Source organism: Bos javanicus, chromosome X (assembly GCF_032452875.1).
Source record: "Bos javanicus breed banteng chromosome X, ARS-OSU_banteng_1.0, whole genome shotgun sequence".
NCBI lineage: Eukaryota > Metazoa > Chordata > Mammalia > Artiodactyla > Bovidae > Bos > Bos javanicus.
Window position 1 is genome coordinate 120249947 of NC_083897.1, and position 72089 is coordinate 120322035.

Here is a 72089-nt window from a genome sequence, read left to right on the forward strand (position 1 = left end):
GCTGTCCAAGGGACTCTCAAGAGTCTTCTCCAGCATCACAGTTTGAAAGCATCTTCACCTTGAATCCCTCTCAACCCCAACTCCAATAGAATCCAGCCTCTTTTATCCATTTATAGATAATTAGATACCTGAAAACATTTAGCAATATAAATTATATAAAGTCAATTTATTGATCATTGAAACTTGGGATGAGCAAAAGTGGGCCTTGGGTTTTCAGCTCTTTGACCACATCACCCTTGATTTTTGTTTCCACAAAAATAGAAATACAAAAATGGTAACTGAACATTTCAGTTTGAGTTCACTTGGATATTTTGTAATATTTTAAATATTTTCATGATTTTGGTAAAGCCATGGTTCATGAGGATTTTCTTCAGCTCATTTTCCTTTTTTAGCATGAGTCAGTGTTAATTTTACACACATAGACACACTATTGTTCTAGGAAAAATATCTCAGGAGAATAATTACCTTGCCCTGTTGACAAATTGTTTAGCCTAAATAACAGTGCCATCTACTGAAAAGGATGAGTGAGTCACAGAAAAGTTTTCAGAGGGCTTATTTTGGCTAAAGATACAAGGACTGAAAATGAAAAACAAAACAAAAACACTAGAGGAGGTGTACTCAAACAAAGGCTAGACCTAGAGGGAGGCAGAACTTCAGGGTACAATAAACTCCCCCCACTGATGAGGAAGTTTACAAGCCTTGATGTGATATAAATTAAAATAGAACAATACTTTAGTCACATTGAAAATTTCAAGACACTATGATTGAAGTCATAATTATAATACAAGTGAAATACTGCAGTTAATCGAAGGGGGTGTGAAGAAATGGTACAAACAGGTCAATGAGAATAGGTTCTTCCTGTTTTTAAGCCTCCTCAAAAATATTCTGATGAAAGTTTAGTGATAGATGACATTAAGACATCAAGATTAAGAAAGAAACATTAATTGCTGCTTTCTCAACAATACTTGAATTTTACTGATGTGTTCTGCAGTTTGTTAAAGGCAAATCAAACAGGCAAATTCACTTTCAAAGGACTGTCTTTAAAATAAACTTCTTAAATGTTATGTTATTACTTCCCATAATATTTGTAATTGCTAGTTGTCTCTTTTCTAACCCTATCTCAGGGAAAGTTCAGCAATTACTTACTGGTATTCTGAGAATGAATGGATGCTATGATTATAATGAAAGGTTTGTCCTAGAATGCTTTTGAATCAAAGTAGTATGTGGCCCTTTTAGTACCATTTAAAAGAGAGAATCTAGAATGTAGGCCTGTTGAATATATTTTGATGATGTTAAATGGATCATTGCATTTTTCCTTATTTTAATGTATTTTCCTACTGAAGTTTTTATGTTTTCCTTTTATAATATTATACAATGCCAAATGTCTAAAGGGAAACTGAAAATTTAGAACCTCCTGAACTACACATTCTTTCTATGCACATATTTTAATTTTTTTAGTTTTTTTCAATTAAAGTTTCTTTCATATACAGCATATTCTTGAATTTAGCATTGTTATCTAGTGTGAAAACATTTGTTTTTGAGTAGATGAATTCAACCCATTTATACTTCTTGCTATATTTCTCTGTCTCTATCTGCTATATCTTTTTGGAATTAAGGAAGTTTTGACTATTTTCTATACTTAGTTTTTTATATATTTAGTCTCTTTGGCCTCCTTTTCATTTAGCTATACTTAATTGATTCCCAACTATGAACTTAGTTTCAGCTAGTTAATACCTTCTTTTCCATCTCTTCCCTTTTCTCTTAGCATCACATTTGAATCAGTCATTTTTCTTTTATTTAATGCTTTACACAATCGAAAAGTTTATTTTACTTTTTGTGTTCTCTCCCATCTCTCTCCATTTTAGGAGAGATGATCTGTATTTTCAGCAGGTATTGGTGATTGCATATTACATTATTAACCTTATACCAACACGTAGTCTTCAGTTCAGTTCAGTTCAGTCACTTAGTCGTGTCCGACTCTTGGCGACTCCATGAATCGCAGCACACCAGGCCTCCCTGTCCATCACCAACTCTCAGAGTTCACTCAGACTAATGTCCATCGAGTCAGTGATGCCATCCAGCAATCTCATCCTCTGTCGTCCCCTTCTCCTCCTGCCCCCAATCCCTCCCAGCATCAGAGTCTTTTCCAATGAGTCAACTCTTCACATGAGGCGGCCAAAGTACTGGAGTTTCAGCTTTAGCATCATTCCTTCCAAAGAAATCCCAGGGCTGATCTCCTTCAGAATGGACTGGTTGGATCTCCTTGCAGTCCAAGGGACTCTCAAGAGTTGTCTCCAACACCACAGTTCAAAAGCATCAATTCTTTGGCGCTCAGCCTTCTTCAGAGTCCAACTCTCACATCCATACATGACCACAGGAAAAACCATAGCCTTGACTACACAAACTTTTGTTGGAAAAGTAATGTCTCTGCTTTTGAATATGCTATATAGGTTGGTCATAAATTTTCTTCCAAGGAGTAAGTGTCTTTTAATTTCATGGCTGCAGTCACCATCTGCAGTGATTTTTGAGCCCCCCAAAATAAAGTCTGACACTATTTCCACTGTTTCTCCATCTATTTCCCATGAAGTGATGGGACCAGATGTCATGATCTTAGTTTTCTGAATGTTGAGTTTTAAACCAACTTTTTCACTCTCCACTTTCACTTTCATCAAGAGGCTTTTGAGTTCCTCTTCACTTTCTGCCATAAGGTTGGTGTCATCTGCATATCTGAGGTTATTGATATTTCTTCTGGCAATCTTGATTTCAGCTTGTGCTTCTTCCAGCCCAGCGTTTCTCATGATGTACTCTGCATATAAGTTAAATAAGCAGGGTGACAATATACAGCCTTGACGGACTCCTTTTCCTATTTGGAACCAGTCTGTTGTTTCATGTCAAGTTCTAACTGTTGCTTCCTGACCTGCATACAAATTTCTCAAGAGGCAGATCAGGTGGTCTGGTATTCCCATCTCTTTCAGAATTTTCCACAGTTTATTGTGATCCACACAGTCAAAGTCTTTGGCATAGTCAATAAAGCAGATATAGATGTTTTTTCTGGAACTCTCTTGCTTTTTCCATGATCCAGCAGATGTTGGCAATTTGATCTCTGGTTCCTCTGCGTTTTCGAAAGCCAGCTTGAACATCGGGAAGTTCACGGTTCATGTATTGCTGAAGCCTGGCTTGGAGAATTTTGAGCATTATTTTACTAGCATGTGAGATGAGTGCAATTGTGCAGTGGTTTGAGCATTCTTTGGCATTGCCTTTCTTTGAGATTGGAATGAAAACTGACCTTTTCCAGTCCTGTGGCCACTGCTGAGTTTTCCAAATTTGCTGGCATATTGAGTGCAGCACTTTCACAGCATCATCTTTCAGGATTTGAAATAGCTCAACTGGAATTCCATCACCTCCACTAGCTTTGTTCGTAGTGATGCTTTCTAAGGCTTACCTGACTTCACATTCCAGGATGTCTGGCTCTAGGTCAGTGATCACACCATCGTGATTATCTGGGTCGTGAAGATCTTTTTTGTACAGTTCTTCTGTGTATTCTTGCCATCTCTTGTTAATATCTTCTGCTTCTGTTAGGTCCATCCCATTTATGTCCTTTATCGAGCCCATCTTTGCATGAAATGTTCCCTTGGTATCTCTAATTTTCTTGAAGAGATCCCTAGTCTTTCCCATTCTGTTGTTTTCCTCTATTTCTTTGCATTAATCGCTGAAGAAGGCTTTCTTATCTCTTCTTGCTATTCTTTGGAACTCTGCATTCAGATGTTTATATCTTTCCTTTTCTCCTTTGCTTTTCACTTCTCTTCTTTTCACAGCTATTTGTAAGGCCTCCCCAGACAGTCATTTTGCTTTTTTGCATTTCTTTTCCATGGGGATGGTCCTAATCCCTGTCTCCCATACAATGTCATGAACCTCAGTCCATAGTTCATCAGGCACTCTATCTATCAGATCTAGGCCCTTAAATCTATTTCTCACTTCCGCTGTATAATCATAAGGGATTTGATTTAGGTCATACCTAATGATCTAGTGGTTTTCCCTACTTTCTTCAATTTAAGTCTGAATTTGGCAATAAGGAGTTCATGATCTGAGCCACAGTCAGCTCCCAGTCTTGTTTTTGTTGACTGTATAGAGCTTCTCCATCTTTGGCTGCAAAGAATATAATCAATCTGATTTCAGTGTTGACCCTCTGATGATGTCCACGTATAGAGTCTTCTCTTGTGTTGTTGGAAGAGGGTGTTTGCTATGACCAGTGCATTTTCTTGGCAAAACTCTATTAATCTTTGCCCTTCTTCATTCCGTATTCCAAGGCCAAATTTGCCTTTTACTCTAGGTGTTTCTTGACTTCCTCATTTTGCATTCCAGTCCCCTATAATGAAAAGGACATCTTTTAAGTGTTAGTTCTAAAGGTCTTGTATGTCTTCATAGAACCATTCAACTTCAGCTTCTTCAGCGTTCCTGGTTGGGACATAGACTTGGATTACTGTGATATTGAATTGTTTGCCTTGGAAACGAACAGAGATCATTCTGTCGTTTTTGAGATTGCATCCAAGTACTGCATTTCGGACTCTTTTGTTGACCATAATGGCTACCAGTGGTCTTAAGTACACGTAATACTCAATTTTCACTGTCACTCTTGAAGTCACTCTCTCTCAGTCCTTTGGGATGCCTAAAGATAATTCTCTGGAACTTCACTAGCTGAAATCTCATGGTAAAAATATTTGCTGAGTTCTTACATGTTCAAAAGATTGTCTCTGGCCCTGGCCTTAACACTTGAATATTTATTGACTGGGTACAAAATTCTTAGCTAAGATTTTCTTTACTAAAGTTTAATAACTAGTCATTTCCATTGTCTTCTGATATTAAGTATATACTTTGGGAAAATCTGATAATAGTTTATCTTTCCCTTATATGTGACTACATTTTTGCATCAATATTTCTCTTTTTCCTTATAATCTAATACTTACACTAAAATTTAAGATAAAAAAGTTGAAAATGTAGGGAAGATTTAGGGGCACCTCATATTCATTCCAGCATTTTTCTCCATAGCCAAGACACAGAAAAGATCTAAGTATCCATGGACCCGTGACTGTATAAAGAAAATGTGGTATATATATACAATGAAATAGTATTCCTTGAAAAAAGATAATCCTGCCATTTGCAACCACACAGATGGACCTTGAGGACATTATGCTAAGAGAAATCAGGGAAAGACAAATACTATATGATCTCACTTACATGTAGAATCTAAAGAAAGCTAAAGTCATAGCAACAGATGATAGAACGGTGGATGTCAGGGACTGGGGAGAGGGGAATGAGGAGGTGTTGATCCAAGGGTACAAACTTTGTGTTACAGGATAAATAATTTGGGGTATCTAATGTATAGCATAGGAGAAGGCAATGGCAACCCACTCTAGTACTCTTGCCTGGAAAATCCCATGGGTGCAGGAGCCTGGTAGGCTGCAGTCCACGGGGTCTTGAAGAGTTGGACATGACTGAGCGACTTCACTTTCACTTTTCACTTTCATGCATTGGAGAAGGAAATGGCAACCCACTCCAGTGTTCTTGCCTGGGGTATCCCAGGGACGGCGGAGTCTGGTGGACTGCTGTCTATGGGGTCGCACAGTGTTGGACACGACTGAAGTGACTTAGCAGTAGCAGTAATGTATAGCATGGTGACTATAGTTGAATGTTGCTCAAATGTTGCTAAGAGTAGATCCCAAATGGTCTCAGCATTAAAAAAAAAAAAAAGGTGATGATACATGCATGATACATATATGTTAACCTTATTATGGTAAACATTGCACAGTATACACCTGTAACACATCATCACCTTGCAGAGAAGGCGATGGCACCCTACTCCAGTACTCTTGCCTGGAAAATCCCATGGACAGAGGGGTCTGGTAGGCTGCAGTCCATGGGGTTGCTAAGAATTGGACACGACTGAGCGACTTCACTTTCACTTTTCACTTTCATGCATTGGAGAAGGAAATGGCAACCCACTCCAGTGTCCTTGCCTGGAGAATCCCAGGGACGGGGGAGCCTTGTGGGCTGCCATCTATGGGGTCACACAGAGTCGGACATGACTGAAGCGACTTAGCAGCAGCAGCAGTAGCATCAACTTGTATGCCTTAAACTTACAGTGTCAGTTTTATGTCAGTAGAGCTGAAAAAATAGTTTTTGAGTAACATGTAAGTTACTTTTTAAAAATGTAGTTTGTGGGCAGGCATTTCTTCTGTACCTTGACTGTCTATACATTAGATTGTTCTTTTTTTTTTCATATCCTAATTTTGTATGGAGTTTTAACCAGGATCCATTTTTTGTTTGGTATTTTGAAATCAAATTCCTTTTCCTGTTCTTTAACAGAACAATTGAGGCCAGGACAGCTTTCCTTACACCATCATTCTAGTGTTTGTTTTTTTACTGTTTTCATGAATTAACAATAAATCCTGCTTCATATATTCTGGGATCTGGCTCCTCTGTTCCTCTCCTTAAATTTTATTTGAAAAACTTCCTTTTCTTTTCTCCCATTGGTCCTGTCCTCCTTAACTTGGATTATACTGCCAGTAATTTCTTCTTCGTGATGGGCTTTATTCTGGTAGAAAATTTGTTTAAGCGGTCAATGGGACTCACAACACAGTAACCCCTTCATTTCTTATCTCAGTCCTTTTACACTCAGTCATAAATTTAAGGATATTGAAATATGAAAAGATGTATAGCATTTATAATCTTGTTTCCTTTCTGTATATCTAATCTTTTATTACTATATCAGTAACATGAAAGAGTTCTAAATCCCACCTTATTAACAGCTGTTCTAAGATACTTCATATTCAATGTAGGCATCTGTGTTTGAAATTTGTAATTTTTAAAAGGTCTTAGAAATATTTGCATTAAGTAGCTGTATGGCGCTTGTTTCAATCATGTGTTGAGGATCAAAAATTTTGATAATTATTATTGTATGCTTGAGAGTGAATGTGTGATGAATTTAGATTAAAGAGTAAGATAAAATTACCTTAAGTACACTTTAATGTTATCGCCTAAGGAATCCTTCCCAAAATTGCCACCCAAAATCTTAAGTCATAAAATGGATGTTTAAAGATAAAAGTAAATAAATTGGTAGTGAGTATGAAGGGACCAGATGAATAGTGCGTAGTTCAGAGGGTAGTTCTGGATGACTTTATATTTGAACTGAAACTTCTCCTATCCCCAGTGTTCTTGGGAAGGAAATAAGAGCAATGTTTTAGTAGTTTATAACAAATAATATTCATTGATTACAATCGTTACTGTCATTTTTGTCGTTATTGTTTTTTGGTTGTTTTTTTATGTATTCTTTCACAGGTATTTCTAATGGACTTAGGAGATTAATATGCTTCATTTCCAGAACATTTCTGCAGAAATTCAAGAAAGGAAATTGCCTTATTACTTAAAAAAAATTTTTTTAATATAAGTTATTTTGTGAAGAGTCTGTTCACAAAAGAGACTTTTGAGTTGTAAGAGTTCTTAATGCACTCTGGATGCAAGGCCTGTTTGAGATGTGTGTTTCAAGCATTACTTTTTTGTTTAGTGCATTTATTGTCTGTCTATATTTGTCTTAATCAAGACAGTTGAGATCTTTTTGTTTTATTTTTTAAGAAGCTTTATAGTTTTAGCTCTTGCCTCTATGTCTATATTTTGTCTTGAATTCATTTTTCCATGTAGGTAGAAATTGAGGCTCATATTTTCCTTGAAGGATATTCAGTTGTTGCTTTGTCATTTGTTGAAGATTGTTTTCCTGGTTGAGTTCTGTTGACACTTCTGTCAAAATCAGTTCATCTATATATGTGTATATTTCTGGACTTGATGTTATATTGATCGAAGTATATTACGTCAGATAAGGACCACACTGCCTTGACTGCTGAAACTTTACAGTAACTCTTGAAATCAAATCATGTAAGTCCAACAACTTTGTTCTTTTCAAAATTGTTTTGTCTATGCTAGCTCCTTTGCATTTCCATATTTCAATAAAGCCCACTGAGATATTAATTAGGATTATGCTGCATGTATAGATCAATTCAGAGAAATAAGAAATCTTAGCAATACTGAGTATTCAAATATGTAAACTTGGTAGAGATCACATTTATTTCGCTTTGCTTTACTTTGGCAGTAGAGAGGAGTGGTATATCTTTTGTTAAATATATTTACATTTTATGCCCTTTTAAATAGATTGGTTATTTCATTTCACAAGTTTTTTCTTCCATATGGAAATGGATGCTTCTATATAAATTTTGAATCCTACATATTCAGTTCAGTTCAGTTCAGTCACTCAGTCATGTCCGACTCTTTGCAACCCCATGAATTGCAGCATGCCAGGCCTCCCTGTCCATCACCAACTCCCAGAGTTCACCCAAACCCACATCCATCGAGTTGGTGATGCCATCCAGCCATCTCATCCTCTGTCGTCCCCTTTTCCTCCTGCCCCCAATCCCTCCCAGCATCAGTCTTTTCCAATGAATCAACTCTTCGCATGAGGTGGGTAAAATCTACATTTTAATTCTCATAGGATTATTTAGACTCCTTAGGCTATTTTATGGAGATAAGGTTGTTGGTGACATTTTTGCTTATTATTTGACAAATGGTATGGCCTTTATTTCATTTGCTTGTCCCTTACACTTACTATAACTTCCAGAACAATTTTTAATGAAACTGGTAAGAGCAGATGTTCTTCTTCTTTTCCCAAGTTTCCCAAGTTTAGTAAAAAGATGTTCAATGTAGCATGATTAAGTAAGAGGTTTGTTGTAAATATTTCATATGTGCCCTTTATCAGATTGAGATAATTTAAAAAAATTTAAAGAATTATGTTTCCTCTTCTAGGAGTGGGGAAAAAAAAGTAGCTGTTTGTAAGAGTTGGAAGGGGACCCGTTATGATGTGTAAGAAGGGAAAGGCTACCCACTCCAGTATTCTGGCCTGGAGAATTCAGTCCATGGGGTCACAAAGAGTTGGACGAGACTGAGCGACTTTCATGGGCTTCTCTCGTGGCTCAGCTGCTAAAGAATCCACCTGCAATGTGGGAGATCTGGGCTCAATCCCTGGGTTGGGAAGATCCCTGGAGAATGGAAAGGCTACCCACTCCAATATACTGGCCTGGAGAATTCCATGGGCTGTATAGTCCATGGGGACGCAAGGAGTCAGACACAACTGAGTGACTTTCACTCTTTCTCTTTTGCTCACTCAGAGAATCTAACAGAGATGAAAAATCTAGCTACAGCACCATTAATTGCTAGGTCTAAGATATGTATTTTTCAGTACATCTGTTTAATAAAGAAATACTAATAAGACCTTCTGTACTTCACAGTAGGTATTCCCTAAACAAACCCATTATGTAGCCACATTTGTTGTTCAGTCACTCAGTCATGTCTGACTCTGCATGGACTGCAGCATGCCAGGATTCCCTGTCCTTCACCATCTCCCGGAGCTTGCTCAAACTCATGTCCATTGAGTCAGTGATGCCATCCAACCATCTCATCCTCCTGTCATCCCCTTCTCTTGCCTTTAATCTTTCCCAGCATCAGAGTCTTTTCCAATGAGTCAGCTCTTCGCATCAGGTGGCTAAAGTATTGGAGCTTCAGCTTCAGTATCAGTCCTTCCAATGAACATTCAAGACTTATTTCCTTTAGAATTGACTGGTTTGATCTGCTTGCAGTCCAAGGGACTCTCAAGAGTCTTCTGAAATAAGCAGAAGCATCAAAAGCATCAATTCTTTGGTTCTAAGCTTTCTTTATGGTCAAACTCTCACAGCCATGCATGACTACTGAAAAAACCATAGCTTTGACTAGATGGACCTTTGTTGGCAAAATAATGTCTCTGCTTTTTAATATGCTGTCTAGGTTTGTCATAGCTTTTCTTCCAAGGAGCAAGCGTATTTTAATTTCATGGCTGCAGTCACTATCTGCTGTGATTTTGGAGTCCGAGTAAATAAATTCTGTCACTGTTTCCATTGCTTCCCCATCTATTTGCCATGAAGTGATGGGGCCAAGATGCCATGATCTTAGTTTTTTGAATTTTGAGTTTTAAGCCAGCTTTTTCACTCTCCTCTTACACCTTCATCACTTTCTGCTATAAGGGTGGTGTCATCTGCATATCTGAGGTTGTTAATATTTCTCCCGGCAATCTGGATTCCAACTTGTGCTTCATCCAGCCCAGTGTTTCTCATGATGTACTCTGCATATAAGTTAAATGAGCAGGGTGACAGTATACAGCCTTGATGTACTCCTTTCCTAATTTGGAACTAGTCCTTTGTTCCATGTCCAGTTCTAACTGTTGCTTCTTGACCTGTATCCAGGTTTTGCAGGTGGTGGGTAAGGCGGTCTGGTATTCCCATCTCTTGAAGAATTTTCCACAGTTTGTTGTGATCCACAGTCAAAGCTTTCACATAGTCAATGAAACAGAAGTAGATGTTCTTCTGAAATTATCTTGCTTTTTCTATGATCCAATGGATGTTGGCAATTTGATCTCTGATTCCTCTGCCTTTTCTAAATCCAGCTTATACATCTGGAAGTTCTCAGTTCCTGTACTGTTGAAGCCTAGCTTGGAGAATTTTGAACATTACTTTGCTAGTATGTGAAATGAGTGAAATTGTGTGGCCACATAGATACAAGCAAATAAATACACATTTTTTTCTCCTGAAGGTGATATTTTTAAAAAGCAATTGTAAGTATTCTGTACTTGTAATGATGATAAATCCTTACAAAATGTGAATTAAATAAAGACAACTTAAGTAAAAATATTTCTCCACTGAAATCTTTTTCTGCAAATAGATTAATGCAATATCTTTAAAAATCAGCTTCAAAATTATAATTGTAGCTTATTTAATATTATCCATTTGCTTTCTTCATACCCAGGGCTAGTAAGATCCATATTATGATACAATGTGAATATTTAGTAGTCACTGTTATTTAACTAACATTAATTACTGTAAATTTGTGAATATTTAATATTTAAGTAGATAAACTAGCCTCATGAGTTAAAATATATTTTCTGCATGTCTTCATATGTTTCAAAATTAAGAACTCTAGAAAATTTATAAGTAAAATCATAATGTATCCCTAACTTAGGTCCCTTCAGTGGGTAAATAGTAGTCAAATTCCACATTGTTTACTACATATATCTCCAAATAAGAAGTTTGGAAAGTCACATTTAATACATAAGAGACAAGGCTAATGTGACAGCCCTGGGAGAAAGAAAAATTAAATTCATCCTACCAACAAAATCAAGCACAACCCTTTATTCAGCTTTTATCCAGAGCTACTGTTGCAAATAGGCATCTCATAGCAGTCAACAATTTATACTTGGATAAATAAAGGTAATATATTGAGAGAAAAATTGCTTTCAGTTTTCCAAACCACACTTAATTCTTCTTTTAGACGGATGCTGAGCTCAAGTGGGAAGCAAACTTATAGAAGAAACATATCCTAAGAGCAAAATCAAACCCCAAAACTGTTGTAAAATCAAAATCAAATGAGTGGTTATCTAAGGTACCTCTCGAAGGTAAAATAATCAAAGAGGAGCAAATTTTAAACAGTTAAATGAGAAGAAATTTAAGTGAACCAAAGGGCTGGAAAATGTTTATTAGTAGAAATTTATTCTAAACATACTTAGGCATGTCTAATTTGGCTTATCCCAATTTGGACAATCCAGGTACCTAAACTAGGCTCTAATTAGAAAGAAAAAAAACATATTTTTTGACTTTATTTTTAGTATAATTATTCATTTAATCCCTTTATATAACAAGTGTCTGTTGAGTGTTGATTACATTCCTGGTACTTTATTTAGTGCCACTGAAATCATCAGGGGAACAACACGGCCGAGCTTATGCCTATCACACCAGTTTCCATAATACCAAGGCCTAAGTGTTGGCCTCAGAACAGCTTGTAATTGCACAGAGGCCTGGCAGTGTGTGCCTGGACATCTTTTCCTTTGGTTTATTTGCTTGATTAGCAAGGCCAGTTGCCTGAAGTTGAGGAACAGAAGGGAGAGGAGTAGAATATAATATCAGGGGAGTCTCAGAGGACCGGAACCTGTAGAACCTTTTAGATGAGGGTAAGCTTTTTGTCTCTATTCTAAGAGAAATGACAGGACTGGGAAGAACTGGTTTGGCAAGTGGGGGAGATGGGGAATTCAATTTTTAACCTAACAGGTTTGACATGTCTATTAGACATTCACATCCAGATGTCAAGTGGGCAGTTAAATAACTGACATTCTGAGGATATATGAATTGGAAAGTGAGTCTGAGTCTGTTTGAGATGACCTAGCACAGAGACAGAAGTAATCAAAAGACTCAACACTAAGACACTCCATCACTAGAGGATGGGAAGCTAAGGAAGCACTGGTAAAAGAGAGTAAAAGTAGGCAGAGGGTAGGAGGAGAACCCAGAGTGAGAGGTATCCTTGAAGTGGGGGAAAAATGAGAAAAAACCAGTGTTAAATGCTGCCAGTAAATCTACTGATAAAAGAATTGAGAATTGGCTGATAAAGTTGTTACTACTGAGGTTGTTTGTGACCTTGTCAGAAATAAGTTATTTTTATAGCAGCCCCCAATCCTCTGTGGCATGAAAGCAAGAAGGAATTAGAGGAAATGAAGTATAAACAGTGAGTATAGACAATTTGGGGAGGATTTATATTGTAAAGAAAGCAGAAAAATTAAGCCACTAGTTACGTGATATTATAGCACATTCTGCTGCAATTAGAATTATCTCATAGGTTAGAAAGGAATAATATGGAGCTAAGAGAACTGCAGAAAAAAAAAATCATGTTTTTTTTTTTTTTTTTTTTGCATTTGGGGAAGTATTGCCTTAACCAGGACCACAGCAAATTCATTCATACCAGTGAGAGAAGTCGAATTACATGGGTATCAATTTGAAAATAAAGATTGCCAGGCATCATGAAAGAAGTAGTTTTTAGAATAGAAGTGAGCCAGCAACTATGTGTTAAATATGAGGGAAGGGGCCATGGTACATAAATGCCTGCATCAAGGAGGGAATAATGGTGAGTGATATGTCAATGGTATTTACCTTTAGATTTGAAATGTCCAGAGATAGAGAGTAATAGTACAGTTGCCTGAAAGTGGCAATAAGAAACAGGAAAGACACTGACCTTACTTTGAGGCTACATGGAGCATAGTGTCCTCAGAGGAATGGGTGCTCTCAGAAGAACATTCAGGAAAGATGGGATTTTCCAGAGAACAGAGTGAAAAGATGTTGAGTGTTGGAGAGGGGCAATGATTATGTAAACTTAGAGAATGCCCAGAATATATGGGATGAGTTCCTGGTGATGGGTAATAAGTGAGAGACCTTGGGTTTCTTCTTACTGATTCTTCGTTAAGTTTATTGAGAGTGTCTAGTGATGACCTTCCTGGTAGTTTTGGTGATGAAGTTTATTTTCTGAAAAGGTGGTAGTTTTCCACACCCACTTCTCCTGAGACAGGTGTGCTCCAAATCAGGCTGTGGTGGGGCTGTGGGGAGTGGGGAGGCAGGGTGTGTTTCAGTTACATTTAGTTGCACTTGTCTCTGAAGAGACTTGAAACTGAAGTCTCAGTTTTCCTTTGATGTAAAAAATGGCGTTATTACTGGCATTAAATAATGTTGATTCCCAATAAAGTGTTTAATAAATAACCTGACATATGGCAGACGTTAATTAGCTAGTGACTTTTAGATATATTACTTAGGTATCATTACAATTGCTACAAATGATTTTAAGGACTTGATATTTAGGGAGCTTTTTAGATTATTAAAATGTACGGATATGCCTAAAATAGCATATTCTAGAAAAGCAAATGGATGCAGTTTCTGATGATGTATTCAGCATTAAAAAATTTATTTATGGACTTATCTGCTTGTCAGAGTGCCTTTTTTAAGCTGTTCAAAAAGCATGTCTTTGATGTAACTGTAATAGGACTTATAACTAATTATAATTCTGCATACCACTGTAGTTAACTCATGAATTAAAAAGGTGTTGAGTCAACAAGTCCTATGTCTGTTAAGTATTTCTGGCAACAGCATAGTCTTTAAACACCAGTACTTAATCATTTAGTTTACTTCTGCATATTTGATTACATTGACTCTATGGGTTTGCCTTGACCAATAGGCTATTAAAGACATTAATTTTTCTATCTTACTAATTCTGATCCAAGAATACAACTTCTCAAAGGTGAGAAACTAAATATAGTCTGTTTATTCAGAAACCTTTTAAGTATGCAATGATATGCTCTCAACATGTACTTTAGACATCTCTTTCTCTCAAGTCTTTTGGTCTGCCCATTCATTTGGTACTAAGTATTTGAAATAAGTTGAAAGTGTTCATTGCTTAGTGGTGTCCAACTCTTTGTGACCCCATGGATTGTAGCTCGCCATGCTCCTCTATCCATGGAATTCTCTAGGCAAGAGTACTGGAATGGGTAGCCATTCCCTTCTCCAGGGGATCTTCCCAACCCAGGGATCGAACCTAAGTCTCCTAAATTGCAGGCAGATTCTTTACCAAGTGACCCACCAGGGAAGCCCCTGACAAATAGTGACCTAAACTGAGTGTGAATAGAAATGATTGGATTGCCCTGCTTTCTTGAAATAATAACTTTTATAAATGCATAACACACTTTGAAAATCTTTTTGTGTTTCTTTCTGGAACAATTTATCATATTTGTCATATTTCTAGCCATGGTTGCTTAGTTGTGGAATCCTTAGAACTTAGGGACTTAGGATCCAAATGATCTTAATTTTTTTTCTTAACAAAAGAAAAGTATCACATGGATGCTCTTTATGAATATTATAAACCTAGACATAAAATGAACCATGTAGTCAAGGTGAATAATTATTATTGGCCTGAAAATATACTATGATTTCTTATGGTTACACTCTGTACACTTGGGCATCTACCAAGCACTTTGACCACACTATCTCTAATTCTTAAAGTCATCCACTGAGAAGTGTGCTATTACTCTGATATTATAGATCATAAAACTAAAGCTTGATGAATTCAAGTGATAGTGCTTAAAGTTTCACAGAGAGCTCAAGAATGAGGTTCTACACACATACACGTGGTTTTGCCTGTGCTGCTTCTCTAGTCCTGTGTCTTTCCCTCATACTCTACACCAGACCATTCTCTAAATAATATGGTATCATATGCCTTTGATTTTTTAATTAGGAAGCACATCGTTGTTAAAATAATATTCAAACCTGAAATCGACAATCTGGTCAATGCCTTCAACCTCATCCTCTATAAACCCATTTATCTTAGGCCTGGAAAAAGAGAGACAGAAAGGCCACATGCCATATATCTAAGTATTTCAAAGATGACCAGTCAAGCCATATAGGATATAAAATAAATTTTATGCTTTTATTTTCTTCCAAAATGCAACAGTATTCATCAAAAATCAGAAGACGCGGTACAATTTGTAAGTGAATATAAAAATTTTAAATCAAAATTATTGAAAACTCAGTTTTAACTTAATTTTAAAAATGTATTATTGACTCTATAAAATATTTTGTACAGTATCAGCTCTTTGCACTTCTAGTATTTAGTGTCTGTCCACTTGACAATGTAAACCATGATGTGTCTGTATCTACACATGCGAATGCAAACTTAAAAGTAATTTAAATTTTGTAATATTGCCAAATATTCCTCAGCTGTCATGTGCAACTTTGGAGAATTCCATGCTAATTCCTATGTACCTCTGGAACCATATGTTGGAACATTTAGAGGGGCAAAAGATGAGTATTTTGAAGAAGTCCTGGGAGATTCTGTTCCAACAGGAGGACCCCATTTGCATTCATGCTGAGGGAAAGAATTTAACAAGTTAATTAACTTGTCTTTTCCTTAAATGCTCCTGTCACTCAAAATCCTCCCCCAATTCTGAAACAGTATTCATCTTTCACGCCAGCAATGGTCCAACTCTTAAACCTTTATGGCATTTGGATGCAGTAATCCCTGGTGGCGCAGCAATAAAGAATCCGCCTGCAATGCAGGATATCTGGGTTTGATCTCTGGGTCAGGACAATTCCTTGGAGAAGGAAATGACAACCCACTCCAGTATTCTTGCCGGGAGAATCCCATGGATAGAGGAGCCTGGTGAGTTACAGTCCATGGGGTCGCAGAGAGTCAGACATGGCTGAGTGACTAAACAACAACCAACAACATTTTTACAATTTTACTTGATTTTTTAAAACAACATCTGGGGAAGAGTTTCCCTGGAGCCTGAACAGAGTTTGATAAGAGCAAATGTTCAGGGTGTAGAAGTTATTCTGTGAGCATCAGACCCTACAGAATACAGCCACCCAAGGTGATATAACCACTTTATTTTTACATGTCTGTGACATGTGGGACCTAACTGGAGTCCCACATCCTCTTGCCCAGATCTCTGGGTGCTACTGTACTACTACAAACCTTCCCATAAAAGCATACTGGTACCTTTGTGTTTCCTTAAATATTCTGATTTTAGGTTCCTCTGTTTATGAAATTCTATTTGTTATCTTCTTGCTTTAAAAGATGGAGAAGGAAATGGCAACCCACTCCAGTGTTCTTGCCTGGAGAATCCCAGGGACAGAGGAGCCTGGTGGGCTTCTGTCTGTGGGGTCGCACAGAATCGGACACGACTGAAGTGATTTAGCAGCAGCAGCAGCTTTAAAAGATTTCTTTTTTCCAAGGTCAGATATAAATACCAGTTTTTATTTTTATTTTATTTTTTATGTTGTCTCTAGACATTTAAAGTTTTTTTATTTTATATTGGAGTATAGTTGATTGACATTATTGTGTTAGTTTTAAGTGTACAGCAAACTGAATTAGTTATACATAGACTTGTATCTGTTTCAAGTTCTTTTTCCCATTTAGGTTATTACAGAGTATTGAGCAGAATTTCCTGTGCTATACAGCAGGCCCTTGTTGGTTATCTATTTTAAATATAACAGAGTGTACATATCCATCCCAAACTCCCAATCTATCCCTCTCTTCCACCCTCCCTCCTGGTAACCGTAAATTCCAAGTCTGTGAGGCTGTTTCCTAACACCAGTTTTTAATCTTCACCAGAAGTTACTGTTCTTTCTGAATTCTTAGACCATTTATGCTCTACTTTGGCTCAAGTTTGCCATAGGTCTTGGAGGAGTCCCAAGCAGTAGGATTTTAAGAACTTGCCTAAGCCATCTTTAGTGAGAAGAGCTGTATGTGTGTGTGTGTTTTTGTTTGTTTGTTTGTCTCTTATAGTTGGGACATCCATTTAAGTTATTTAAAGAAAAATAAAAGAAGTCACAAATCCCTGGAAGTTATACCTTTTATTATAGTAACGAACTCATGCATATTACCCATTCCATCATGTACTACACTGCCACACCTATTGGGGAGAGAACAATGACATTTCATCACTTCTTAGCTCTAATACCTATGTGTTTCTTATTGAATATTATCATTATCTCTCCATCCAGCACTCTTGGTCTTATATTCACAGTCAGATAATTTCTATTTGGTCTCAATGACTGGTAAAGATTGAAAAAAGGTATAGAAGAACAGAGTTGAGTTCGGTCCGAGCCAACGAATCATCCAAGTCACATGCTGTGCTTTGATGTCTCTTCAAAGAGGGTCTGGATACCTGAAGAGAATGACTAGGAAGGTTAATGGTGAGAAATCAGAGAGGACATTTTACAAACAAGTGTTCTGACAAGGCAGTTTCTGGTTACCATTAAAAGGTCAAAGCAGGGTACCAACTTGAACTTGATTTCTGGCCAGCAGCCCAAGTTGCAGTTCCTCTCAACTACACACTGATGGAACTCTGCAGTTGGAAGAAACAAAACCAAATCTCAAACAGAAACATGAAAACTCACTACACTGAAACTATTATCACTTGTCAAGCTCTGGGCAAAATGGTAACTTTTAAGAAATCAATGCTTTTTTTCCCCTCTTAGTGTATTGATTTTAAATCTCAGTTAATGCAATAAGTTATCCTTCTAATTGTAATGATGTATATCTTATTCTAAGTTTTTCTTAGCTACATTTTCTTCCCAAGCAGCCTGAAGCAAATTGGGCTTGCCAGGTAAAATGTAGGAGGCCCAGTTAAATTTCAGTTCCAAATAAATAATGCATACTTTTATAGCATAAGTCTCAAATATTTCATGGGATATAGCTATACAAAAATATGCATTGTTTATCTGAAATTTAAATTTTAGACTTTTTCCTTTTCTTTCTCTTCATACATTTGTTAGTCAGGTTAATGTTTATTTTCTAGTTTCAGATGGGGAGCTAGAATAGTTTCTTTTCCCTCTAGTCTAGAGATTTGAAACAATGACTCTGTATTTGAACCACAGAAACAATTTCAGAAAAATGTGCATGGCCAAGAACCACCTAGGGATGAGATCCAAATATATTTTTAAAAGCTCTAAGGTTGCAGTCATGCACAGCTATTACACCGAGAACCACTCACCGAATTTAATGGCATCCTCCTACCCACCTACGACCTGATAGAAAAGAAACACAATGTTCCCTAACTGAAGATGGGACTAAAGGTTAGTATTTCTAAGTGCCATGTGGGAATTGACCCAAATTGACAGCAGAAAGCCATTAGCCCCACCATAGAGCTGCTGAGCAGACAACCCACAAATTGCAGAACAATTATACCAAGGAAATTCTCTCACTGTTAAGAAAGTTCTAGGACCCACAACATATTTCCCAACCTGGGGGTCTAGCAAAGGGACTGAGAATCCCCAGGGAATTTGACTTCAGAAGCCAGTAGGATTTGATTACAGAACTTCCACAGGACGGGGGAAACTGAGGACTGTTAGAGGGCACAAATAAAACCTTGTGCACACTAGGAGCCAGGAGAAAGGAGCAGTGTCCCCACAAGAGACTGAGCCAGACTTGTCCATGAGTGTCCAGGAGTCTCTGGTAGAGGCGTGGGTCAACAGTGGCTGGCTGCAGTGTCAGGGGAACTGAATACAAGAGTCCCTGCACAGGTCCTTTTAAAGGAGGTCACCATTACCATCACTACCCCTACCATAGTTTGGCCTCAGGCTAAACAACAGGGAGGAAACAGCCCCACCCATCAACAGAAAATTGGCTTAAAGATTTACTAAGAGGAGAAAATTTTGCCAAGAGCAAACACCCTCTTCCAACAACATAAGACAAACATAGACAAACATACACATAGACATCACCAGATGGTCAATACTGAAATCAGATTGATTATATTCTTTGCAGCCAAAGATGAAGAAGCTCTATACAGTCAACAAAACCAAGACTGGGAGCTGACTGTGGCTCAGATCATGAACTCCTTATTGCCAAATACAGACTGAAACTGAAGAAAGTGGAGAAAACTACTAGACCATTCAGGTATGACCTAAATCAAATCCCTTACAATTATACAGTGTAAGTGAGAAATAGATTCAAGGGATTAGATCTGACAGAGTGCCTGAAGAACTATGGACAGAAATTCCTGACATTGTAGAGGAGGCAGTGATTAAGACCATCCTGAAGGAATAGAAATGCAAAAAGGCAAAATGGTTGTCTGAGGACGCCTTACAAATAGCTGAGAAATGAAGAGAAGCTAATGGCAACCCACTCCAGTACTCTTGCCTAGAAAATCCCATGGACAGAGGAGCCTGGTAGGCTGCAGTCCACAGGGTTGTGAAGAGTTGGACACAACTGAGCGACTTCATTTTCACTTTTCACTTTCCTGCATTGAAGAAGGAAATGGCAACCCACTCCAGTATTCTTGCCTGGAGAATCCCGGGGATGGGGAAGCCTGGTGGGCTGCCGTGTACGTGGTCGCACAGAGTCGGACATGAGTGAAGCCACTTAACAGCAGCAGCAGAAGAGAAGCTAAAGGCAAAGGAGAAAAAGAAAGACAGATCCATCTGAATGCAGATTTCCAAAGAAGAGCAAGGAGAGATAAGAAAGCCATCAGTGATCAATGCAAAGAAATAGAGGAAAACAATAGAATGGGAAAGATGAGAGATCTCTTCAAGAAAATTAGAGATACCAAGGGAACATTTCATGCAAAGATGGGATCAATAAAGGACCAAAATGGTATGGACCTAACAGAAGTAGAAGATATACGAAGAGGTGGCAAGAATACACAGAAGAACTATACAAAAATGAACTTCATGACCCAGATAACCATAATGGTGTGGTCACTCACCTAGAGCCAGACATACTGGAATGTGAAGTCAAGTGGGCCTTAGGAAGCATCACTACTAACAAAGCTAGTGGAGGTGATGGAATTCCAGTTGGGCTATTTCAAATCCAAAAAGACAATGCTGTGAAAGTGGTGCACTCAGTATGCCAGCAAATTTGGAAAACTCAGCAGTGGCCACAGGACTGGAAAAGGTCAGTTTTCATTCCAGTCCCAAAGAAAGTCAATGCCAAAGAATGCTCAAACTACCACCCAATTGCACTCATCTCACACGCTAACAATGTAATGCTCAAAATTCTCCAAGCCAGGCTTCAACGGTATGTGAACTGTGAACATCCAGATGTTCAAGTTAGATTTAGAAAAGGCAGAGGAACCAGAGTACAAATTGCCAACATCCATTGGGTCATAGAAAAAGCAAGAGAGTTCCAGAAAAACATCTACTTCCACTTCAGTGACTATGCTAAAGCCTTTGACTGTGTGGATCACAACAAACTGTGTAAAATTCTTCAAGAGATGTGACTACCAGCCCATCTTACTTACCTCCTGAGAAATCTGTATGCAGGTCAAGAAGCAACATGACAGAGGGTGAGATGGTTGAATGGCATCACTGGCTCAATGGTCATGAATTTGAGCAAGCTCTTGGAGTTGGTGATGGACTGGGCAGCCTGGTGTGCTGAACTCCATGGGGTCGCAAAGAATGGTACACGACTGAGTGGCTGAACTGAACTGATTGTGTAGAGGAGCAAAGTTGGCCATCCTAAAATGTCTCCTTGGGGAACTAAAAACAGTCAAGGCCCCAAAGTCCCAGGAAATCTTTCTTTTTACCTCCCCTTTAGCTGCCTAAAGACTTTATAGAAAGAGCCTAAAATCAGAATAGAGCTATCAGGAGAGGTATCTTCAAATACTTGAGCTAGATGTGGTAGACCAGCAAACATTTGTTTCCCGAACATTTGCTTTTCCATTTCCTTGTGAAGTGACTTCTCCCAGATTTTAGGTCCAAAATCACTCCCCCCAACATCCTCTTCTGTCTTTAGATTGGTATTTAGGGTGACGGTTTCAGCCAATTGGTGAGTTACTTAGTTCTCCTGCATCTTTCCCATGTTATTAAACTTTTGTTTGATTTTTTCTCCCTTGTTAATCTATCTTACATTAGTTTGGTTCCTAGACCAGACTGAATAACCAAGAAGGGTAGAAGGATATTTCTTTCTCTGGATCACAGAGATGTCTTGTCAGAATACAAATTGTTCCTTTCTAGTTTGTCTAAAACAGAACCTCAGGAGATAACATCACAACAGCACAGGACATTTGCTTGTCTTACTAAGGCTGAATGGGATGGGGACTGGGGAAGGGTGCAAGCAGGACTTAAGCACTGTAGTTGTGTAGAATCTTGCCAGTGGGCTTCTCCAGCTCACAAAGGAAGGCAGGATATTTAGAGACTGGCTTTCCCCAGGCAAAAATAATTTACCATTTCTTTTAGTACTATTAGCAAAAAGCACTGTTTCATTTCAAGCATAATGTTGGTGTATAAATGAAAATGTTGCATTATAATCAAGTAACACTAGTCCATTGTAATATATGTAAACGAAAGACTTGAGTTGAATCAGTAAATGATCTGGTGACTCTAAAAGCAAAGCCTTCCTACTAAGTTATATTTGTTCCAAGTATCCTGGAATGTTATTGTACAAATTTTGTTTAGAAAAGCTGCCAGACACCATCTGGGACCTTTTTAGAAATGTAGAATTTTGGGAATTCCCTAGCAATCCAGTGGTTAGCACTCTGAGCTTCTACCATGGAGGGTCTGGGTTCTTTTCCTGATCTGGGAACCAAGATTCTGCAAGTGACATCATGTGGCAAAATAAAAATAATAATAATAAAATAATAAAAAAAATAGAAATGCAGAATGTCAAGTCCCAGCTAGGAATAAAAATCTGCATTTTAACAGTATCATTAGGTGATTTGTATGTGAATTAAAGTCTGAAACACATTGATCTAGAACCCTGTGTGGGTCATGGCCCAGAGACCTCTACCATGGCAGTATTAAAGTGCAATATAATAGGGAAATAATATGTACTTAAATAATTGGTGAATAATTAGTAACTTCTTATATTTTAAAGGGTCTTTAAAATGCTAGGATGTATTTTATCTGTAATTAATAAATTTGCTTAAACTTATTTAGGTCAGGGTCAACATTGCCATTGACCAGTTCAGTATTCATACTTTTAAAGTATGTATTCTTTTCCCATGGTTGCATCATGAAATGTTGGGAAGCTACTCTTAGATTCTTGATTAAAGCTCCAGACTGGCTATATGTAAAATGGTTGATGCAAATTCAACCAATCCCAAGGTTTGGGACATTATAAATTAATGCAAACTTTTTGGAGGCTTATTTTCCCATATGGCACCAAAAGGCTTAAATTGGACGTGTGTGGCCAAAGCAAGTTCATTATTTATACTAAACTTTATAGTAATGAAAAACATAGGGTGTTTTCCCTCCCAGATGCTATAACCATTAGGTTATAGAATAGGGAATGTTGTTTAAAGACTGTCACTTCAGAGTCCATAATCAGTTAATATCATTGAGAGTTATGATGGTTTTACAGAAACAAGGAAAATTAAAAGCGTAGTAATGAACTGGGAAGAGCTTTAACTGGTAAATTACAAAGGCAAAATATCAGGCATATTAAAAATATTAGTACTCAAATACCAACTAAAGGAAGAGTTCAGTTTAGTTCAGTTCAGTTGCTCAGTCGTGTCCAACTCTTTGTGACCCCATGAACTGCAGCACGCCAGGCCTCCCTGTCCATCACCAACTCCCGGAGTCCACCCAAACCCATGAGTGGCAAATTAGTTATATATACTGTCTAGGTTGGTCATACCTTTTCTTCCAAGGAGCAAGTGTCTTTTAATTGCTCTAATTTATGTTAAAAACAATATTTTACGTTATCTTCTAGGAGTCTTATCTTTCAGATCTTACATTTAGGTCTTTAATCCATTTTGAGTTAAATAGATACCTATAACTCTTTGTTTATTAAATGATTTATTTTCAGACAGATTGCACTAGGAAAAGGACACAACAAATATATTTGAAAGCTTATATGTGCATATATGAAAGAAGTATTCTTGGGTTTCCCTTGTGTCTCAGCTGGTAAAGAATCCACCTGCAGTGTGGGAGAGCTAGGTTTAATCCCTGGGTTGGGAAGATCCCCTGGAGAAGGGACTAGCTACCCACTCCAGTATTCTGGCCTGGAGAACTCCATGGACTGTATAGTCCATGGGATCACAAGGAAGCAGACATAACTGAGCAACTTTCACTTTCACAGTACACTATGGGCCTCCGAGGTGGCCTAGTGGTAAGGAATCCACCTGCCATTGCAGGAGACATGGGTTCAATCCCTGGGTTGGGAAGATCCCCTGGAGGAGGGCATGGCAACCCACTCTGGTATTCTTGCCTGGGAAAACTCATGGGCAGTGGAACCTGGTAGGCTATAGCCCAGGGGGTCACAAAGAGTCAGACATGACTGAGTCACTGAGCACACATGCACACATACAGTATACTAGTTCTATATCGCATCTTCCATGGCAGCTAAGTGTGGCTCTGTGACTTGGCTCTGGATAACTGAATATATATTAGAGTGGTATAAAAAAATTCTGGGATGTTTCCTTACAGGGAAAATGCTTCTTTAGAGGAGGAATCCTTCATTTTTTCTTAATAGTTAGCCACAAGGCAGCTGTGATGTCTGGAATTAGAGCAGCCATCTGATAACCACAAGGAAGTCACACAAAAGAATGGTAGCACATCACTACACACTGTATACATCACTTCTGTACCTGTTATAAAATCTTTGGAGTAACTGTCTAGGCTATCATTTAAAAGAAAAATAAGCTTCTATCTTAATTAACCTGTGGTTATTTGGATCCTTCAACATCCACAGTGATGCCTGTGTTTACCTGATAGAGTGACCTTTTGGATTCCCTGCACCTTTTTTGTTGTTGTTGAAGGAACAGAGGAAGCAGCACTTGACAACTCTAACTAGAAACTCTGTTCAATCTCTGGCAATTTATATGTCCTATTCCACGGTAGCCTGAGCTTGACCTCCTATTAGAAGTTACTGCTGTTATTTTTACCTCTTAAGTCAACTGCAGCTCCTCAGGAAATGGGATTGGACAAATCCTGTCTGAACAGAGTAACAGAGCAAACAGCATTTTGTAATTTGCTGATAGAGCCTTTCTTCCAGCTTACAAAATAAGTCTCAGGAGTAGTGGGTAAAAACAGCTCTAATTCAAGAGAGTGCTTTTTACAAGGCTTTCTAAACACCCAGCATTATTACTGTCTGTAGTACCTAACTTGATATTAATTGATAGAAATGATTGAAAAAAAAGATAGCTAAGACTCATAAGTAAGTGAAATAATACTGAATTGACTTTTGTAATATATGGAGATGTTATAAACTATTATAACTTATAATAGTTTATAGTTATAATAGTTTAACACTTAGATAATCTGTTGGAAAATATACTTCAGTCTATTAAATACTGGTCTTGAAAACTAATTGAGACTTTAGTTGCTCTGAAAATATGAAGCTATCTTTATGCCGTTTGAACTATATGTATTTAATGATGATTGATTTCATATTCTTATGTTCATGGTCTTCATTCAGTTATTATCTGTGATATTAGTCTGAAAATAAGGTCAACGTGAAATACTTTATGTCATGAAATGAAATAATGAAGGTAGTGTCTGTTACATTAATGTTGAAATCTGAGTTAAATATCTTCATTTAATTGAGGAAGCATTCATCATATTCCCAGTACCTGAAAATGGAGAACTTTTAACCATCCACACCTTTATTATACACTATAGTCCTTCAGAATATGAGATAAAATTAGATGAGTGTGTTATTTTAGTTATCTGTTTCTAGAATGAACTTGCTAAAGGAAGGAGAAAGACATTTCAACGATAAAATAATAAATATTTTTGAAAGGCATTCATTTTCAGCTCTGAGTCTTAGCTGCACATTTCTAAGTATAAATGTGACACCTATTAATCTTTCTTTGCAATAATATAAGAATGAAAAATAAATACCAATGTTATTGGACATGAATTAGCAAACACATATGGTTAATTGATTAGCTGCAAAATAAGAAATTCTTATTTGTTTTACTGTATTCCTTACAAAAAATTAACAGGCAATTCATACTCTATATTGTTTTGTTCCCAAGGAGCCTTTTTAAGGTTGCTTTTAGATAACAGTCACAGACTCACAGCTGTTAGACAGTCTGTGGATCCCCAGGGACATGCTTATTGGCACATCCAGGAGTTTTGTTTGCTTTATATACATTTGATAAAATTCTCCTGTATTTTCCACCAATCCTCCTCTTGTGAAAAAGATGGGAAGAAAGTAAATATATATATATATATATATATATATATATATATATATGATATATATATATGATATATATATATATCAGTGACACACACACACACACACATATATATATATATATATATATGATTATTTGAGACAAAGTGAATTTTGATTTAATAGTGTAGCTATTCTGCCAAAGATCTGAGAAGGAGATATAAACTTTGGCCCTTGCCTATGTACTTAGCTGGAATCCTTCAAATGAACCCAGGACTCGAGCAATGTACTCTCCAGGCCTATTGGCTACAGCAGTTTTGGATGAAAATGTGAAAATGATAGCCAACATGGTCTAATAGAATTGTTTAATTAGTTCAGAGATTCTCTACAAAACTCACAGCTTTATTTGGAAAACAAATTGTTGACTTGCAAGAGATAGCACATAAGGAAACTCTAATGGCCTTTACTGATGCTGTGTTCAAGTGAGAAGTAATGAGGTTTTATAATGATTTTAAAGTTTACAATATGTATTATAAAGTACTTCATATTTCTTATAGAATAATTAGCCTGTAGCACTATATATATATATATATTTGTCATATGCACACATATGTGCCCATATATGTATATTATATATGTCAAATGACTCACATCCTGAATATATAAAGAGCTCCTATAAATCAGTAACAAAAGATTAGCAATGCAATTTACAAATGGACAAAATTCTTATAACAGAAACAATGCAGATGATACACAAATGTCTAATGAACACATGAAAAAGTGTTCAACATCATTAAGCCATCAGGGAACTGGAAATTAAAACTACAATGAAATACTACCACTCACCCTCTAGAATGGCTAAAATTAAAAAGATCCACAGCACCAAATATTGGTGAGGATGTGGAACAAATGAACTCTCATGCATTGCTGATGAGAGTATAAAATGTAAAATGGAAAGATTTGTTTATAAACTGACAATTTCATATGTAAAATTAAAAATAACATCTTCCCTTTGACCCAGCCATTCATTTCCTAAGTATTTACATAAGACAGATGAAACTTTATCTTCATAGCAACTTTATTCATAATGGGCCCAAACTAGAATGACCAAGTGAATTGATGTAATAAATTGTAGTATATTTGTGCAATAGAAAACAGCTTGGTAATACCAAAAATGAATTACTGGTACAAGCAACAGTGTAGAAGAACCTCAAAAACATCCCATTAAGTGAAAGGATTCAGAACAGATATGGCATGACTGTTTATATTAAGAGCAAAAACAAACAAAACTCATCTGTAGCAAAAAGAAATCAGAACAGTGGTTGCCTGAGAAGATGGGGATTGACTGCAGGGGATATGGGAACTTTGGGGGCATGATGGAGATGTGCCAAATTTGGTTTGGGTTCATGGTAGCTATATCTATTAAAACTCACTAAACTGTCCACTTAAGATTTGCATATTTCACTGCATGTAGAATTTACCTAAGCAGTGATAATTTTAAAATTGTTGTTGTTGTTCAGTAGGTAAGTCATGTCCAACTTTTTGCAACCACATCACTATAGCACTCCAGGCCACCATGTTCCTCACTATCTCCTGGAGTTTACCCAAGCTCATTACATTGAATGGGTGATGCTATCCAACCATCTCATCCTCTGGTGACCTCTTTTCCTTTTGCCTTCAATCTCAAAACCCAAAACTAGATATTTCAAACAACTGTAGTTGAATATGGAAAGGTTGGACTTTGCTTACTCTTATCATTGCACTTCAGCCATTTCATTTGATCTTGGGACTGTCACATTGTCTCTACTGAACCACAACCACAGTCCTCTTAAAAACCACCTCTGCTGCCAAGGCACTCAGTGTTTCACTGAATAAAGACATTTAAGATTATAGCATACCCAACCTATCCAGGCTTCCCTGGTAGTTCAGTCAGTAAAGAACCTGCCTGCCATTGCAGAAGACAGGTTCGATCTCTGGGTTGGGAAGATCCCCTGGAGAAGGAAGTGGCAACCCACTCCAATATTCTTGCTTGGGAAATCCCATGGACAGAGGAGCCTGGCAAGCTACTGTCCATGGAGTTGCAAGAGTCGGACACCACTGAATGAATACACTAACAAGAGGACAAAAGTGAAAAATTCATACAAAGTCCAACTTGTCATTGTAGTCTATTTGGAACAAGTCTTTAAAATATACACATACAAGTAGAGTTAAATGATTATGGAATCTCATGCTATTTTTTTTTTTAATTTTTACCACTCTATGTGTCCTATGTGGTATGTGGGGTCTTGGTTCCCTGACAAGGAATCAAATGGGCAGCCCCTGCATTTGAAATGTGGAATCTTGGCCACTGGTCCACCAGGAAAGTCCCATATTCTTAAATTACTAAATATGTATCTAAAGAATCTTTTTAATGGCTACCAATGATGATGCTGGCTGAGAAACTCCAGGCAAGAATTAAAATCTGATACCTTGGATAGGTGTTCATACCTAAATGATATATGAGGTTCTTTCAGGAATCTCCATGAAGAATATGAGGAGTTTGATGGTCATGTCTCTTGTAGGCATTCAGAGGCAACAGTAGCTAGATGAGCCTTGGTACATAGGGAAACCATGTTGTTGAGACCAGACTACCCTCCATCTGTGCCATCATGACCATTCCACTTATGTGCCCATCATAGCAGTTCTGGGGTGGCCAGCATTGAACGTTGGCTAATATCAACTGGCCATGTTGTTTTGTCTGTCCGGTTGTTTAGTGTCTCTCTAAGAGGGTGCTAACATAATAAAAAGATACTCCCATTTAGTTCTCCCTCTCATGTCTATCCACGTGCCTTTATGCCAGACCTTCTTGTCTCTAATCTCTCAATCTTTCTCCTTCCAGACCCTGAGCTGTTGACCAGGCCATTTACCATTACTCATGAATATATACAGACTATAACTTGTGGTTATTTCTTATTTTAGCTAAAGTGACTGACTCGGTGAACTGCTGTCAATTCTATCCACTGGGTAGATTTCCCCTTCTCAGTCTTTTTTTTTAAATTAAAGTATAGTTTATTTACAATGTTGTGTTAGATTCACGTGTACAGTAAAGTGATTCAGTTATACATATATATGTTCTTTTTCAGATTCTTTTCTAAGTTTCATGAAATATTGAATATAATCTCCTGTGCTATGCAGTAGATCCTTGTTGTTATCTATTTTATATATAATAGTGTGTATCTGTTAATCCCAAGATCCTAGTTTATTCCTCTCCTAGATAACTAGAAGTTTTTTTTCTTTGCCTCCTCAGTCTTTTAAAGTCATTCGTGAGAGTGCCTGTAAGATAGTCACTATTCCTTTTCAAAACTGTCCCATATTCTGACCTGACATCAGCAGAGCAAGCCCAGGGTTTTCTTCTCTCAGTTCATCATTCAAGGCCTTTTTATACAGAGTAAATGTGAGCTGCGAAAAGACCGGTGTGGCAGTGGTAGGGAGTTAAATCTGAATCTGAGCTTATTTTCTGAGGATAAATAAGAAGAGTAGGCTACACTCAGGCTGAGTTGACCCATAAAGGAACTTACAGTTGGAGACGGTCTGCTCAGCACAGCCCTTGCTGATCAGCGATTCCTTTCATAAATCTAGACGAATATCATTTTTATTCTTTGAGACTAAATTCATAATCAGTTTGCCAAGTTACACATGCTAATATAATTTTATAGCAATCAGAATTTAGGTATTGATTGAAGTTTTTATAGATAATATTGAATCTTTCTCAAAAGGGTAGTGACATGTCTCCATTTTATCAAAACTACTTTTGTCTTTCAATAGTTTTAAATTTTTCTTCATTTTCCTGTATGCATTTCTCATTAGGTTTATTCCTCTCTTATTATTTGTGTTCGTTCATAAAACATTTTTATTGGGTATTGATTTAAAACAAAGGGTTATTTTTATTTTATCAGAGGAAAAGTTCATAAATGCTATTCTCACATGATTTTGTTTATCTTGGATTTTTGTTATGATTTGCAAATAAAAACATTCAAACGTTGCATAATTATTGCATAAATAAAATAAATCCTACCTGATCATAATGCTTCTTCAGTTCACAGTCGCTCAGTCATGTCTGACTCTGCGAACCCACGGACTGCAGCATGCCAGGCTTCCCTGTCCATCACCAACTCCCGGAGCTTGCTCAAACTCACATCCATCGAGTTGGTGAAGCCATCCAACCATCTCATCCTCTGTCGTCTCCTCCTGCCTTCAATCTTTCCCAGAAGCAGGGTCTCTTCCAATGAGACAGTTCTTCACATAAGGTGGCCTAAGTATTGGAACTTCCACTTCAGCATCAGTCCTTCCAATGAATATTCAGGACTGATTTACTTTAGGACAGACTGGTTTGATCTCCTTGCAGTCCAAGGGACTCTCAAGAGTCTTCTCCAACACCACAGTTCAAAAGCATCAATTCTTTGGTGCTCAGCTTTCCTTATGGTCCAACTCTCACATCCATATATGACCACTGGAAAACCATAGCTTTGATTAGATGGACTTTTTTCAGCAAAGTTCTGTATGGTGCTTCTTGCTTACATGTAAAACATATATATATATATATATATATATCTTTTATAAAAATAAATATGAACTTCTATAACACTTTTATTGGAAGTTGCCACATCTTTTTTCTCTTCTAATACTGTATGTCTATGTCTTCTGTCTTGTGGATTTAGTTTTGCTGCAGTGCTTCTTGAGCTTTTCCAATGCCTGTTCCTAACACACTCAGTGAATTCAGCTTCCTAGGTTTCTGCAAGAAGGATGAAGTTTTTCTTTAGATTCATGTTTCATTGATAAATCCATATACATTGTGTAACACTTTATGCTATATACACATTTTTTTTGCTATTAAAATAAGTACAGTTGTTTTCTTTTTCTTTGTTTCCTCTGAATAGTCAAGGGATAATTGATAGTTTTTCATGCCCTAAAGGCTTTGGTCATCCTAGAAAATTATTAGTCATTCTTGTTGAGAATGCTCAGTCTAATCCAGAAGTCATCCAACTAAGGCAAACAGGCTAAATCCTGTCTGTTACTTGTTTTGTAAATAATTTATTGGAATGTGGCCATACTCATTCATTTACATATTTCTTTTGACCTGTGTGCATGGTACAATGGCAGCTGGCCTGCAGGGCTTAAAATATTTACTCTATGATCCTTTACATAATAGGTTTGCCAGTCATGGATCTATATATTTCTTTAGGAAAGTTCCTGTATTTTTCAAAAATGTGATGTTCCTCTATTTTTTAATGATTTCATATTAAATTTCTCTCCTAATTTTCTTGGTTTTATTTGATCATTGTTTAACTCTTGGGTTTAAATTTTTTTTACTTTTTATTATGATTTATGCATAATCATGGAACATTTCTATTCTAATTTCTTCCAAAATATTTCTGGAAGTGCATTTTCCCCTCATATTTTGATTTTTTTTATTTTAAAAATTTGCTTTTGATTTCTAGTTTCACTAAACTATGCTCCAAAATGATACCTATATAAAATCCATGGTTTGCAAATGGGTTTTACTTATGGCCTATGATGTCATTTTCAGAATATTCTAAGAATATTTGACAAGATTTTGAAGTCCCTGGAAGGGAAACATTTAAAAGTACATCTCTTCAGTTACTCTATTTGACTAGCTGCCAAAACCTGTAAGATACTTCTTACGCATTTCTCAGGGTACATCTGGATCTTGTGAAATGGACTGAAGCTTTGTCAGACTTAGTAAGAAAAAATGTATTCAATTAGGAGTGTGGAAAGAAAATGATAAAAAAAGTTTTGTAGATAAAATAGGACAAGTCTCTGTGTTGCCAAATCCATTTTAAGGCAGGTGCACCACAATGGCATGCCTGGGGACACTTGCCTGTTGTTCAGAGTTTTAGAATCAGAAACCTACCTTTCACAGTGCCATTAGGGCTCCAGGCTGCTGAGATAATCTAGTTCTCTGATTACAATATCCTTGCATTAATAGAAAACTTGGATCCTAGTAATGAATCTCTGAACCTGTCTTCTAGTCTTAAGAACATTTGTGTTGTGCTCGCTTCGGCAGCACATATACTAAAATTGGAACGATACAGAGAAGATTAGCATGGCCCCTGCGCAAGGATGACACGCAAATTCGTGAAGCGTTCCATATTTTTAAAAAAGAAAAAAAAAACCCAACATTTGTGTTGACCCTCTGATTCTTCCCTAATTGATTTAAATACATAACAGTGAATTCAGAAGCAGCAGATAATTTAAATCTATGACATAATTAAAGACTAGACTGGGGGAACATGTTTTATCTGTTGGGTTGGCCAAAATGTTCATTCAAGTAGTCCTGTCTTACAAAAAAACCCAAGTGAACTTTTTGGCCAACCCAGTATTTCTTCTTATAGTAAAATAAAAAGGCTATTTACCTCCTGAACATAAATTATTATATTCATTATAAGAACTTGGATAATCAGCTAAGGATAATCATTTACCTTTTATAAACAGTGGAAAACTAAGATTTTATATAGGTACTCCAAAAAAAAAATAGAGGACTGTAACTTTTTGAAACAGTAAAATAGAGTTTACACATTAGAGGTTATAAATAAGTATGTAATATCCAAGAACTGCAGTACTTTGACTTCATGAATCTATCTTTTAGAAAGAAATATAATGAGTATTATGTAGAATTGATGTCACAAAGATGAACATTTATAGAAATGAATTAAGAGTTGCTTTTAGTTAAGCCAAACTGCAACCACATGTGCTGGAAATAAATTTCATTGTTAATGTGCCCAATACTCAATTATTTTTTCATGTTTTAATAGAATTTGCAAGAATGGCTTTCATTTCAGTAAGGTTTCAAATACCCTTTCTTCAAGGGGATAAAGTGTTTAATCACCATTTACTTTTACTGAAACTCAGTGCATAAAAACACTGTATAATCTGGAGACGCAATTAAAAGGGAAAATATGTCCAAAAAATTGGTACAAACTGGCAGTATTGCCAGTACAAGACAGGTGCAATGCAAAATATTTTTATTATTTTTACAAAATGGAGAGTAGGATTCAAATTAAGAACCAGTCTATGGAAAACTGCCAGAAGTTAACATTTGAAGAAATAATTAGTTTGTAAGGATGTCTAGCATCTCCTTAACCTCTTGCGGTGATGTCCCAGCTCCTCCTAGAAAATATCAGCAGTAAGTCACAAGGCCTTTCCAAGTCTATTAATTTAACTTTTAAAATGCCCTTTGTAAAAAAACAAAAAGCATGACATATTTTTCAAATGTAATGTTTCACTGTTTATTCTTTTTAAGCACAGCAGCCTTTTCAAGATATGTTTTGCTGTATAATTTAAAAACATGATTGGCCAAAACTGGTCCTTCTACTTTGGTTTTGTCCCTTGAACAGTGTGACTCTGCCCAGCCCCCATGCAGTTGAAAACATTTTACTCCCCGTAAACCTAAGTACAAATAGCCTATGTTGACTGGAAAACCTACCAGTAATATAACCATAGGCTCAGGATTAGCAGCTCTGTAGATTAAGTACCATCCTGATCATAAACCTGACCGCATTTGTACAAAACCATAGAATTAACCTTAAATCCTGGAGCTTGCTTCTCTTCTTTACCAATGAATGTCCTTCATGGCATTTTTTCCCCCAGAATAGGGCTCTTTCATCTGCATTAAAAACCTGTTCAGGTAGATCTCCTTTTTCCTCACAGATGTCTTTATGGCATCTGGGACCTAATGCACTCCAGTAGGCCTGCCTGGAAAAATCCCATGGACAGAGGAGCCTGGCAGCCGTCCATGAGGTCTCAAAGAGATGGACACAACTAAGCGACTTAGTACAGCACACATGGGCATTAAAAACCTGTTCAGGTGGTTATCCTTTTTCCTCAGTGATGTCCTTTAGGGTATCTGGGAACTCTTGGTCGGCAAAAACTGCTTCTCCTGCCATATTGACATTTTTAAAGCCAAACTTCTTTCTCAGATTATCAGATCATCCTTTGCTGGCATTAAACCCTACAGCCTTAGCTCCTTTACCTTCATTTTGCTTTAGGTTGTCATATAATGACTTTGTTTTTCTTGAATCCTATTAGAGTCTGTAGGGTAGGCCTTGCTGATAGCAATGCTGTACCACATAAAAACTGCATTTTCTCATATGAGATAAAAAGGTATTTCTTGCAAAAAGTAGAAGGCATAAATATAGCTTCAGTTTCATGAATTTTCTTTTTCTTTTCTTTCTTTCTCTCTCTCTCTTTTTTTTTTTTTTTTTTTGAAAAAACAATGATCCTTATGCTGAACTCATTCATCAAGAGATGGCGGCAACTGCAGCTGTGGATTTCAATCTACATATCAAGCAATTCAGCTTTTTCTTGTAATGTCATGACTTCCCTCTGTTTCTTGGTAATGCTTCCATCAGCATTAGTGGCACTTTGTAGGGGTCCCATGGTGTTCCTCAGGGTTTATGGCCTCATACTAAACATGATGAGAAATACCTGAGAACCCCAGGAGATCACTGTCTACAGAGATACGCAGTGTAGGAGGGATGAACACACATCATCACACGACATGATTAGAGTCACAGGTCATTTTAAGCAGATACTCGGGACACTTGAACTCAGTGTAATAGCAATAGGAGGTGGCTAGGGAATTCTTACAGCAGGACAGTATGTATTAGGCAGTTAGGATGTAATGCTGCATCTTAATGTTCACATTTCTTTCAACTGTGAATGGTGCTCTGCATGGACTGTAAGTGTGTGTGTGTTTAAGTTTTGATGAATTTTAATTTTTAATAATTCTCATATATTTTATGGTAGTAAATGATAAGATAGACTAGTATGTGTATATATTTTATGCATTACCTAACCTGAGGTCTTTCTAGATGACATGGTTCATCTGTGAATTTTTTCAAGTTGTCACCAATCTCCAAAACATTGTCCAATATTTATTGGAAAAAAATTCCATATATAAAGGCACCCAGGCAGTTCAAACTTGGGTTGCTCCAGAGTCAGAAGTATTTTCAACAAATCACAGATTTTAATGATATGGATTAGTAAGTGTATATAAACACCAAAAAAAAGATTAAACTTCAGTTATTTAATATATCTCGTAGGATAAATCAAACTGATCTAAGTGACAACAAATTCCTGATCATCTCAAATACCAAAAGTAATTTTTGTCTTGATTATTTTGCCTTTTATAACCAGATATTTACAACATGGAATAATAAACTCTTTTTAAGAAACATTTTATTTATTGTTTTAAACATTTTATTTTGTATTAGGGTATAATCCATTAACAATGGTGTGATAGTTTCAGGTGAACAGCAAAGGGACTCAACCATACATAAACATGTATCTATTCTCCCCCAGACTTTCCTCCCATCTAGGCTGCCACATAACATTGAGCAGAGTTCCATGTGCTATACCTTAGATCCTTGTTGGTTACCCATTTCAAATATAGCAGTGTGTACATGCCCATCCAAAACTCCCTAACTATCCCTTCCCTCCATCCTCTGCACCCCCTGGCCCGCCCACAACCATAAGTTTGTTCTCTAAGTCTGTGAGTCCCTTTCTGTTTTGTAAGTAAGTTCATTTATATAATTTCTTTTTAGATTCCATATATAAAGGATACCATACCATATTCAGCTTCAGCATAAATCCTTCCAATGAATATTCAGGGTTCATTTCCTTTAGGATTGACTGGTTTGATCTCCTTAAAGTCCAGGGGACTCTCAAGAATCTTCTCCAGCAACACAGTTTGAAAGCATCAGTTTGTCAGTATTCAGCCTTCTTTATAGAGTTGGTAAAAAAAAAAAAAAAAAAAAAAAAAACAGAAACAGATTTACAGGCTTAGAGAATGAATTTATGGTTACCAGGTGGGAAGAAAAATGGGGAGGGATACACTGGGAATTTCAGATTGACATGTACACACTGCTATATTTAAAAATAGATGACCAGCAAGGACCTACTATATACCACAGGGAACTCTGCTCAATATTCTGTAATAGCTTAAATGAGAAAAAAGTTTGAAAAACAATAGATACATGTACAACAATCACTCTGCTGTACACCTGAAATTAACACAACATTGTTAATCAACTGTACTCTAACATAAAATAAAAAAATTTTTAAACTGTGAGTAAAGTGAAATATTTATAGCATTGAGAGAAAAACCCCACCAACCTATAATTCTGTAGTATACCGAATCATCCTTTAAGATAGAAGGAGCTATAAAGACTTCTTCAGACAAACAAAAATTGAGGGAATCTTTTCCAGTAGACCTGCCTTGCAAGAAATGTTTTAAATTTTTTTCAGAAAGAAGAAAAATCATATAAGGAAGCAGTTCAAATCTGTATTTTAAAAAGGAAGAGTATTAGAGAATAAGTGAAGATGAAACAAAAAGTCTCATGTAGAAGAAAAATGAAGAGCCAAAGGAACCACAATGAATCACTGAAAAGCAGGAAGGAAATGTTTAGAATGTTATTATGCACACTTTCTCTCTTTGTATCTTTGTTACTGTTGCAGTTAGAGAAAATATTACCTTAAAATCTATTGTCTATTTAGAATCACTCATAGAATCATGTCTAAGATTAATTTTTCATGCAGAAAGAGCTTTCCAGTGGTAGTTTCCTATTGCTCTTTTAACAAATTAGCACAAGTTGAGTGGCTTAAAATAACATGATTTCCTTCTAGTTCTGTAGATCAGAAGTCCAAGAGGGGTTAGTCACTGGGCTATAGTGAAGGTGTCAGCAGGCCCATGTTTCTTCTAGAGGATTGAGAGGGGAATGTTTCCTTACCTTTTCTAGTTCCTAGAGGCTGCTTAGATTCATTGGTTCATGGCTCCTTCACCACTTTCAAAGCCATCTTTGTAGCCATTTTTATCCTTTCCTGACCTCTCCTCCCATCATCACATCTTTCTGTACCTTGGTCCCTTTGTCTCTCTGAAAAGGACCCTTGTGATTATACTGGGCCAACCTAGATAATCCAAGATAATCTTGTCTCAAAACCCTTAATCACATCTACAGAGTCTCTTTTGCAGATGTAAGTTAATATAGGCACAGAGTCCAGCAACTTGGATGTGTCTTTTTTGGGGGGATGTAGTAGGGGTGGGGTGGGCTTACAGGGGGTGCATTATCTATCCTACACTATCTCTGTACCCCTTTTACTCTCTTATGGTACCCAAATAGCATCCCTCATAGCCATCATCACTTTCTTTCACATTAGACTCAATGAGGGTTGAGGACTTTGAAGGTTAGTTCAGCTTTTTATTATTCCACTGTGTGCTGCAGTGGCTGGCATACAGTAAACACTCTGAAATCCATTGTGAGTGGACAGCCAAAATATATCCAGATCCCAGATATCTCGATTCCCAGGCAGAGGCACTATCTAAAACATCATCATGCCGCCTTTTGGATTAGTATCATTATTTTATTACATGTATTATTCTGAAAGTAGTTCCCATAGATTGATTTTATACTTAAATTAGATAAAACGCCTTCTTGGTCTTAGCACCACTGAGAAGGTGCTGTGTGCTCACATGTAATCCACATCAAGTAGTCTCAGGTTCAGACTGTAGTTAGATTGGATCATGACCCATGCTAGAGAATTTAGTCATTTAGTCCTCTTTTTATTTCTCATAATTTACCAAGGAAAGAGAAAACATACCATGTTAAATTCCAATTTTGTTTTGGAAAACAGTTTGAAACTGATAAAAAATGAATAAAAAATCTTTGTTATACATATTTAATTATTTAGATAGTATTAAAGTAAGCAAATTAATATATTTGAAGCTATTTCAAGTTTTAAGAAAATAATGCTCCTGTTATATATCTGTAGTAAAGCAATTTTTATCTGAAAGGTTAGTCTAAGAAGACTGAAATTCCTTTAACACAGGAAAGAAAAAAATCACATGCTCCATACACAGGTTACCATGGTTTCAGTTTAGCAAAAAAGAAAAAAAAAATTGGAAGGTCACCAATAAGTTCTGAGCATATTCTTTTTTACAGAAAGAAGTCATCCCAATGCAGTGTAAAATCCTAACAAGATTTGGAACAATACAGGCACTTTGAAAATTACAAAACCATTAGTCAATGCATATTAAGGTGACTTATTACCCTCTAGTGCCACAGCCTTTTAGCTGCTGATGGAGATCCAGTTAAGAAATAAGATTATGAGTCTTTTCTTGAAATTTTCACACGCTATTTTTTCATAAAAAAATTAGATAAGAAAGTATTGTTCATATTACTTCTCAACTGGTAGCAATTTAAGAGGTTGATATTCAAGCTGAGAAATGTTTCCTGTCCCTTGTACCAAAATCTTGTACAGTTACTTTCAGTTAAATGATGCAGAAGACTCCTTGATTGCAAGGAAGGAAACCCCAATTTGAACTCGATTAAAGAACAAAAGAGAATTTATTAAGAGAACAATAGCTCCCTAGATTATGTTCTAATAGCTTCATGATGAACCTCCAATATGAAAATCCCAAGGAAGGTTTTTAATGCCCCTACGTAGGTTCCTATTTAGGTCACATGCCTCCTTACTCTATGAATGGTTCTTTACCAGGTAGGGAATATCCTATGATTGACCTAAATTCACTGTTACCTATTGCTCACCTCTCTCTCTGATAATGACCAAGGTGGCCTCTCTTAGCAAATAAAAAAGAAGGGTGTAGTAGGTAGGATAATGGCCCCTCAAAGACATCTATAATATAATCCCACAAACCTGTGAATATATTTGGTTATATGGTGAAGAGGCGTTAGATTGGTAGGTGGAATTTATCAGGTCACCTTAAAATAGGGAGATTATTCTGGATTATAGTCAAAGCTATGGATGGTTTTTCTGGTAGTCATATATGGATGTGAGAGTTGGACTATAAAGGAAGCTGAGTGCCGAAGAATTGATGCTTTTGAACTGTGGTGTTGGAGAAGACTCTTGAGAGTCCCTTGGACAGCATGGAGATCCAACCAGTCCATCCTAAAGGAAATCCTAAATATTCATTGGAAGGACTGATGCTGAAGCTGAAACTCCAATACTTTGGCTATCTGATGCAAAGAACTGACTCATTGGAAAAGACCCTTATGCTGGGAAAGATCGAAGGTGGGAGGAGAAGGGGACAACAGAGGATGAAATGGTGGATGGCATCACCAACATGATGAACATGAGTTTGAGTAGGCTCCAGGAGTTGGTGATGGACAGGGAAGCCTGGCATGCTGCAGTCCATGGGGTCACAAAGAGTTGGACATGACTGAACAATTGAACTGAACTGATCTAGGTGTGCCCAGTGTAATTACAAGGATCTGTGAAAGTGAAAGAGGGAGACTGAAGACAGGCAGAGAAAGAAAAGTGACAATGGAAAAAGGGCCAGGGAGGTACTATGCGAAAAACATCTATTTCTGCTTTATTGACTATGCCAAAGCCTTTGACTATGTGGATCACAATAAACTGTGGAAAATTCTGAAAGAGATGGGAATACCAGACCACCTGACCTGCCTCCTGAGAAATCTGTATGCAGGTCAGGAAGCAACAGTTAGAACTGGACATGGAACAGCAGACTGGTTCCAAATAGGAAAAGGAGTTCGTCAAGGCAGTATATTGTCACCCTGTTTATTTAACTTCTATGCAGAGTACATCATGAGAAACGCTGGACTGGAAGAAGCACAAGCTGGAACCAAGATTGACGGGAGAAATATCAATAACCTCAGATATGCAGTTGACACCACCCTTATGGCAGAAAGTGAAGAGGAACTCAAAAGCCTCTTGATGAAAGTGAAAGTGGAGAGTGAAAACGTTGGCTTAAGACTCAACATTCAGAAAACGAAGATCATGGCATCCGGTCCCATCACTTCATGGGAAATAGATGGGGAAACAGTGGAAACAGTGTCAGACTTTATTTTTCTGGGCTCCAAAATCACTGCAGATGGTGACTGCAGCCATGAAATTAAAAGACGCTTACTCCTTGGAAGGAAAGTTATGATCAACCTAGATAGCATATTCAAAAGCAGAGACATTTCTTTGCCAACAAAGGTCTGTCTAGTCAAGGCTATGGTTTTTCCAGTGGTCATGTATGGATGTGAGAGTTGGACTGTGAAGAAGGCTGAGCGTCGAAGAATTGATGCTTTTGAACTGTGGTGGTAGAGAAGACTCTTGAGAGTCCCTTGGACTGCAAGGAGATCCAACCAGTCCATTCTGAAGGAGATCAGCCCTGGGATTTCTTTGGAAGAAATGATACTAAAGCTGAAACTCCAGTACTTTGGCCATGTCATGAGAAGAGTTGACTACATTGGAAAAGACTCTGATGCTGGGAGGGATTGGGGGCAGGAGGAGAAGGGGATGACAGAGGATAAGATGGCTGGATGGCATCACTGACTCGATGGACGTGAGTCTCAGTGGACTCCAGGAGTTGGTGATGGACAGGGAGGCCTGGGGTGCTGAGATTCATGGGGTCGCAAAGAGTCGGACACGACTGAGTGACTGATCTGATCTGATCTGATCTGATGCTGCTGGCTTTGAAGATGGAGGAAAGGAGTCATGAACCAAGAATAAGGGTGGCCTCTAGAAGATTGAGGGCTTCCCTGGTAGCTTGGCTGATATAGAATCCACCTGCAATGTGGGAGAGCCGGGTTCAACCCCTGGGTCAGGAAGATCCCCTAGAGAAGGGCATGGCAACCCACTCCAGTATTCTTGCCTGGAGAATCCCCATGGACAGAGGAGCCTGGTGGGCCTACAGTCCATGGGGTCGTAAAGAGTCAGACACAACTGAGCAACTAAGCACACTAGAAGGTAGAAATGGGAGGGAAATGGCTTATCTTCTAGAGAGCCCTGCTGATAGGGAGGTACACTTACGAGGTCATGAACAAATTTTAAAATGACAATAAAAGTTAAAATGTTAAAATTTATCTTTGTTATAAATCAATGTAATTCGAGCAAAGTTTCTGTTCTTCTAATTTCTCTCCTGCTTCCTTGATTCTCCGCAATAAGGAGCCTGGGGGGTTTGGTTGGGCTTTATTTACTATAATGGGAAAAAAGGGAACCTTGCATTCATGGAGTATATGCGAATGGGAATGATCTGTCCTCCTGGTCGCAAGGGGGAGTAGGGATTCATTTTCAGTTATTGTCCTGTGGATCAGATACACAACTTCTGATATCTTCTAGTTTGTGGACTGGTGATCATGTTTAATAAAGAGACCTGGATCTGACATTCAGAATCTAAGACAACAGTCATTTGTTCTCAACCAGTCACTTGGTCTACCTTTGCCTCCACTTGTCCTCTTAGCACTTCTGAGTCTTCTTGCTAGGGCACTTATTATGTGCCCAGGCCATAGGAAAGCTTCAGGCTCATCACTCTAGCCATCTCTCTTGACCGCTGCTGTGCTGTTGCTCAAAGACTGTTGCATTTGGTCCTGAGAAAGGCTTGTCAGATATGCCAAGGCTTTTAGAGTCCCCCAAGTTTTACCCAGGGAGCAAATATGGCTTACCTCCTGATAGTCTCAAGACCTCCATACTTACCTTGGTACTTACAAAGTGCTCCCTTCCCTGAGTCCAGCCCATTTGTGAGTGGATTGAAGGCAACTTTTCCCACTGCCTTTCCCATTTCTCACAAACCACTATGGAAGAAGGGCAGACTTACCACTTGTTTTATATTATAAATTGCCCTAGATTGTATCTTTCTTCTTCTCCTTAGAAACTAAAATTCACTGCTTTGAAAAAGAAGAGATTTCTCTATAATCTAGTCTTCCATCTCTCAATATGTTAATGGAGCTTCAAAGACTATGAAAATCCTCATCTTTCTTGATAAAACTTTTTATCTTGATAAAAGCTTTTAAGATTCTTATCATGCTTTTAACTGGAAAGTGAATTTTGAATTCCAAAAGCTGACTATTGATCCTTGTTTCTCTTTGTAATTCTGTTCCAACAATTCTAATCTTTCCCAAGTCAAATGAATGTCTCTGACTGAAGAGAGGGGTGTTGTAAGCATAGAAACGTAAAAGATAAAGGAAAATGTTGTAGTTAGTGAAAATGTTATGTCTAATACATGTCAATAGATTTATTTGTCATAATATTTTAAATGTTTTGAAAATATATTCATATGTAACACTTATGGTTTAAGGAAACTCAAAGTATTAAAGTCCATTAGTACTTTAGGCACATGTCAAGATTGCTCACTACCCCAAAGATTTGGCAACACTAAGGTCATATATTCTTCACCTCCAAGTCCCGTGAATACCTCAGTGAACATACCTCATTGGTATGCTCCTCCTATGAGACTGAAAACTAAGAGAACCTTTTACCTGGTTGCCACATGGATATTTTTGTATGGTGGGTTAGTGGAGTCAGAAAGTAGCTGCAACCCGAAGGGACAGTCACTCAACAACCACCAAGGAAAAACAATGGAGAAAAAAAGTGAAAGGAGTTCCAAGTGGCAAGTGTTTTCTGCTAAGCAATATTGAGAAAATACAGATAAAATATAAAATCTTGAACACTGCAAAAGCCCCCTAAAATAGTAGAACAGTGTGAACTATTTTGATCACATGATTAGCAGTTAAATATAAATGGCCATGAAAAGTACTGAGTCTTACCTAATACCATCTTAGATTATTCCAGTGAAATAATAACAACCACCACAAACATTGACTGGATGCTTATCCTGAGCTTGGTGCTTTTCCAAGTGCTAAGTATTTTCATTTCTAATATTCAGAACACCTTGTGCAATAGTTTTTATTACCTCAGTTTTACAGATTAGCAAATTGAAACACAATGAGGTTAGATAGCTTTTCTTTCTCTTCTTCTTTTTAATTTCTTATTTATTTATTTGGCTGTGTAGGATCTTAGTTGTGGGAACTCTTAGTTGCAGCATGTGGGTTCTAGTTCCCTGCCCTGAGATTGAACCCGGGTCCCCTGCATTGGGAGCGGGGAGTCTTTGCCACTGGACCACCAGGGAAATCCTGTTTACGTAGCTTTTCTATGGGACACAGATAATTGGCATGAAGCTTGACTTTTGATTTCTGTATTAATACTTGACTTCCTGCTCTTAATCTGTTACCTGTGATATTTCTCCAGAGACACTCATCTGCTTGATGGAGAGTTATAGACTTCAGACTTTGCCCAGGTATGACCAGATGGTTGTGCATGAGATATTACAGCACAACTGTAATATCTCTGGGTGGATTTCTTAATTATTATCTAAAAAATCCTTAATTCTTCCTCATTTAGACATGCATAATCTGCTGCTGCTGCTGCTGCTGCTAAGTTGCTTCAGTCATGTCTGACTCTGTGCGACCCCATAGACGGCAGCCCGCCAGGCTCCTCTGTCCCTGGGATTCGCCAGGCAAGAACACTGGAGTGGGTTGCCATTTCCTTCTCCATTGCATGAAAGTGAAAAGTGAAAGTGAAGTTGCTCAGTCGTGTCTGACTCTTAGCGACCCCATGGACCGTAGCCCACCAGGCAGGACTGTAATATCTCTGGATGGATTTCTTAATTATTATCTAAAAAATTTTTAATTCTTCCTCATTTAGACATGCATAATCTACTGTTACTCAAAGTTGATCAGTGATTATCACTGAGAGTATGGCAGTCTTAAATCCTAGTTGTTGGGCTTTAATGAATAGGGACAGCCTCAAGGACTCAATCCAAAACTCAAGGAGACTTCCCTGGAAGTCCACTGGTTAGGACTTTACCTTCCAATACAGGGGGTGCCAGTTCGATCCCTCGTCAAGGAGCTAAGATCCCATCTGCCTCATGGCCAAAAAAACACAATGTAAAGCAGAAGCAATAGCGTAACAAATTCTGTAAGGACTTAAAAAATGATCCACATCAAAAAAACAAAAAAATCTTTGAAACAAAACCAAAACTTAAACTACACCATGGTATAGCAGGAGGTTTCTCTGTCTGCAGCCTTAGTCATTCAAGAGAACTATTGTTTCCCACTTGAGATACTAACTGGTAAACAATTCAGAATACCTACCATCTGCACTGCTACTGCAGAAAGTGTCCAAGCTTCCGCCAGTCTCTCTTTTGCCCAAATAACTGTGGTTTTGTGGAGGACAAGGTTCTGCCACCATTCAAGGTCCTACCTAGATTCTTCAGAACTTGGAAGACAAGGGCCCTGGCTGAGGAAACTAGTCCTAAATTCCTCATGGAGACAGTTTTGTGAATAAATGTACCCACTATTTATGACTTTACTTTTCACTGGATGAGTAGTTCTGAATACCATAATGAATGAAATTAATAAAATTAACAGTAGGAAAAATTTAAAAAACTACAGAAGAGCAAAAACATCAAAACAAAAGCCTACTTTGTGTCATAATCAGTCTGTAATTAAAAAACAGCTACGTAAGTTTTACATTTATATTTTACTTTGGGCATTCAGTTAATAGCAAACAAATTTAACAGTATTGAGAGAAACGTGACATAACAGGGCTGATACAATTTTATTGAGGTTTTGTTTAGGAATGTAGAGTTATAAACTATATTAGAAATAAGGTTAAAATCTAAATGCTAAAGTCTTGTTATAAACTATTAGGAAATTTTGATAAAATAATCGATACTTGAAATATAATTGTAAATCTCTGAGATACAAAATAAAATATAATTATAAATCATATAAATATAAAATAAAATATAATTGTAAATCATTCATCTTATCAGTTCAAGTTTTATTTGTGAATTTAAGAGAGTAAAACATAGGAGTAGTCTATGATAAACAACAATATCCATTGCATGTTTAGTGTCTGCTGACTGCCACACATTATAATTATCTTCTTAACCCTACTAAGAATCCTAAGATGGTATTATACATGCAGTTTTACAGACATCATAACAGAGGCCGAGAGATAAAGTCTCTTCCTCCAGATTAAAGTGAAGTCTTTGACAGAGCCGAGTTTCAAACTCAGACCCCTCTGACGCATTACCATCAGTACTACTGGTAAAGCAACATTTTAGATATAGATGAGGGAGAAGAATCATTGATTGGTTCTATACACAAAGCACATTCTTACAAGACAAGAGGACTGAAGGTTTATTTTTATTCAGATAAAGGATTGTCTCAGATGGCATAACCTATGAGAAGAAAACAAAGCCATCAAACAAAACAGAGGTGGGGGATGTAGAAAAGCAAAGTCCTGAGCTGGTCCAAGGGTAATTGTTACATCACACCTACGACCAGTCACCTTTAACCTGAGAAAGAATATTAGAATGAAAGAATGTTCTTCCTTGGGCCTCCCTCCGGAATATAAAACTCATAGTTTGTAACTATATTTTTGTTGCTCTTGTTGCCATTGCTATTGTGATTGTTACTATTTTCGGAGATGATTGCAACAAGAGAATAAGAAAGATGGGCAAACCTTATCACATTGCTTTTTGGAGTTTGTTTCATTTGCATCCACAATCTATTGAGTTAAAAGGGTGCTTTTTTAAAAATAGTGCTTGTTGTTGAATATTTAATTCAGCTTAATCCTGGTTGAGGGCACAGTAGTAATTTCAAAAGAGATTTTCAGTCAAAGGGGTAAAGCTCAGTAGTAGACCATTTGACTGTAAAAGACATTGGAAGATGGTGGGCACAAAACAGTGACCCCTGATTTGCAGTACTGGAAGGGGACCATTGTCCAGCTGAGAACATGTGATTCAGTGTAATCTATGGCTCCTTTTTCAGAGATACACACACACACACACTGACATATGTGCACACGTGAATTTTTCTCATCAACTCTGAAAACTCCAGGTACAGCCAAACATAATATGGCAGAAAGAAGGCAGCTCCATGACCACATGCTATAAAGTCAGATAATCTCTATTTGAATGGTGTCTCTCCCCCTTTATCCTTTTATTACCAGCCTGATTAATCCAAGTAGTTTCCCTCATTATAAAATAGTTATAATTCCTCCCTCCTGTAATTTTTTTTTACCTTTTTTTTGATATGGATCATTTTATAAAGTCTGTTGAATTTGAATTTATTGAAATATATATATATATATATATATATCTCTTCAGTCATGTCCGACTCTTTGAGACCCTGTGGACTATAGCCCACCAGGCTCCTCTGTCCATGGGATTTCTTAGGTAAGAATACTGGAATGGGTTGCCATTTCCTACTCCAGGGGATCTTCCTGACACAAGGATCAAACCTGCATCTCTCCTATCTCCTGCATTGGCAGTGTAATTGTTTTGAGGGATAAATGAGATAACATGTGTAAAAATATTTAGTAAAATAACTGGAAATCACTTAGCAACCAAGGGTATATAATATAATAACAAAGTTATTTTTATTCTTGGGTCTGAAGGGAGCTCTGTGTTTTTTTTTTTTTTTTGTAATTTTGTTTTGTTTTTTGCTATGGCTACCTCTATTTTTCTTTCCATGAATGAGTCAGACTCAAGTTCAGATTACTCCATTACTCAGAAGAATCACTACAGTTTATGGACATAAATTAGACTACGTTTTTCCAATTAGAATTTTTCATTAAAGATGAAAAATGGTGGATAGGTTCCCTGTCTCAGTCTCCCTTTCAGATGGCAGAAAGGAACAGTGGCAACATTTCACACGTCAAGGAAAAGCAAGGATAAAACTTGGCCCCTGAAAATGCCCTCCTTTGAAATTTGTTCATTACATCACTCTTTTTAGGAATTCTTCCAGTTCTCTGTTGTTCTTTGTTTTTTGTCTTTTCCCATTCTCTGTTGGCTCATCTTCCCTCTGCCCACTCCTGTACATAAAATGTCTCCAACTATGCTTCTCACAAAGAAAAGTCTCCCTGATCAGGTATGTGTAAGAGAGGCTGCTCTAGACAAACTTATATAAATGTTCTGTGCCTCAGTCTGGCTTTCTGTAATTATAAAAGATGGCAGTAAGTTTAAAGTTACTGACAGATGAAGTCCAGGACTGTGGTCACTCTTTTTTTGTCACTGAGGTGCAGAACCACACCCATTAGAAATCTACGCAGCTGTGCCTAAGCCAGACTTGCTCTGGTGAAAAAACCCTAACAAGAACATGGCCCTGCACAGAAATTCAATTTATCTGCTCCCATAATTTAACTTAGCAAGGACTTAACCCACAGACAGGGATGAGATTTTTCCTAGCAATGTTTATGGGTATAACACTATCAAGTAAGCAATTGCTTCCACAAAGTTTTTCAGCCATTGGATTTGCTTACTGAAGAAGGAAAAAAAAATGAAAGCTAGAACCAAATATCCAATTTCTAAAATTAAAAGAAGATAGCCATAATGAAGCAAAAAATAAAATACATTTAGTTTTGCACAAAGTACTGTAACATGTAAAATAAAATTTATTTTTGCAGAGATGGCTAATACCTGTTATATAAAGAAAGCCCTTATCTACCTTCTAATTTGTAGATGACAATATCAGTAACAGTATTTAGAATATCATTTCATACAAGTTTCAAATATTAGAACATCTTGAGATATCTACTGTGTGTTAGTCACTCAGTCGTATCCGACTCTTTGCAACCCCATGGACTGTACATCCTGCCAGGCTCTTCTGTCCATAGGATTTTCCAGGCAAGGATACTGAAGTGGGTTGACATTTCCTTCTTCAGGGGATCTTTCCAACCCAGGGATCAAACCCAATTCTCCTGCATTGCAGTCAGATGCTTTACTATCTGAGCTACGAGGGAAGCCCCTCTACTACAATGAGATATCTACTACAGTAATGAAATGGTAATAAAATCAGTTCTCCTCCACGTCCCTTGGCATTTATTTCTATCCGCCTTTTTTTTTTCATATTCCTACATGATCTTCAACATCCAGAGTCACTATAATTTAAGACAGTATCATTCTCCCCACTCTTTGCTCTGTCTCCTTGAGACCTAGCACAAAATAGCCTTGGAGAACCAGCAGAGTTGAAAGTGAAATGTATAGATGTTGACAGAGATTAATCAATGTGGGCTCTAAGATGCAGATGGCTATCTTGCTTAAAGTCATTTTTTCACTTCTGAAGTGTGAGACACTTCCATTCACTGTTCTAATCAGTAGTCTTTGTAACTGATATAACCATGGGCACTTGAGTGGGTAAAATGAGGTGGTCCATTTGTCATTTATGTGGAGAAGGGGATGACAGAGGATGAGATGGTTGGATGGCATCACTGACTCAATGGACATGAGTTTGGGTAAACTCTGGGAGATGGTGGTGGACAGGGAGGCCTGAGGTGCTGCAGTCCATGGGGTCACAAAGAGTCGGACACGACTGAGCGACTGAACTGAACTGACATTTACATATTTATTTCCAAATGTCTTTAAATGCCACAACCAACAAGAGAGGTTCTTGTGGTCCCTAATGAAAGGAAACACGAAAGAAGCTTGAGAAAAATAAGAGTTTGCAGTAAAATCTGCTTCTTTCTTTTATACTTTGATTCACTCAGTTGTAAGAATGATTCTGCCAGATGAAGATTTATACTTTCAGATATGTAGAACGATAGGAGACAGTTCTTTTGGTTTAAGGAGGCTATTAGTTGAAGTAGTAGAAGAAAAAAGCCTACAGGCTTGATTGAAAATCAGGGCATGGGTACACTGTTTTTGGATTTTTTTTCCCCACAGCTAGGAAACATTCTGCTTTCTCTGATACTGTTCACTAGATATTCTCTCTTTTTTTAGAAAAATAACCCAATCTCTTAAAGTGCAATGAAGTTATTTTTGTCCTTCTAGTAATTTTTTCAATCTCTAATTTTTTCAACAAGATGTATTTAAAAGAAACAAGAGGATGTATAGTTTATTACCAATATTCCTATGATTTTATATTTATCCTAATTGGATACCCCTATACAACATTTAAAGTATTTGCTACTTTTAAAAAAATCATTAACATATGAAACTGATAGACTTAATAGGTCTCTGTGAAACTAACACATTCTATCCTTATTGTATTATGCATTTGTATATTTATTCCTTTATTCATAATTGTGTATTGTATCCCTGGGCAAAAATGTAGTGAGATTATAGACAGAATCTCTGTGAGAAGAAAGATAGAAAAACCCAAACATATCCATATAAGTGAGTGTACAGGTGAGGAGGGGTCATGGAGGAGTAGGACCTAACTTTTGAGAGAAAGTAAAAGACTGTGAAAATAGATTCTGAGTGAGATGACACAGAGCAAGACATGGAGAACCAGAGGGAGTTAGAAGTGGAGTAGTATGCCAGAGGGAATAAAATTGAGTGCACAAAGATATCTTTGACAAGGCATCCTCCCTTTCCATTTCTTATTGTTAAATATAATTATGACTTTCACTCTAATGTCAAACCTTAATCCATTTTCCCAAAAGCTAATGGAATATTTTTTCAAAAATCAAATCTGATATTACTACCGTGGTTACAAATTTTCACTAGTTTCCTATAGACGTTAGAAGAAAAAGCAGTCTTCATAAGTCCTGTTCTGATTTGGCCCATGTTCCATTAACCCTTTTTGTAGACAGCTTTTATAAACTTGAAATTTCATTTAGTAACATTAGTTTATATTGATAGACTTATAAGAGATATTTATTTAAATCCAATAGCTGTGTTTATTGTTAAAATGTTGAACACAAATATTTCTATAAATCCAACAGCTGTATTTACAAGAGGAATGTTGGAAATATTGTATATTGCATTATATGGGATTCTTTCTATGAGGACTCTTGAAAGAAATAGCTCTCTGGTCTTAGAAATAGCTGTGTTTCTTTAGAGGAACTCTTTGACTTCATCCTGTTATATATATTCTGGATCATATAACTAGTAGTTTGCCTCTTTGACTGGTCTAATGGAATGCTTAGAACTCAGAATACATTATCTTCATTAGGAAATGTTTAGGATATTAAGGCATTTAAAAAAAAAAAGAGGAAACTAATCTTACTATTTGCCTTTATCTTACTTTCCTTTGTAACTTATCTTGACCCTATTTTTTCCTCATCTCTTTCATCTATTTTCCCATATAGGTATAGTGTAAGAGTCTGAAATTCATATTGAATTCTCTCAAACAAGATATTACTTGAAAGGAGGGAAGGGGGAGGGAAAAGGAGGGAAGGGAGATAGAGAAAAGCACACAGTTCTCTCAACTGTAATTTTTACTCTTTAAAAGTTATAAAGGGAAACAGAAAAAACTATCCCTGCATACTCAAGTTATACATGTATATACTAGCCTTCTCCTCTTTGTTTCTGAAATGTATCTTTGACAAGCATTGAGACATCTGGACTTGGCAGATTAGCTGAAAGAGTGCTTTCATCTTTTGAGAATTTCTTTGGTGGGCCATGAATCTCCTATTCTCACTCTGGGTGATTCTGTAGTTGCCTAGCTGACCCCCAAAGCCAGGGGAGGTCACACAATCTAGTCCTAGCCATTTAGAACATCCCATTTCCGCAAGTAAAATGACTGATTTGGGAATAAAATCACAACTCAAAGCTAGCCAGTCAGAGCCCTCTGTGAGCTTTGCCACAGAACTTGTATTGCAGACCAGAAGAATGAGGAAAACCTCAAAGAGCTTCAGTTCTTGTCTTTCCGTTTGCAGAAGCCTTAGAATTAGGCCACCTCTGTTAGGATGGAGAGCTGAAAGCAGTAATAGAAACTTAAACTAATGCAATTACACTTTCTAGGTACCTAAGCCAATGATTATCTTTAGTACTTGTATCATTTGATTTAGATCTTTGTCATTTGCAGATTCGAGTGTCATTGATTCAAGCAGAGGAAAAAGGTCTTAGAGTCTAGTAACAATACTACTACCCAAGGTTTCTCCTCTCCATGAACACACTATCTTTCACATTCTTTCTGCCACCTGTATGCTGGGAAAGCCCTCCAATCTCACTCTACCTTTATCTTATTATATAATTAGGTCCTCAAAGTAGACACTTTGTTTAATATGACACAGTGATTCTCCCATCTAATATGACACAGTGATTCTCCCGTCTGCAGTTTCCCTTCTCAGGTGTACTATGTGAATTACTGCAAGGAGTTTAATTATTAAATCAGGCTCACACAAATAATATATCTTACCCAGCACCAATTCTACTAACAATTCAAAGGATACAGGTAAGCCGAGATGTTGGGGTATAGTGGTTAGCATAGCTGCCTTCCAAAGGATACAGGTAGGCATCAGGAAGAGATGGAAGTTACCAGGTGTCCATTTTCTAATGAGCTGTGATAAATTTTGCTTTTGGATTAACATGAAATTTTGAGAGTTTTTGACTCCTGCATTTTATATACTGTTAATTTCACAAAGAGTATAGTACTCACTTTACCCCCTCTCTCCAGCTAACCATGCTTGTTGTTTATTTAGAATTTAAAAAACCTAGATCTTAAGTATGTTTATAAGACAAGCTGGTCATAATCCATCTCCTCTTGTTCTAGGTGGGAAGAGAACAGATAATAGGTCTGTGACTAGCTCTGAGTGCCTAAGCCCCAAATGTAAAGCCTAGATGATATATGGGATTGATAACAGTGTTACATAAGTATTACCAAATTTTTACTATACACTATGCCATAAATAGAGGCTCACTTACAGCTAAAGGATGCTCCCTTGGCTTTACAGAACTCATAGTATAGTAGGAACAATATTTAAGTAAATAATACAGTGTATTTGTGACTAGAGCTAAAATTGGTACCACATGATTAAGTTAACAAAGATGAAGGATACACAGATCAGACTGAGAAATCCATCACACAGCTTTGAAGAGAAGGTACTTGACACTGAGTCTTTAAAGATAATAATAACTTGGCTAAGAAAAGAGAGGGTAGTCATACCAGATTCAGAAAATAGTACGGATACAGGAAATGTTGTCTGATAAGTCAAGTGATTTATGGTATAAATAGTTTGTTATGATGAAAGAAGAAAGTTTGTCAGAGTATGTTAAAAAAAAAACCAATGAAGCAAGTATGGCTTGGATCTAGGGTTTTTATTTTCATTTTGGAACATAGGGGTTTACAATGAAAAAATTTAAGGTCACAGGGATATATTATACCTATATTTCCATTACTCTTCTCTTATTTTCTATTCAATTATTCACTATACTTTCAGCAGATATTAATATTTTTTTAAAGGCAGGCACTGTCATAGAGGCTGATTTTACAAGGATGAGTGTATAAGACAAAATCCTTAATTTTGCAGGTAAGTGGATAAGGAGAAGCAGATGAAAAGTAACAAATACTCATTATTGTAAAATATGACATTTGTGCCAAGCTCATATAGGGATCTCTGAGGATCAAAGGACCAGGTGGGACCTACCAGGAGAGTTGGTCAGTGAAGGCCTTTCTGTGGAAGTTACATTGAAAAGGACACATGAAAGAAGAGAGAAAACCAGCCTGGTGACTCTGTATGATGAGCAGAAAGAACTCCATGAACTTCTAATGAACCAAATAATTTGGTGTACTTAAGGAACATATGGAAGCTAAGAGTAGAGTTAGGAACAAGTACAGGATGTTTTATAGTAATTCATGTGAAAAACGATAATGAGGCTATTGATAAAGTTAGCATTTCTTGAGCACATACTTAGAATGACATATAATTGCTAATATATACCTGTCTGACCTACCATGTTGCTGTTGCTGCTAAGTCACTTCAGTCGTGTCCAACTCTGTGTGACCCCATAGACAGCAGCCCACCAGGCTCCCCTACCCCTGGGATTCTCCAGGCAAGAACACTGGAGTGGGTTGCCATTTCCTTCTCCACTGACCTACCATATAGGTGTATATTAGTATACACTTATATGCTATACACATACACACACACACTCAAATATATAGCATATATTTGATTTAGGTCAAATCCCTTAAGATTATACGTGGAAGTGACAAATAGATTGAAGGGACTGGATCTGATTGACATGAGTGCCTGAAGAACTATGGATGGAGGTTTGTGACATTGTACAAGAGGCAGGGATCAAGACCATCCTCAAGAAAAAGAAATGCAAAAGGGCAAAACGGTTGTCTGAGGAGGCCTTACAAATAGATGAGAAATGAAGAGAAGCTAAAGGCAAAGGAGAAAAGGAAAGATATATCCATCTGAATGCAGAATTCCACAGAAGACCAAGGAGAAATAACAAAGCCTTCCTCAGTGATCAATGCAAAGAAATAGAGGAAAACAATAGAATGGGAAAGACTAGAGATCTCTTCAAGAAAATTAGAGATACCAAGGGAACATTTCATGTAAAGATGTTAATTCAAAATAAAGGACAGAAAAGGTATGGACCTAACAGAAGCTGAAGACATTAAGGAGAGGTCACAAGAATATACAGAAAAAAAAACTATACAAAAATGATTTTCATGACCCAGATAACCATGATGGTGTGATCACTCACCTAGAGCCAGACATCCTGGAGTGTGAAGTCAAGTGGGCCTTACGAAGCATCACTGCAAACAAAGCTAGTGGAGGTGATGGAATTCCAGCTGAGCTATTTAAAATCCTAAAAAAACGATGCTATGATAGTGCTGCACTCAATATGCTAGCAAATTTGGAAAACTCAGCAGTGGCCACAAGCCTAGAAAAGGTCAGTTTTCATTCCAGTCCCAAAGAAAGGCAATGACAAAGAATGTTAAAACTATTACACAATTGCACACATCTCACACACTAGCAAAGCAATGCTCAAAATTCTCTAAGCCAGGTTTCAACAGGATGTGAACCGTGAACTTCCAGATGTTCAAGCTGGATTTTGAAAAGGCAGAGGAACCAAAGATCAAGTTGCCAACATCCACCGATCATTGAAAAAGCAAGACATTTCAAGAAAAAACATATATTTCTGCTTTATTGACTACGCCAAAGCCTTTGACTGGGTGGATCACATAAAACTGTGGAAAATTCTTAAACAGATGGGAATACAAGACCACCTTACCTGCCTCCTGAGAAATCTGTATGCAGGTTAAGAAGCAACAGTTAGAACCGGACATGGAACAGCAGACTGTGTTCTAAATCGGGAAAGAAGTACGTCAAGGCTGTATATTGTCACCCTGCTTATTTAACTTCTATGCAGAGTACATCATATGAAATGCCGGGCTGGATGAAGCACAAGCTGGAATCAAGATTGCTGGGAGAAATATCAATAACCTCAGATATGCAGATGACACCATCCTTATGACAGAAAGTGAAGAACTGAAGAGCCTCTTGATGAAAGTGAAAGAGGAGAGTGAAAAAGTTGGCTTAAAACTCAACATTCGAAAAATGAAGATCATGGCATCCCATCCCATCACTTCATGGCAAATGATGGGGAAACAATGGAAAGAGTGAGAAACTTTATTTTCTTGGGCTCCAAAATCACTGCAGATGGTGACTACAGCCAGGAAATTAAGATGCTTGTTCCTTAGAATAAAAATTATGACCAAACTAGACAGCATATTACAATGTTGACATTACTTTGCCAACAAAGGTCTGTCTAGTCAAAGCTATTGTTTTTCCAGTAGTCACGTATGGATGTGGGAGTTGGAATGTAAACAAAGCTGGGTGCCAAAGAATTGATGCTTTTGAACTATGGTGTTAGAGAAGACTTTTGAGAGTGCCTTAGACTGCAAGGAGATCCAACCAGTACATCCTAAAGGAAATCAGTCCTGAATATTCATTGGAAGGAATGATGCTGAAGCTGAAACTCCAATACTTTGGCCACCTGATGTGAAGAACTGACTCACTGGAAAAGACCCTGATGCTGGGAAAGATTGAAGGTGGGAGGAGAAGGGGACAACAGGATTAGATAGTTGGATAGCATCACTGATTCTATGGACAATCACTTTGAGCAAGCTCTGGGAGTTGGTGTAGGACATGGAAGCCTGGCATTTTGCAGCCCATGGGCTCACAAAGAGTCGGACTCGGCTGAGTGATTGAAGTGAACTGACCAACTCTTATCACTGCAAGACTGAAAGTGACAGCAAGCAGATGACTATATGACTGAAGTGACAAGAGCACATTTCAGTAAGTTCCTTGGTGGTCTAAAGTGAAAGTAAGATTATGAGGATGGAGCAAATGGAAAAACTCATCAAAGACTTTTCCGTGGAAATGTGTAGGGCATGAGAAAAATAAGGTATCTAGAGTGAGTCAAAACCTTTGACTTGAGTTATTAGGTAGAGAGTGACAGTTTAAGTGAAATTAGGACAAATGGAAGAAGAGAGAAAAGTTCAAATTGGGGAATGTTCAGCTGTAGTGTCTGTGGATTTTGTAACCTAATGGTTAGATGGGTAGGTAGAAGAGACTCTAAGAAAATTTAGGAGATAGTTTTGAATTAGGAATTAGCATAAAGTTCTGGTGGTTGAGGTTTGGAATTTATTTTGGTTACTCATGATATATATATCGAAAGAAGAGAACCAGGACAGGAAAACTGCTGATTCTTAAGTGCCATTAAGGATGAGAATCCACTAAAAATCAGTGTCCCTACTGGATAATTTTGATTAAATAAACCAGAACAGGATAAAATAACATTGCACAAAAGAAAGGAGGAAAATATTGTTGAATGGTGGTTCAGTTTTCTTGTAATTCTAGAAAAATGTTGGAATGTCTGTAGTAAATAAAATCAACTAAAATAATGCACATGTGTCTAATACAATCACTTAATTTCACCTTTCATATTCTTTGGTCCTGCTCCCCTAACAGTGAGATGGAAAGTTTATATCAATGAGGGACGTGAATGCAGGGGCCAAATATGGCTGTTAAGGGGACTTCTCACATTATGGCTGAGACAAACCAAGGAAGAGCACTGAAGCTAAAAGTTTAGGGCTAGGCAGTTGTCAGGATTCGTAAGAAAAGGGTATCTACATAAAATACAATAAATAAGAAAATCTGTACAATGTGAATTTGAAAAATTCCTTAAACTTTTGTATAGTAGACATTATATTGACTTATTTTTCCTCCTTTTTAAAATTTTTTTAAAAATTATTTTTATTTTTTTAATTTTTTATTATTTTTTATTTTTTAATTTTTCCTTCTTAATGGATAGAGTAGAACAAACAGATGAGTTAGTTTTCAACTATAAATCACCCATTAGCTTATGAGGGCATATGTCTTATTACATCATATTTAATATTCTTTTGATTAAATGGGACTATCATGTTTAAAAATGATACAAGAAGTGGACTTAAAACAGGTGCACTTTCTAAGGAAATTAACTGAACTTGATGAAAGACAAAAGAAATAATAAAATGCTTTTGTTTTTGTCTATACCTAGGATATAATAAAATTTTAAACACACAAGTATTATTGTATATTGAGAGTGCCATTGGACTAGATCCCAGAGAGTGATATTTAAGGCTTATTATTACTGAAGAGTAACACTGTAATTTTTTCCAGTTAGCTGAAGAGCATTATGAAACAGTTAACTGTGTGGCTAAGTTTAGACTACAAAGAACATTTCTGACCAGTCTAACATACATTTAAAAGCACTAAATATAACTTCTTAAAATAGATCCCTTTGGTACCTAGATAGAAAAGAAACTATTTGCTGAATTCCAACAAAACTCCCTTACAGTTCAAAGAGACAATTAAGACCTTCCTCTTGTATCAAATACTACAATTGGCCATTATACTAAATACTCAGGACTCCGTTTTAAAAAGCAATTTCTTGAAAAAGTGTATTTCGTCTCCAGGTCTAGACTAAATGGCCATTTTCATTTTTCACTTATAATAGTTCTCCCTCAAGCTAATAAACTACATGGGGTGCTTTACTGAGGTCTCTAAGTATAATTTTGAATATAATTCACAGAAAATAAAAATTTGGATTACTTTAATATTAGGGATCTTTATTGTGGAATATACATTTGCCACTGAATAATTAGGTGATGGTATAATTAATATCAATACCTCAGGAAGCATAACAATAATTTGTACTTTAGACAAATTCATTTTTATTAATATTGGGTATTGTACATTGTATCATCATTCAGCTAATAGTCATTACCCACCCTGTCTCTACATCACGGAATGAGTAGACTCCCTGTCCATTGGTTTTTGGCATGGGGAATTGACTTTATTGGAACAATGTAAATGTGGCAGAAGAAACTATGAATTCCGAGTCAAGAAACTTCAGAAGTTTCTGCTTAGCCATCTGGGAACTTAACTACAAGCATGAGAAAAAATTTTCCCTGGTAGCCATTGCCCCTTCATGCTGGGTTCATAATGAGACCCATAGAAAAAACCCTTCACTCCACTTAAAGGCTGAAGCGGAGTTCTTGAAATGAACCACAGATGACTTGCAGCTTGAAATGGAATGGCATACACTAATGCTTAGGTAGAAAAAGGAGAAAGTTTTGTGGTAAGCCACTGACTTTGGGGGTATTTTGTTATGGAGCATTATCGCAATATCTGGCCAAAAAAAATTTTCATAATTGTTCCTTAGAATTCAGAATGTTTTAAATAAAATCCTACCATTTATTGGGTAATAAAAACACATGTTAATATTTGTAACATTTAAAGGAAATTTTCAAAAGACTATTTTACCCAATTTGTGTGAATAGTGTGACATAATTGCTAGATGATAAGCAAAAAACAGAACATTTGTTTGTATGTCTTATTTCTCAGTGACAGCTTTGCCAAAGTGTTAGATTCTCCTATTTGGATAAATATTTTGCCAACTACGTAAAAAAGCAAGATGCATTTTTACTAGTATAAAGTATTCTACTTCTTTAAAAGATAGCACTGAAATGAAATTAGAACACTTTTCCTTTGAATACTTTTCAGCTCCATGTTATCACATATTGAGATGGTGTATGAGACGATGCTCTGAAAGTGCTGCACTCAATATGTCAGGAAATTTGGAAAACTCAGCAGTGGCCACAGGACTGGAAAAGGCCACTTTTCATTCTAATCCCAAAGAAGAGCAATGCCAAAGAATGTCCAAACTACTGCACAAATGCAATCATCTTACACGCTAGCAAAGTAATGCTCAAAATTCTCCAAGCCAGGCTTTAACAGTATGTGAACCATGAACTTCCAGATATTCAAGCTGGATTTCGAAAAAGCAGAGGAACCAAAGATCAAGTTGCCAACATCCATTGGACCATAGAAAAAGCAAGACAATTCCAAAAAAAAATCTACTTCTGCTTTACTGATTATGCCAAAACCTTTGATTGTGTAGATCACAATAAACTGTGGAAAATTCTTAAACAGATGGGGATACCAGACCACCTTACCTGCCTCCTGAGAAATCTATATGCAGGTCAAGAAACAACAGTTAGAACCGGACATGGAACATCAGACTGATTCCAAATTGGGAAAGGAGTACGTCAAGGCTGTATATTGTCACCCTGCTTATTTAACTTCTATGCAGAGTACATCATGTGAAATGCCAGACTGGATGAAGCACAAGCTGGAATCAAGATAGCTGGGAGAAATACCAATAATCTCAGATATGCATATGACACCACCCTTATGGCAGAAAGTAAAGAGGAACTGAAGAGCCTCTTGATGAAAGTGAAAGAGAGCGATGAAGCTGGCTTGAAACTCAACATTCAAAAAACAAAGATCATGGCATCCAGTCCCATCACTTCATGGCAAATAGATGGGGAAACAGTGGAAACAATGAAGACTTTATTTTGGGGGGCTCCAAAATCACTGCAGATGGTGACTGCAGCCATGAAATTAAAAGACTCTTACTCCTTGGAAGAAAAACTATGACCAACCTAGACAGCATATTAAAAAGCAGAGACATTACTTTGCCAACAAAGGTCCATCTAGTCAAAGCTATGGTTTTTCCAGTAGTCATGTATGGATGTGCGAGTTGGACTGTAAAGAAAGCTGAGCACCGATAATTGATGCTTTTGAACTGTTGTGTTGGAGAAGACTCTTCATAGTGCCTTAGACTGCAAGGAGATCAAACCAGTCAGTCCTAAAGGAAATTGGTCCTGAACAACTCATTGGAAGGACTGATGCTGAAGCTGAAACTCCAATACTTTAGCCACCTGATGCGAAGAACTAACTCCTTGGAAAAGACCATGCTGCTGGGAAAGATTGAAGATGGGAGGAGAAAAGAACGACAGAGAATGAGATGATTGGATGACCTCACCGACTTGATGGATGTGAGTTGAGCAAGCTCTGGGATTTGGTGTTGGACAGGGAAGCTTGGCATACTGCAGTCCATGGGGTTGCAAAGAGTCAGACACAAGTTGGTAACTGAAGTGAACTGAACTGATCAGCTTCACAGGTGGCTCAGTGGTAAAGAACCCACCTGCCAATTTAGGAGACGTGTGTTCCATCCCTGGGTCAGGAAGATACCCTGGAGAAGGGAACGGCTACCCACTCCAGTATTTTGCCTGGAGAATTACATGGACAGAGAAGCCTGGTGAGCTACAGTCCTTGGGATCACAAAGAATTGGAAACAACTTAACAACTCAACAACACAAATTTGTTTCTTATTGCTGCCATAGGAAATTCCCACCAGTGTATTTGCTTCAAGCAGCACAGATTTACTACCTCACCATTGGGTAGTTCATAAATCTTAAAATATGTCTCATTGGGCTAAAGTTAAGGTGTCAACAGGGCTACATTCGATTCTGGAGTTTCTAGGAGAAAATCATGCCCTGCCCTTACCAGCCTCTGGAGGTCATCCACATTCCTTGATTCATGGCCTTCCTCTTCCTCTACTATTACAGACAGAAACATTTGGCAAAGTATATCTCACATTGTCATCTTTCTGGTTCTCACTATACTTCCTTCCTCTTCCACTTAAAAGGATCTATGTGATTATATCAAGCTAATTAAAATAATCTAGGGTAATCTCCCATCTCACAGTCACCTGAAAAGCAATTTTCCATTTTCAAATTTAGTTCCCCCTTACCCTGTCACCTAATGTATTCACAGGTTCTGGGGATTAGGATGTGGACCTTGTTGGGGATTCATTATTCTGCACAAAATAGATGATAGTAAAATTTGATAATGCTCATAATGACATTATGTATGGGCTTCCCTGGTGGCTCAGATGGTAAAGCATCTGTCCACAATGCAGAAGACCCAGGTTCAATCCCTGGTTCAGGAAGATCTCCTGGAGAAGGAAATGGCAACCCACTCCAGTATCCTTGCCTGGAAAATCCTATGGATGGAGGAGCCTGGGAGGCTACAGTCTGTCGGGTTGCCAAGAATCAGACACAACTGAGCGACTTCACTTTTTCACTTCATAATGATGTTAGATCAAAACATTGTTTTATATACTCACACACTCTGCAGTGTAACACATTGATTCACATCACATAATCTATTTCAACAGACTTCTCAGTTTTTTCTCATCTCTTTTAAAGCTGCATACATTTTGGGCAGGATATCCAAGCTTTATAAGCTCTAATTTTCTCATCTGTATAATTGGGGATAATGGATAATCTACGTTGATTGTGAGGATAATCTACATCATTGACTGTGATTATAATGGATAATCTACATTATTGATTTATATGTTGTTGTGAGGATTAAATGCAATAATATGAGTAAAGGCCATTAGCAAGTGTCTAATGTACATTAATTAATAAATAGTATCTATTATGTATATTATTAAGCTAAATACTTGTGCTTTGTATGTTGGTATAGATTAGGTATTATGTCTGCTTATAACAGCTAGGTTGTTCTTGGATACTGCAGGCCAATTTCAAATTATGCATCTGGCTGTATATGAAGAACATACAAGCCAAAAAAATGAAGCTTGTATGATATAAATAATATTTTTGCACTGAATGCACATTAATCTGAATCATTAAAGCCAATTGCACACTCATTTAATACTACCCGTGTTACTTTCCAATTACATTCGTCTCTAGCTAATAATCTCAAAACAGGTATCTAACACTAAAGTCTTGATAAGTTGAAATCACTTTTTATTGATTGGGATACAAATACAAATAAGATTTGGGGATTCTAATATTGCTTGATAAAACCTCATTCTTTACAGATGAACAGCTTGAAATTTAATTCCAAATTAAACTATAATTACATCTCTGGCATTATTAAGGTATCAGTATTAGTTAATGACAATTTCCTTGAGATAAGATCTGACCATTTATCTTCCTAATCTATGCACTGCTCAGAGGCCTGCAGTACCCACAGAAGCCCTGGTAAAATCTTCTTTTTACAGCAGCATAGATTTGGAGAGTGAAGTGATTCTGCTGCTGCTGCTAAGTCGCTTCAGTCATGTCCAACTCTGTGCAACCCCTGAGACAGCAGCCCACCAGGCCTCCCTGTCCCTGGGATTCTCCAGGCAAGAACACTGGAGTGGGTTGCCATTTCCTTCTCCAATGCATGAAAGCGAAAAGTGAAAGTGAAGTCGCTCAGTCATGTCCGACTCTAGTGACCCCATGGACTGCAGCCTACCAGGCTTCTCTATCCATGGGATTTTCCAGGCAAGAGTACTGGAGTGGGGTGCCATTGCCTTCTAGAGGGTGTTATTCTTTTTTCCTTTCTTTCCTTGTAAATAAAGTTTATGTAGGATAAATCCTCTGGCATTACCATTGCAGGATTCTATACTGAGTGTTTTACAAACTCTTATTCATAAGAAATTACTTTCAGGCAACCTGTACTTAAAGTTGAAGAGAATAAACTGGGATTATATTTTGTTGTTCTAAAAGTTTACAAAATAAATTCTGAAAATATTTTTAAGTACCATTGAGGAGTGCAGGGTGTCTGAAGAAGGATAATAAGAAAAGCTTCTGGTCAGTGATGCTATTAATTTAAATTTTATAACTTCAAATAATTAGCACTTCATTAAAATATTTTTTCTGTATATTGTTAATAAACAACTCAAATATAAAAACTGAACATCAGTGTTAGCATGGGATCTTTCACTGAACTATTAGGTTGGTACAAATGTAATTGTGGTTTTGGACCGTAAATTTTGAATTATTATAACTAGGCTCAAACATATCCTTATTTTTCAAAATAGCCATTAAAATCAATATATTTTTGCCAGTGAGAGATAAGTTGGTTTATTTATTTAATCTGTGCTTCAGGATTCAATGAACTCTTGGAAAACATTTTCTACCTCCTGCTGGTTGTGGAAGCATTTTTCCTGCAAAAAGTTGTGGAGATAATTGAAGAAGTGGTAGTCGGTTGTCAAGAGGTCTGGTGAATATGGAGGATGAGGCAAAACTTCATGGCCCAATTTGTTCAACTTATGTAGTGTTGGTTGTGTGATGTGTGCTCGGTGTTGTGGAGAAGAACTGGACCCTTTCTGTTGATCAATACTGGCTGCAGGCATTGCAGTTTTCCATACATCTCATCGATTTGGTGAGCATACTTCTCATACATAATGGTTTCATGGGATTCAGAAAGCTGTAGTGGAGCAGATGGGCAGCAGACCACCAAACAGTGACTGTGACCTGTTTTTTTTTTTTTTTTTACCCAGGTTTGGCTTTGGGAAGTGCTTTGGAGCTTCCACTTCTTGGTCCAACTATTTAGCTGGTCATCACTGGCTGTCGTATACAATCTATTTTTCATCATACATCACAATCAGATTGAGAAATGGTTCATTGTTTTTGCATAGAATAAGAGAACATGACACTTCAGAATGATTGTGAGGCTGGGGCAAAGACAGAGGACTTAATCCTTTTTTGCTTCCCCCCAAATGCTTCTACACCCCAGTCAGCAGTATTGCTTTCTTCTAATAGCAACAGCTAAATAACTGCTTATTTAGCTGTTGAGATATCAGTGCCATCCTGTTGCCCTTTCTAAGATGTCAAGGTCACAGGCCCAGAAGACCCCTCCTCTTAATTCAGAGACACCAGCAGCAATGGACTAGTGTCTTATTCTCAGGACCAGAGTATCATTTCTAGGAGATCCCTCTTGTATATTTCTAGGTTTTAATTATTTCAATCTCTTACCTTTGTTCTTTTAGCACTAGAGCAGTGGCCACATCCTTCCATCACTAACTTTGGAAGTTGCCTTGTTCTTTTTTAAAACTTTTATTTATTTAATTGAAGTGTAGTTGGTTTACTGCAGCATGCCAGGTTTCCCTTGTTGTTGTTCAGTTGCTCAGTCCTGTCTGACTCTTTGCTACCCTATGGGCTGTAGCAGGCCAGGCTTCCCTGTCCTTCACCACCTCCTGAAGCTTGCTCAAATTCGTGTCCATCAAGTCAGTGATGCCATCCGACCATCTCATCCTCTGTCATCCCTTTCTTCTCCTGCATTCAATCTTTCCCAGCATCATGGTCTTTTCTAATGAGTCAGCTCTTCGTATCAGGTGGCCAAAGTATTGTCACTTCAGCTTTAGCATCAGTCCTTTCAATGAATATTAAGGGTTGATTTTCTTTAGATTGATTGGTTTGGTCTATTTGTTGTTCAAGTGACTCTCATGCATCTTCTCCAGCTCCACAGTTCAAAAGTGTCAGTGCTTCAGTGCTCAACTTTATGGTCCAACACTTTATGATCCAACTCTTACATCTGTATGTGACTACTGCAAAAACCATAGCTTTGACTATGGTTTGTCAGCAGGCATTTGTCAGCAAAGTGATGTCTCTGCTTTTTAATATAGTATCTAGGTTTGTCATAGCTTTTCATTCAAGAAACAAACATCTTTTAATTTCATAGCTGCAGTCACTGTCCACAGTGATTTTGGAGCCCAAGAAAATAAAGTCTGTCTCTGTTTCCATTGTTTCCCCATCTATTTTCTGTGAAGTCATGGGAACAGATGCCATGATCTTAGTTTCTTGAATATTGAGTTTCAAACCAGCTTTTTCACTTTGCTCTTTCACCTTTATCAAAAGCCTCTTTAGTTCCTCTTTGCTTTCTGCCATTAGGGTGGTATCATCTTCATATCTGAGATTATTGATATTTCTCCCAGCAGTCTTGATTCCAGCTTGTGAGTCATCCAGCCCAGCGTTTTGCAAGATGTACTCTGCATAGAAGTTAAATAAGCAGGGTGATACATGTGATCACATATAATTTGTTAAACTATGTGTGCTCTTTGATAAGATAAAGAATTTAACAATAGCAATCTTACAGGTCAAATTGATTTATTTTATTAACATATAATGAGTTTTATTTACTTATGGGCAAAAGCTGTAGGTCTTCTCCACAGGTTTTAAAAAGGTCCAAGAGAAAAAAATATTTAACCACTAAGGTGCTTTTATCTGCATGAAGACAAGCAAATTTACAAATGTTCAAACAAAATAATATATCACTGACTGGATCAGTATCTGATGTAAAATATTTGTATAATAAAGGTTCAAGTGCATGAACAGGTAATGACCTGCTTTATTCACAGTCTTTGTTAATGATGCAGAATACTCAGGTTTGGATCATTGCTCATGATTCATTTCTGTATGCAATGGGAATGTGGAAATAATGTTTGTTTATTGAGCACCTTGCTGCCAAATAATTCTTATTCTCAGTACAGTAAGATTCATTGTATTTTTTAAATGTACATTTATAAAGACATAAAATAGATTCATTAGGATTAAGACTTAATAATTTATTCAGTTTTCAGAGAACATGGACTAAGTGCCTTAGCAGACATTCTCAAATAAAAGGATGAAAAGAAAGGTAAATCTCAGTCCTGCCTACCAACAATTCATGGTATATAGTTGAACAGCAAACAAGTAACTATGTACATAAAACAATTCCATTACCCTCACTTGACATGTGACGGAATACTCAGCTATTTAATAATCTGTCAAAAGTTTTTGAAGTGAGAGCATTGTGATTTGATCCTCAATTTACATTACTCTAAAGCTTCCTTTTACCTGTATCATTCTCAGAAATATTTGTTTCAAAAACTTAGCAGTTGCTAGCAGATGTTGTTCTTCTGAGATTAACTCTCTGTATGTTAGTGTTTAGCATTTTCAACAAGGTTAATACAGTTAAGTGCATAGATTACAGGTTTGATTATCCCTGAAATCCAATGTGCTTTGCCTATTCCTATGGGGAAGAGTGCCAGTAATGCCAACAGCTTGAGCATAATGAAAATCCCATGCCCTTCATGTATAAATCCCCATTATATAAAATTTCTATTTTGTAGCTGTTCTGAAGAACTGCGAGTAGCTTAGAATTTTAGAACATGTAAATTAATATTATATAATTCAACTACAAATCTTATTAAAACAGTCTAGAGACATTACGTGACTGGTGAATCAGAGTTTCTGTGAGGGCAGTTTTTGGATGAAATACACAGGCACTAACACGCAGTCCCTAAAAGGAACATTGAAGAATCACCATTCAGGACTCTGTTTTCATTATGTTACATTGCTGGATTTTGTTTCCTAATGATTTTCTTATGAAATCTTTATAAAAATTACTGGTAGAGGCCCATATTCTTTTAGAAAATATGTATATTAGTCAGTGAGAAAATTAATAGATATTCTAAAAAAGTAAGACAAGTAAAAGTGTATTATTTTTAAAACTCTAATAAACTATGAATACTATGCAAAATTCAGGAATAATTAATTAGCTATACTAGTGCCCAAGAATAAATCATAAAATTGGACATATTAAAAATGTGACACAATCAATAAGCAATGTAAAGTAATAATCTTATCATTATTACAACACACAATAATAGTTATTCAGGGATCCATATGTTAGGATATTTATCAGATTTTACTGAGTACCTTTGGTGGTGCTATATGGAAGGTAGCAAGTGAGAGTAGAAATTAGGGTAAATGGACAATGTCAAGTCATACAGAAAAAATGAAATAAAGAGTGTAGCCTCATACAGCCTGCTAATCTGATAAATAGAATTAACAGAATTTATTGCAGCTGAAGTTCAAACAGAAAATTTTTAAAAGTTACATTTATCAAAACCAAGAAACCAACATTGGGACCTTACAGCAATCAACTTACAAATTCTAAACTTATATTTGGTAGATTTGCCACTAGTCTCCTTTCTCTGTTCCAGGATCCAGTCCAGGATTCCACATTGCATTTCTTATGACTATTTAGGCTCCCATGGTCTGTAGCAGTTTCTCAGTGTTTGTTTTTCATGACCTTGATAGTATTGAGCACTAGAAAAGGTCAGTTTTCATTCCAGTCCCAAAGAAGGGCAATGCCAAAGAATGTTCGAACTATTGCACGATTGCCCTCATCTCACACACTAGCAAAGTAATGCTCAAAATTCTCCAACCAGGCTTTAACAGTACGTGAACCATGAATTTCCAGATGTTCAAGCTGGATTTTGAAAAGGCAGAGGTACCAGTGATCAAGTTGCCAACATCCATTGGATCATAGAAAAAGCAAGAGAATGAAAAAAAAAAAAATCTACTTCTGCTTTATAGATTATTCCAAAGTCTTTGACTGTGTAGATCACAATAAACTGTGGAAAACTCTTCAAGAGATGGGAATACCAGACCACTTTACCTGCCTCCTGAGAAATCTGTATGCAGGTCAAGAAGCAACAGTTAGAACCGGACATGGAATAAGAGACTGGTTCCAAATTAGGAAAGGAGTACGTCAAGGCTATATATTGTCATCCTGCTTATTTAACTTTTATGCAGAGTATATCATGCGAAATGCCAGGCTGGATGAAGCACAAGCTTGGATCAAGATTGCCAGGAGAAATATCAATAACCTCAGATATGCAGATGGCACCACCCTTATGGCAGAAAGTGAAGAGGAACTGAAAGCCTCTCATGAACGTGAAAGAAGAGAGTGAAAAAGTTGGTTTAAAACTCAACATTCAAAAAATGAAGATCATGGCATCCAGTCCCATCACATCATGGCAAATAGATGGATAAACAATGGAAACTGAGAAACTTTATTTTCTTGGGCTCCAAAATCACTGCAGATGGTGATTACAGCCATGAAATTAAAAGACACTTACTCCTTGGAAGAAAAGCTGTGACAAACCTAGATATCCCACTGCAGATTTCAAGCATACAATGCATTTTTTTCTTTTATTATTATTATTATTATTTTTTACTTTACAATATTGTATTGGTTTTGCCATACATCAACATGCATCTGCCACAAGTGTACACGTGCTCCCCATCCTGAACCCCCCTCCCACCTCCCTCCCCATACCATCCCTCTGGGTCATCCCAGTGCACCAGCCCCAGGCTTCCTGTATCCTGCATCGAACCTGGACTGGCAATTCGTTTCTTATATGATATTATACATGTTTTTATGCCATTCTCCCAAATCATCCCCCCCTCCCTCTCCCACAGAGTCCAAAAGATTTTAATCATCACGCTGTACATAAGATTCTTGGAACTTAATCACCTTGAAACTGAAAGTTTGTATCCACTGATGGACATTATGCTATAAAAAATTTTAAATTTTATAGGACCCAGATAATTTAACATCCTATAAATTTGAAACAGTTACTAAATCTTCAGTGAATATATCTGGTTCTATTCTGAAGATTTATTTTCAACATTTTTGTGGTTTGATTAATTACATCACTATTAATTATGTCACTGATATTTTAAGTTTTACTTTTCCTTGCTGGCCTCATCCATTTCATAGGGCCAATAAATGAAATATATACTATTAAATATTTTTGCTTTCTATCACACAAATGATGGTAACACTGATAAAACTGGTAAAGCTGATAAAACATGCTTTATAATGGAAAACCTAGCAGTTTATAGGGACTCTGGATCACATGTTGACTATTAGTTAAATCAGTAATTTAAGTTTTGATAGGATAACTTTTGCATAAATATGTAAGATCCTGATGATAATATGGAAACCAAAATTAAAATGGTCTTTAATATTTAGATATTTTGGTTGAGTCTTGATGGGACAGTTGACTTCACATTACAGGTAGCTGTGACAAACCCTATTTACTTCATACTCAAGTAGTGGTTGAATTATTAAAGCATTAGCATACTTTTGTATATGTCTAACAGAATATCCAACTAAAAAAAAGAATATCCAACTAATAGTGACTAAATTAGTTATTAATATGGTGCAATATTGGTGAGAGCTAATGGAATACTTGGAATGGTCATCAGTCTGGTATGCTCTGACTTACTGTGTTTATGTGAAAAGTAGTGACGTTAGATTAGACAAATCTTTACTTTCAAATATGCTTCAAAATCATGCAATTCCAATTGAATTCTAATGGCATTAGCCATTTATAGGAATGTTTCAAGATTATGTTCCTGACTAACTATCATTGGAATGAATTAAGGTAAGCCAGGAGGCAAATTCTGTTTTAGAATTGTCCTATAGAATATGGTTCTGATTTGGGTGGAGAAGCAGGAAATTAACTGATGGGAGAGGAGCTACTATCTCTGATGTAACAACACTGGGAGAGAAATGAAAACTTTGCTCCCAAGGCCACAATGGATGAGGACAGCAGACACATGAGAAGGTTGATTTCCACTCTTAGGGTTTCAAAATGTGTCTGGGCACATCCTTGTTTTTCATATGAGGAGCTGCAACAGTTTTCAATACCTCATATGAATAGGACCACCAATCAGTCAAAAACGAGGCCATCACAGCTAAGCCCTTAGCCCAGAGTGATCAGGATGACATAGAGTCTGTCAACACAAAGGAATATCTAGATCATGAATATCTTCTAAATTTAAACCAAGGATCACAGAAATGTGACTTCAATCCTTTACTGTTACTACATTTTTTCCTTTCTTTTATGTCCACAGCTCAGTTTAGTTCAGGTCAGTCACTCAGTCATGTCCAACTCTTTACGACCCCATGAATTGCAGCACGCCAGGCCTCCCTGTCCATCACCAACTCCCAGAGTTTACCCAAACTCATGTTCATCGAGTCAGTGATGCCATCCAGCCATCTCATCCTCTGTCGTCCCCTTCTCCTCCTGCCCCCAATCCCTGCCAGCATCAGGGTCTTTTCCAATGAGTCAAGTCTTCACATGAGGTGGCCAAAGTATTGGAGTTTCAGCTTCAGCATCAGTCCTTCCAATGAACAACCAGGACTAATCTCCTTTAGGATGGACGGTTGGATCTCCTTGCAGTCCAAGGGACTCTCAAGAGTCTTCTCCAACACCACAGTCCAAAAGCATCAATTCTTCGGCGCTCAGCTTTATTCACAGTCCAACTCTCACATCCATACATGACCACTGGAAAAACCATAGCCTTGACTAGACGGACCTTTGTTGGCAAAGTAATTTCTCTGCTTTTCAATATGCTATCTAGGTTGGTCATAACTTTCCTTCCAAGGAGTAAGCATCTTTTAATTTCATGGCTGCAGTCACCATCTGCAGTGATTTTGGAGCCCCCAAAAGAAAGTCTGACACTGTTTCCACTGTTTCCCCATCTATTTCCCATGAAGTGATGGGACCAGAAGCCATGATCTTCGTTTTCTGAATATTGAGTTTTAAGCCAACTTTTTCCACTCTCCTCTTTCACTTTCATCAACAGGCTTTTTAGTTCCTCTTCACTTTCTACATAATACTTATTTTCTTTTCGTGGTGGTGGTTTACTTGCTAAGTCGTGTTCAACTCTTGTGACCCCATAGACTGTAGGCCACCAGGTTCCTCTGTCCATGGGGATTCTCCAAGCAAGAATACTGGAGGGGATTGCCATTTCCTTCTGCAGGGGTATCTTCCCAACCCAGGAATCAAACCCAGGTCTCTTGCATTGCAGGCAGATTCTTTACCAACTGAACTACCTATTGATAAAATATGGCTAAATCCATTGATATAAACAAAGGAGAACTGAAAAACAATCTATGTAACTTAGGCCAAGATAGAAGTCATTCTGAAAATGATGTATAAAAACTCCTTTGAAATAGTTTCCAATTCCATAAACATTAATGAGAGGAAAACTGATATGCTCAAGACTTGATTTCCTGTCATTGGGAGCAGGTTTGTTCTAATTCATTCATTCATTCATTCTCTATCTATCTATATAGAGACAAACACAGACATATAGTGGTGTGTGTGCACAGATTTGAATGTTATTTAGACTTTAAAAATTATTATATACAAGTTTAAAAAGCACTAGTTTATCATTTATTGATTTTAATAATTGACTAGTGGATCTATGTGTGATTTACAAGTTTACATCTTTCAAGTTGGGACAGAAATTTATAAGAATTTTATCAGGTCATGATTATTAAATGGAAAGATAAAGTTACAAACAGAAACATGTTTCATGAAGTTTCTTACTGTCCTTTCTAATTATGGGCACAAAGTTAATCTGGTCTTTCAGTCCTGGTACCAGGACATAATCAAATTTCCTTATTTAAAATTCAGACAATTGTAATTAATCTTAATCATTCTGTTTACAGGATGGCAGTTAGAAAGTGCTTTAAAATTACAGGTTTTAACAAATGAAATACACTTTAGATTCTGAGGGAGCACGTTTTTATACACCCATGTTATGTTACTTGGTAGATTAAACTTGTAGGTCCTGAACCACCTGCTGTGATGATGGATTTAACACTTCATAATGAGTGCTAAGTAATATTTACTGTGTATCCTCATTTGCATTAAGTTGCTTTATGTTAGAGAAAGAAGAACCTTATGTTGAGTTTATTAGAGTAGTATTACATTTAAGACCTCCAGACTTTTCCCCATCTGTTAACTGAAATAACTTTTACTTGTGAAAGCAGACCAAAATAAATGTACTTCAATTAAGCTACTTGTTTCATAGCCATGGAATTTATTTTACATTTTCTGTCTCAGTGGGAATTGGAGACTATGCAGAGGTAATGATGTCTTTATTAAACTACTTGACTCCATTCAAGACAAAGTAAATATGTTTAATGAAAAATATTTTTGTAAATTAAGGACAAACAATGCAAGAAAAGTAGAAAATTTGCTGAAGCATGTAAGTAATAAATCTTATATAGCATCTATTTTTTTTTTGCTTTTTATATAAATAACATTTCTGAAGAAAATAGAGTCAAGGTTAGTGTTTCTCCTCTGAACTCATTTCAGCACTCATTTGTTTACTCATTTAATTCAGTTCTAGTTATTGAAAATTGTAGAGTCTTTTTATCAAGAGTGCTGACAAGTAGGTAAGTCAAGGGTAACCTTCATTTTTAAGACATGTATATTCAGTTGAATTATCACATTAGCTACTTTTTATCACAACTGAATATGTGTGAATCCTTGGTTACTGCAATTAGTTCCTACAAACGGTCAAGTGTGGCCAGATATTGGTCATCAAAAATGTTTTTCTCTTAATGCTCCAAGTCTTTATCATTAATATTTAATGGAAAATATGTTTCCTGCAATAGCCACAAAAAACATATCAGACCTACCTTTCTATTTGTTGTTTGACAGTCTTCAACTTCATACCTTTATCCCTATTAACCTAGACCATTCATAGTCTATGTATACATATTATTTTTAAAGTCTCAAAACTAACTTGCTGCAGACAAGGTTGTGAACGTATGAATATGTTTTTAAGTGACTTATTTCCCCATTTATTTTTTCTAGATTTCTCTCAACTCGGAAGGTCACATTTTTTTTTTTCTATTTTACCACTAACAAAACTACTCTAATAAAATACCTGTCTACCAAATCATTTTATAAATAAGGTCATAATTTCTGAGGATTAGGCTGTACTTTAAACAAAGAGAAGAATTAGTGGTTCCTGATTCTATTAATGAAATTTCAGGATTGGGGGGAGCTGGTCAGTGAGATCTTTTAAAGAATGGAAGAGCTGCTTAAACCGTGTGAATAGTTTCTTACCTATTCTGTGGAAGGACTATGTTTTAAATGAGAAAAATAGCATAGTTCCAGAGTGTGAAGTCACAATGTTTATATCTGTCCCTTATTTGTAAAATATTTAAAGAAAATTTTGATCTCATTTGTAAAGGCAACATCTACAGAATCATCATAAAGAAGAGTTAAATATACTAGACTGCATGAGCTGTCAAGTCAAAATTCAGTCATTTTGCTCAAATTGCATGAAATTGGATCAATCAACTCTTCATTATATATGGCCTTTATATTTATAGATTTTATCAATAATTGTGCTATTGTTAAAATACTTAAGAAGCTTGGAATATAAAAATTCCCTGTTTTACCAGTGTTTAAGTGAAGGATATAGAGAAATTAGTCTATAGAGAATAGCTATGAAAATTTGTTAAATGATTGAGGAATTTGTCAGTCAATTATATTTAAATGTTTATTTTAAGAAAGATAATTAGGATAATTTATATCACAGTAGAGAGAAGGCAATGGCAACCCACTCCAGTACTCTTGCCTGGAAAATCCCATGGATGGAGGAGCCTATTAGGCTGAAGTCCACGGGGTCGCTAGCAGTCGGACACAACTGAGCGATTTCACTTTCACTTTTCACTTTCATGCATTGGAGAAGAAAATGGCAACCCACTCCAGTGTTCTTGCCTGGAGAATCCCAGGGACAGAGGAGCCTGGTGGGCTGCCGTCTATGGGGTTGCACAGAGTCGGACACGACTGACGTGACTTAGCAGCAGCAGCAGATCACAATAAGGCTTTTATAAATCTGAACTGTGGGAAAGCTTTCCTTTAGTAATACTTGTAATATTCAGGTCTTATTCTTAAAAGAATTTAAAGCTGACTTAACTTTGATGTTACATGAAATGCTTTCTTCTCAAAATCAGCTTAGCATTAGTATTCACTATAATTGTTGAACAAGTCATGTCAGTATACAGAAATACCTATTTCTATGCATATTAATACAACAACATTACAGCTAAACATGACCTCAATGCTTTCAGTGTTGGACTTCGACTAGCCCTGTTGGGATCGTTAACTCTGCCTGCTTCTGCTATGCTATATTTTCTTAAAAATTCCCAAGCATCTTTCAGAAGTGATTAGCAGTCACCAAAAAAGAAGTTTT

At 37.0% G+C, this 72089-nt stretch overlaps 1 non-coding gene across 1 annotated transcript; it reads left to right on the forward strand.

The window, feature by feature from the left end:
• Positions 1-31548: 31548 nt before the first annotated feature.
• LOC133243644 (U6 spliceosomal RNA) lies at positions 31549-31655 on the forward strand. Its single transcript, XR_009735185.1, has one exon. It is a non-coding gene; the product is annotated as a U6 spliceosomal RNA (small nuclear RNA).
• The last annotated feature ends 40434 nt before the right edge of the window (positions 31656-72089 follow it).